General features: G+C 42.2%; 4 long non-coding RNA genes across 4 annotated transcripts; 3 read left to right on the top strand and 1 right to left on the bottom strand.

Moving 5' to 3' along the window:
* Positions 1 to 9,315: 9,315 nt before the first annotated feature.
* LOC112848958 (uncharacterized) lies at positions 9,316 to 10,655 on the top strand. The gene is made up of 2 exons (XR_015255130.1): positions 9,316 to 9,418; positions 10,103 to 10,655. It is a non-coding gene; the product is annotated as an uncharacterized LOC112848958 (long non-coding RNA).
* Positions 10,656 to 12,225: 1,570 nt separating this feature from the next.
* On the bottom strand, positions 12,226 to 13,566 carry LOC147578374 (uncharacterized). The gene is made up of 2 exons (XR_015255131.1): positions 13,464 to 13,566; positions 12,226 to 12,778 (listed from the first exon to the last, which is right to left on the bottom strand). It is a non-coding gene; the product is annotated as an uncharacterized LOC147578374 (long non-coding RNA).
* Positions 13,567 to 29,742: 16,176 nt separating this feature from the next.
* Positions 29,743 to 30,436, top strand: LOC147578373 (uncharacterized). Its single transcript, XR_015255134.1, has 2 exons — positions 29,743 to 30,179; positions 30,326 to 30,436. It is a non-coding gene; the product is annotated as an uncharacterized LOC147578373 (long non-coding RNA).
* A 1,145-nt stretch (positions 30,437 to 31,581) lies between these two features.
* On the top strand, positions 31,582 to 38,162 carry LOC147578372 (uncharacterized). The gene is made up of 2 exons (XR_015255135.1): positions 31,582 to 31,834; positions 36,866 to 38,162. It is a non-coding gene; the product is annotated as an uncharacterized LOC147578372 (long non-coding RNA).
* Positions 38,163 to 58,826: the final 20,664 nt, after the last annotated feature.

Below are 58,826 nucleotides of genomic sequence, written 5' to 3'. Positions count from 1 at the left end.
TCAAGCCCACCTGGGCACTCCCACACTGCCGTTGTCTCACAAGGCTGATCAAAGACCATGGAGCTGCCCTAGGGAGAGAGATGGTAGCTATAGGTAGCAATAGGAAAGCTCCTAGCTCTTACATACACAGCCTACGCGGGCTTCACAAGGCTCCTGAGGAGCTGTATTTAGCAATTCTTCTACACCTGTTAGAAACATTCCAAGCTTCAGTTTGTTTGTTGGTTCATTCCAAATTGCAAAGGATCATATTCAACCTCTCATTTGAAGCATCCCTTTCTTTAATTTTGTATTTATTGACTTAAAAATGGCAGCAAAAAGCCCACACAAAACTAGTAAAATACATTAAATCTCTCAAGTGTCCTTTTGCTTCTCTTTTTTTCCAGGACACCGAGCTTCTGGAGCCCTGTGCTTGTCAGTTCCTCAGGTAACTTGGAGTCCTGCAGCTGCCTATAAGACCCTATTTCAAGATTCAAAACTACGTTCTCGCTTTAAAGCCCGATTTCTGCATCAGGCAGAAGTTTCATGGCTCGACCAGTGACAGTCCCAGCCTTGGGGGCAACTCTGACTTGGAAATGTCTTTCTTTTTCTACATTGAACCTAGCAAACCTCAGCGCCCTGAGCTGCGGGCCTGTGGCTCCACTCTCTAGTCCAGGGTGGGAGGGGGGGAATCAGGTGGGACAGCTGGTGCCCCGACTCACCCGGCCTCCTCTTCTTTCCCAGGCGCACGTCCACGGGGCCTCACATGACAAAACTTCTAGCTCCTTCCCTGCTTGGTCTCTCTGCATGGACCCACGTGCTGGGAGACTGCAGATAGGGCAGACCCAGAGGGCCATTCCTGACCCGTGCTAGCAGATCCTGATTATGCATGATGCTCTAGGGTAGACATTGAGGCCCCAGACTGAATGAGACAAACTTCCTGTACTGAGGGGCTCCTAAGACTTTATGTGACATAGAAATTAAAATAAAATGTTGGCAAACACAATGGTAAACATACATAGTTTACCCAAAAAGGCATTTGATTCAGCAGAGGTTGGCTGTGGTCAGGATCTGATTGAAGTCAGAGGTCTGGGTGGGTCAGACTGCGGAGTCTGAGGCTCCCATTCCATGGCAGGACCCTGCCATCCCTCATTTCACGTTGTGTCACTGGCCGGGGCCCTGGGGCTGCATTTCAGTGGGACAACTCAGCCGTGGGTCTGTCTCCTCCCACATTCCTGGCCCAGAATCGCACCGTCCATGAGGCCTTCGAGCAGAAGCGGAGGCTTCAGAGTGCTCAGCACCTCTGCAGCAGGAGGGAAAGGAATGTGGGTCACTCATTTCATGCAGCAGAAGACACTCCTTTCCTAGGACTATTGATATCTGTGGACACTGGGCAAAGTGCAGTTTCCTATTCTCTAATTTCATGAGGGAGACTGTAGGCATTGTCCATTTAGAAATGTCACTTAACACTGGGAGGATCCTGAGAATATATTTCTGATTTTTGAGTAGTCTTTACAACTTCTGTCCATTTGATGCCTAAGAATATTCACAGTGAGCATGATATTAATCTCACTCCTCTTCTCCATACTTTAACAGCCCAGCTAATAGTAGGCAGGGGCCCCTTGCTGAGTCCAGGGTCATGATTCAGTTCAAGATTCAGATGACACTGGCACCTGAGGTTTTATTGCTCGAACCTGAGCAATAATTCACAAAATAGACCTCAAACAGGGCTGAACAATCTTGTTCTGGATTTAGCTCAGGGTTGCATTCAAAAGAAAAAAACCAATACAAGTTCTCAGAAAGAAAAACAATGTTAAAATTCATTAAAATGCTTAAAGTTAATTTAAATGTGTATTTCCAAAGTGGCAAACTGGACCCAGTGTTTACAGCAGCACTCTCAACAATAGCCAAATTATGGAAAGAGCACAAATGCCCATCGCCTGATGAATGGATAAAGAAGATGTGGTGCATATACAAGGGAATATTTCTTGGCGATTAAAAAGAATGAAATCTTGGCATTTGCAGCAACGTGGATGGAATTGGAGTGTATTATGCTGAGCAAAATAAATCAGTCAGAGGAAGACAAATGTATGCTTTCACTCTTATGTGGACTTTAGAAGCAAAACAGATGAACGCAGGAGAAGGGAAGGAAAAGGAAAATAAGAGAAAAACAGAGAGGGAGGCAAACCATAAGAGACCCTTAAATAGAACAAACTGAGGGTTGCTGGAGGGGAGGTGGGGGAGGGATGGGCTAGATGGGTGATGGACATTAAGGAGGGCACTTGTTGGGATGAGCACTGGGTGTTGTATGTAAGTGATGAATGAGCCAATCAATTCTACTCTTGAAACCAATACTATGCTATATGTTAGCTAATTTGAATTTAAATTTGAAACAAAAGTGGCAAACTGGAAACATGACAAAAAAAAAAAAAAAAAAAAAGGCTTAAATCTTCCTTACCTATTTCCCTAAATTTGTAGTCACCTTTGCATAGCCACTGCCCTTAACTTCCAGTCCTCTCCTCTCCCGCCCCATCCTCTCCCCTCTTCTCTTCTCACATCTTGCCTGTATTTCTCCCTCACTTGCTCCTTTATGCTCCGAAGAGCAGTGTTTGCTCAGTGTTTGCTGCTTTTGTTTCTCTTGCCCATCCTTCCCCATTTCCAGCTCAGTTGTTTTCCTTTGCAAGTGTTGTCCTGTCCATCCTAGTGTTAACCTATCTGGGATTTCTGTAATTCTTTATGTCCTCCTCTTTATCCATTATGCAGCTCAGTAGCACACAAGAATAGTCAGCAGCAGGCGGTGAGGGGTGGGGTGGGGGAATGAGGAAGGAGAGAGAATGCACTGCAGTTAAGTGTTATTTTTTTTTTTTTTTTTTCTGTCTCAGAGGTGGTAAAATGGTCTTCCTCCCGGGAAGTCACAAGACTGTTGTGAAGCCCATGTAAGATAACGGAATTTAGGAACCTAAACCATTTATTTATTCAACAGATACTATTTCCGCATCTGATCTGTTCAGGTCTTGGCCACGTGTCCCACGTGCAGAATGGGGAAGCTACAGTCCCTGTGGCGGAAGAGCTGCAGGCTTGGGGGAGAAGCAGGTGAGTGGAAAGCCCACTGAAGGAGGATGGATATCATCAGTGAGGCTCAGCCAGTTTCAGGAGACTCTCAGGTGCGACACCTGTCCCAGTGGAAGGGATCCAGAAAGGCTTTTCACTGAAGTGATGGCTTTGTTGAGAATGGTGTCCATTGTATCCACGTAAAAATGATGACTAAAGGCCCTGCGGGGGAGAAGAAGATGGTGTGTGAGAAAATTACCAGAAGACTGATACTGTAACTGCACACGGATCAAGGAATGGATGGAACAACAAGGAAGGGGTCTGGAGGGCAAGAGATGGCTGTGTGTTGGACCAGGGACTTATCCTGCTAAGCTGAAGTGTTGTAGGCAGGCAGGTGACAGGGTCAGCTCGGACTTGTTAAGAAATTTCTCAGACTGCAATGCAGAAGATGGGTTTGAATCAAACAAGAATGGGGAAGACAGCTATGTCGGGAAGGAGTGGTAATGATCCAGCGGAGATGAGGAGGCCCTGAACTAGGGCCATGGTAGTCAGCACAGAAGGGGTGAAGTGGATTCCAGAAATACTTAAGTCTGTGAAGCTGGCATGACTGGGTGTGTGTGATGGGAAAACCGCACAAAACCGGAGGCGGGGCGGAGCGGGGGCGGGGGGGGGGGTTGGGGGGAGTTGGGGGGCGGGGGCGGGGGCGGGCGGGGCGGAAGTCAAGATAACTCCATTTCCTGGGAGCCTGAAAGTTTATAGAGAGGGTGGACGCTGGATGGTCACACGATGTGTGGGAAGAGGACCACCTTGCTGACACTTGGAGGACGAAATGTGTTCTCATCCCAGTGTCAACAATGAAGTTACTTACATAAAGAACTCGGGGGGCGCCTGGGGGGCGCAGTCGGTTAAGCGTCCGACCTCAGCCAGGTCACGATCTCGCACTCCGTGAGTTCGAGCCCCGCGTCGGGCTCTGGGCTGATGGCTCAGAGCCTGGAGCCTGTTTCAGATTCTGTGTCTCCCTCTCTCTCTGCCCCTCCCCCGTCCATGCTCTGTCTCTCTCTGTCCCAAAAATAAATAAACGTTGAAAAAAAAAATTAAAAAAAAAAAAAAAAAAGAACTCGGCTATAAATGTTAAGTCAAATCCAAGGGGCCCTTGGGAAATACAATCATCTCTCTTTCCCCTCTCCTCTTCTTTCCTGTCCCTTACCCTCCACCTCTCTACCTCCCTTGCTTGCTTTCTTTATCTAATACCCATTACATACCTCTGTCTTTTCCTTCAAAATCAAATTTTGCAAATGAGGAACTTTGGGACCAGGTCTCTCAGCTTTGCCATTTCCAACCTTTAAGAGTTGTGTTAAATAATCCTTTGCACGGTATAAAAAAGTCTGTCAGAGAAGTACTATTATCGCCATTTTCTTCAGAGGAAACTGAGAACTGTAGAAGTGTTAAGAAAATTGCTCAGCGTTACACACCTGATTCAGACAAAGACTCTGGATTGAAACCTAATCATTGTGTGTATACCATGCCAATTTGCTAACAATGTGTGCCAACAGATTTCTTTACTTATATGTTGTATTTCTTATTTATTTTTGAATACTTGCATGTATTATTAATAGTTATAAAACCTATTTGAACAGAGTGGGTGGAGTACCATTATTTAAAAGTAGGGTCATCTCTCTTTCACTCACCATCTCTGCAAATCAAGAAATAATCATCCCTCTCTCTGAAGACAGTAAACCTCATCAAGTCTTCTCATCTTAAGAAAGTCTGATCCTCCTCCAGTTTATCAAACATAAATGATAACCCAAGTAATTTATTGGTGAAAATAACTTTGGAATCTATTAGTAATTCATGAGTCAAAGAGAAGCAGGTCTAAAATTGGGTCGGGAGAACTGCTGTGAATCACAGGATCCTTAGGTCATTCCCTTACTCCAGCAGGTACCACCTGTAGCTTCTAGGATTTCAACATGACAAGGAATGTTCTGGAATTGCCTCAGCCATCCCAAGAGCATCCCTGTTCCTTCTGGCATCCCTGCAAGATGTCAGCCTCCAATGGCCGTCCAGGTGACTCTAATGCTAAACCTCAGGGTGCTAGGCGAGACCAACTAACCATCCTCTGGTATGCTCCTCTGGGCTGCAGAGAGAGAGACAGAGACAGAGACAGAGACAGAGACAGAGAGAGAGACAGAGAGAGTTAGTTCAGGAACAGGGTGCAACCCATGAAGGTTCCTACCTCCTCAAACCCCCATGTTGATCCCCCGACATTCTCCCTGTACCTTTCCCACCAATGGAGTTGGACATACTGCAGATGGTGCACAGCATTCTTCTGGGTAAAGAGCCCTAAGTGAGAAGGCTCCCTTCAGGCAGAGGAGACCCTTCTCAGAGGTAAGAAACAGGGAAGGTATATCCCACTAATGCCTTCTGATTAACAGTGATGTCAGCTGGAAGAGGGGGGGGGGCAGGAAAGATCTTAGCCTGAGGGACCTTATCCACACAATGCCAGTCTCTCTTAGGTATTGTGATTAGTGCCTTACCTTACCTTATTATGTTTCTACCTTTTAGGGCTCACGTCTCTTTTCTTTTGAAACAAATTCTATCGTGGTAAGAGCACCTAACATGAGGTCACCCACCTAACAGATTCTTAAGTCCACAGTACAATATTGTGATCTACAGGCATGCTGTGGTAAGCAGACTTCTAGAACTGACTCATCTTGCGTAACTGAAATTTTATACCCGTTGATAAGCACCTCGCTGTTTTCCTCACCCAGTCCCTGGCAACCATGATTCTATTCTTTACCTCCATGAGTTTGACTGTTTTAGATACCCCACTCAGGGGATTCATGCAGTATTTATCCTTCTGGACCTGGCCTATTTCTCTTGACATAACATCTTCCAGGCTTATCCATGTTGTCTCAGATGGCAGTGTTTCCTTGTTTCCTTCCTTTATAGCTGAATAATATTCCATTGTACCTATATACCACATTTCTTTATCCATTCATCTGCTGATAGACATTTAGGTGTGGTGAGTAATGCTGAAATGAATGCGAGAGTGCTGATATTTCTTCCAGATCCTGATTTAAATTCTTTTGGGTAAATGCCAGGCAAGGAACTGCTGGATCATAGGGTAGTTCTATTTTTCAAGTTTTTGAGGAACCTCCGTACTGTTTTTCATAGTTGCTTCACCATTTTGCATTTCCACGAATAGTGTACAAATGTTCCCTTTTCTCTACAACCTCACAGCCTCACCAACATTTGTTACTGTCCTTTTTTTTTTTTCTTATGGCAGTCATCCTAACAGGCATGAAGTGATATCGCATGTGGCTTTGATTTGCATTTCCCTAATGATAAGTGATGTTGAGCATCTTTACGTGTAGCAGTTGGTCGTCTATGTCTTTGATGAAATGGCTATTCAAATAGTTTCTCCATTTAAAAATTAAGGTTATTGGGGCACCTGGGTGGCTCAGTCGGTTCATTGTTAGACATCGGCTGAGGTCATGATCTCGTGGTTCATGAGCTCCAGCACCACGTCGGGCTCTGTGCTGACAGCTCAGACCCTGGAGCCTGCTTCAGATTCTAGGTCTCACACTCTCTCTCTGCCCCTCCCCTGCTCTCTCTCTCTCTCTCAAAAATAAATAAACGTTTAAAAATAAATAAAAAATTAAGGTTATCATTTTTTTTTTTTTGCTATGGAATTGAAGGTGTTCCTTATATATTTTGGAAATTAAACCCTTATCAGATATATGGACAGCTCCGTTTCTTGAAGACCTATCACATAATGTGCCTCATATTAGGTATTTCACTGAGTTTTTGCAGCAAACTTTTGAGGCAGATGTAGTTCCTTTTTTATTGAAGTATAACTAACAAACAATGTTATATTAGTTTCAGGCATACAACGTGGTGACTCAACAATTCTATACATTACTCAGCGCTCATCACAACTCTTAAACCCCCTCACTTATTTCATGCCTGCTCCCACCTACCTCTCCTCTGACTACTACCAGTTTGTTCTCTGTACTTGAGAGTCTGCTTTCTTTTTTGTCTCTGTTTTCTTTGTTTTGTTTCTTAAATTCCACATATGCATAAAAATCACATGTATTTGTCTTTCTCGGACTTTCACTTAGCATTATACCCTCCAGGTCCATCCATGTTGTTATGAATGACAAGGTTTCGTTGTTTTTCTTCTGTTTTGCTTTTTGTTTTTGTTTTTCATTTTTTGTTTTGTTCTTTTTTTTTTATTTTGTTTGTATCGCCTGAATGATTTTCCATTGTATTTATTTATCGCATCTCTTTTGCCCAGTCATCTAACAGTGGACACTTGGGCTGCTTCCAGATCTTGGCTATTGTAAATAATGCTGCAACAAACATAATCAATGGACACTTGGGCTGCTTCCAGATCTTGGCTATTGTAAATAAGGCTGCAATAAACATAGAGGTGCATATATCTTCTCAAATTAGTGTTTTTGTTTTCTTTGGGTAAATGACCAGTGATGGATTTACTGGATCTTATGGTCATTCCATTGTTAATTTTTTGAGGAGCCACGATACTGTTTTCCACAGTGGCTATACCAACTTACATTCCCGCCAAAAATACACGAGGGTTCCTTTTTCTCCACATCCTTGCCAACAGTTGTTATTTCTTGTGTTTTTGATTTGAGGTCTTCTGACAGGTGTGAGCTGATATGTCATTATGGTTTTGATCTGCATTTCCGTAAGGATTAGTGAGTTGAGCATCTTTTCATATGTTTGTTGGCCATCTGCATGTCTTCTTTGGAAAATGTAGGATAAATTCCTCTGCTCATTTTTAAATCAGATTATCTGTTTTGTTTTGTTTTGATGTTGTCTAGTGTAAGTTCTTCATATATTTTGGGTATTGACCCCTTATCAGATGTATCTTTTGAAAATATGTTCTCCCATTTAGTAGGTGGCCTTTTTGTTTGGTGATGATTTCCTTCCCTGTGCAAAAGGTTTTTATTTTGGTGTAGACTCAATAGTTTAATTTTTCTCTTGTGTCCCTTGCCTGAGGAGACATTTCTAGAAAGATGTCTCTATGACTGAGGTCAAAGAAATTAGGAGCCCGGTGTAGTTCTTACCTCTACTCTACAGAGATGTTAAATGATCTTTAGGGAGGTTAGGAAATATTTCAGGTCACATGGTAGTGGTGCCTACAGACGTCTGCATAGCCAAGGCACTCATGTTTTCCCCACGAGGCCTAGTGAGTAATATTAGCCAAGGTGTTACTGTGGTTCAACAAATGAATACTAAGAGGTTATCCATGGGTTTTGTGTTGGCCATGCTTTATTTATCTAGGTAACAAAACCCATGAGTTGAATGGTGGGGTAAATAGCTTATGGAGCTTCCTTTCTTGAATGTACTATGTCTAGAAGTCCCTCTAAATGCCAGTTCAGAACAGAGAGCCTAATAGAGAGTAGGCAAGTTAACTTTTGCAGAAGGAAGCAACACATGCTGTTTGGGGAGCATGAAGGAAAAAGCTGCGAAATGGGGGCAGCTCAGGCACTGAGTCAGTTTTGAAGAAGTGAGAGAATATGAGTTTGGGTGTCTAGTGGACCACAAGTACCCCTCCCCCCCCTCCCCCCCCCCCCCCCCCCCCCACTGATGAGGACCACAGAGAGCACATCACATCAGTGTGTAAATCTGCAAGTGTGGAGACTTTGGGAGGGGCCGAGCCAGTGGTCTAGAAAACAGGGGTTGTGCTGTCCTGTTCAAGGCCATTAATGGAGCCATGTAACAACATGCCCAGCCTAGGGCTATCAGCACCTAGGAACCAAGACAAGACTGTGGTCTCTTCAAGCCAATTAATTGTCAAGAAGAGCCTGGAGACCAGTAGGACATGGTCAAAAGGGTTAGTTGTAAAGGAAAACTGTGAGTGAAGGTTAAGGTCCTGGACAAGGAAGGGTCAGCTCACCCTACTGTCTACTCTACTATCAAAGGGAACAAAGCTGGATGCTGGGCGGGTGAAACTGAATGGGGCAGTAAGTTTTACAGTTAAGGTGCTCGGGGAGCCAGGGAGTAGGGCAGGCACCACCTCTAACTATGGAAGTGCATCACGGCTGTCAAAGAATATCTCATGTTCCCTAGTTGCCACATGACACTGGCATGGGGAGGGTGAGACAAGGTCCCAAGTGAATCACTGAGCCTTCCCCAATGAGGGTGAGGAAGATCCTGGACAAGGAAGTTTGGTGATATCCACATTAGTGTGGCAAGTCATTTCTGAGGTTGCATGCAGATGGTAATTTGGTTGGGAAATAAGTGCGTCATCCCAGTCCTGGACTGTCATCTGCCTGGGCCCGCCTGGCCCTTATAAAAGGACTCTCCACCACACTGGTGTTATCTTCTGGAGACACTGAGGCATACATCTCCTTTGAAGCCTCTGGTGAGTACAAGCCTTAGAGATCTTTTTTGGCATTTGAATAGTGTGAGGATTTAATCTGGGAGAACAAGTGACTGTTTATTTTAGCCAATTAAAGTCTGTGCATGGGGAAGAGACAATAAGGAGTCTGGGGGGTATTTGGAAGGTGACCGTGAAGGTCATGACAGAAATGGAGTCAGAGGTACAATCCTAAACTGACTGACAACAAGAGAGACGAGGTGTTGTCCTGTGGCCTATACCGTGCACGTTCCAAGTGCATCCCTCTCAGGGCTCTCGGTCCCTTTGAGTGCTGGGTGGGAGTCTGGGCAGTCCTCCTCAAAGCCCAGGGCTCAGAACCCCAGTCACGTCAGTGAGACCAGCAACCAGGGCTCAGAAAGCTATCGGTAGAGGTCTGTTTGGGGATTGGCTAGAAGTTTCGTATCTGGGTTCTTTGTCTCCACATGATGTTTGTATTCACACAGCACACAGGCAATCGTGTCTGTACAAAGTGATAGACAGAAACATTAACCAGAAAAGACCGAAGAGCTAGGGTAAGAGGTGCTCAAAGGGAAGGGTGAAGGAGCCACACAGAATCATACAGACAGTGTTAGGGAACAGAGGGTCCTTGCAGGCTGCAGGGTCCGTGGCTCATTGTTCTGCCAACAGGACTGCCTGTGTTAGGAATGCTGTTGTCTGTTTGCATCTCAGGCTCCTTGCTGTCCAGGAACGATGTCCTATCAACAGCAGCAGTGCAAGCAGCCCTGCCAGCCACCTCCTGTGTGCCCTGAGCCTTGCCCACCCCCAAAGTGTCCAGAGCCATGTCCCCCTCCTCCATGCCCACCTGTGAAGTGCCCACCTCCACCCTGCCAGCAGAAGTGCCCTCCTGTGCAACCGTGCCCCCCCTGCCAGCAGAAGTGCCCACCCAAGAGCAAGTAACAGCAGCAGGATGCATTATGACCATGAAACAACAAGACACAGGGTCTCCTGTGGATGTCTCAGGACTCCATCCCCTTCCCTTCAGCCACGAGCACAGAATGCATGTTCTCTGACTTGCCACCTGGGTTGACAGCGGACAGAGAAAAGGATGGGTTCCCGAAGCTGATACCACATTGTGGGAAGATGAGCAGTGGGGTCGTGGCCTAATTGCACTTTGCCATCTGTCTGTCTGTGATCTGGGTGGTGATCTCTCCCCTGTGAGCCTTTTGGTATCTCTATTTGTTTGCTTCTCCAATAAAGCACACGTGTCATGGTCGAGACCACATTACTTTTGTTTGTGCTTTGTGTTTGTAATCTCTTCTGTCCACTACACCACATGAATGTTCCTTTCCATTCCTATTGAAATATTTATTAGAGTCAAGCTTTCCCATCACTGAGTTCAGTTTTGCCCAAAATGTGTCTTGCGGAATGGGTACATCAAATGATTCTCTTTTACTGATTTTAAACTCACTTCTAGCTCTTTCTGATTTGTATGACCCTAAAAACAATTACTTAAACTGTCTCAGCTTCAGTTTCCTCATCTGTAAAAAGCAGGAAAGATTGTTTTCTGCTCAGTGCCCTCACAGAAATTAATTTGTTCACAAGTGTTTCCTGAGTATCTGCCATGTGCCAGGCAAGCAGTCTTCCATGTGCTACAGAGATGATCATAGTGGCCCCCAAATCCTTGAGGGCATTACACACACACGTGAGCGTGCACGCGTGCACACACACACACACACACACACACGACCAAGAACAGTCATTTGTGGGTAAATTTTAGAGAAAATTGTTTAGAAAGCCTCTTCCTAAGTGACTTTTGGGAAAGACCTGAGTGAGTAGAAGAGTGAGCCATGAATGTATCAGGGGTACATCCTTCCAACAAGAAGACATGGCAAGTTCCAAGGTACAGCACAGTGACAACAGGGACACGGGGAGAACAGTGATCTAGGGGACACCTGTCTCCTTATGAGGTGAGAGAGGTAAGGTCTCAAGGATGTAGTAATGATTTTGTGATTTGCTCAAAGGTTGACCACCATATAATGCTGGTGGTCAAAGTCCTAAAATTTACATCTATGTAATTCTCAACTATCATATTTGTACTTTTTACCCGTCAGTGTAGAAATGTCTCTAGAAATCCCAGGTAAGTTTTCCAGTTTTTGAAACTTCGTGTACATGAATTATACCGCATGCCATCGTTGTTGTTTCCCCTCTTTCAATCAACATTATGTAGTTTTAGTTCACTCATTTTGTGTTTTGGTATGTCGTTGTCTGAAAAGGGAGCGTTCATACACTATTTGCGGAAATCCAAAATGGTGCCAACAATGATGGCATGCAGGAAGAGGCTTTCTAAACAATTTTCTCTAAAATTTACCCACAAATGACTGTTCTTGGTCGTGTGTGTGTGTGTGTGTGTGTGTGCACGCGTGCACGCTCACGTGTGTGTGTAATGCCCTCAAGGATTTGGGGGCCACTATGATCATCTCTGTAGCACATGGAAGACTGCTTGCCTGGCACATGGCAGATACTCAGGAAACACTTGTGAACAAATTAATTTCTGTGAGGGCACTGAGCAGAAAACAATCTTTCCTGCTTTTTACAGATGAGGAAACTGAAGCTGAGACAGTTTAAGTAATTGTTTTTAGGGTCATACAAATCAGAAAGAGCTAGAAGTGAGTTTAAAATCAGTAAAAGAGAATCATTTGATGTACCCATTCCGCAAGACACATTTTGGGCAAAACTGAACTCAGTGATGGGAAAGCTTGACTCTAATAAATATTTCAATAGGAATGGAAAGGAACATTCATGTGGTGTAGTGGACAGAAGAGATTACAAACACAAAGCACAAACAAAAGTAATGTGGTCTCGACCATGACACGTGTGCTTTATTGGAGAAGCAAACAAATAGAGATACCAAAAGGCTCACAGGGGAGAGATCACCACCCAGATCACAGACAGACAGATGGCAAAGTGCAATTAGGCCACGACCCCACTGCTCATCTTCCCACAATGTGGTATCAGCTTCGGGAACCCATCCTTTTCTCTGTCCGCTGTCAACCCAGGTGGCAAGTCAGAGAACATGCATTCTGTGCTCGTGGCTGAAGGGAAGGGGATGGAGTCCTGAGACATCCACAGGAGACCCTGTGTCTTGTTGTTTCATGGTCATAATGCATCCTGCTGCTGTTACTTGCTCTTGGGTGGGCACTTCTGCTGGCAGGGGGGGCACGGTTGCACAGGAGGGCACTTCTGCTGGCAGGGTGGAGGTGGGCACTTCACAGGTGGGCATGGAGGAGGGGGACATGGCTCTGGACACTTTGGGGGTGGGCAAGGCTCAGGGCACACAGGAGGTGGCTGGCAGGGCTGCTTGCACTGCTGCTGTTGATAGGACATCGTTCCTGGACAGCAAGGAGCCTGAGATGCAAACAGACAACAGCATTCCTAACACAGGCAGTCCTGTTGGCAGAACAATGAGCCACGGACCCTGCAGCCTGCAAGGACCCTCTGTTCCCTAACACTGTCTGTATGATTCTGTGTGGCTCCTTCACCCTTCCCTTTGAGCACCTCTTACCCTAGCTCTTCGGTCTTTTCTGGTTAATGTTTCTGTCTATCACTTTGTACAGACACGATTGCCTGTGTGCTGTGTGAATACAAACATCATGTGGAGACAAAGAACCCAGATACGAAACTTCTAGCCAATCCCCAAACAGACCTCTACCGATAGCTTTCTGAGCCCTGGTTGCTGGTCTCACTGACGTGACTGGGGTTCTGAGCCCTGGGCTTTGAGGAGGACTGCCCAGACTCCCACCCAGCACTCAAAGGGACCGAGAGCCCTGAGAGGGATGCACTTGGAACGTGCACGGTATAGGCCACAGGACAACACCTCGTCTCTCTTGTTGTCAGTCAGTTTAGGATTGTACCTCTGACTCCATTTCTGTCATGACCTTCACGGTCACCTTCCAAATACCCCCCAGACCTCCTTATTGTCTCTTCCCCATGCACAGACTTTAATTGGCTAAAATAAACAGTCACTTGTTCTCCCAGATTAAATCCTCACACTATTCAAATGCCAAAAAAGATCTCTAAGGCTTGTACTCACCAGAGGCTTCAAAGGAGATGTATGCCTCAGTGTCTCCAGAAGATAACACCAGTGTGGTGGAGAGTCCTTTTATAAGGGCCAGGCGGGCCCAGGCAGATGACAGTCCAGGACTGGGATGACGCACTTATTTCCCAACCAAATTACCATCTGCATGCAACCTCAGAAATGACTTGCCACACTAATGTGGATATCACCAAACTTCCTTGTCCAGGATCTTCCTCACCCTCATTGGGGAAGGCTCAGTGATTCACTTGGGACCTTGTCTCACCCTCCCCATGCCAGTGTCATGTGGCAACTAGGGAACATGAGATATTCTTTGACAGCCGTGATGCACTTCCATAGTTAGAGGTGGTGCCTGCCCTACTCCCTGGCTCCCCGAGCACCTTAACTGTAAAACTTACTGCCCCATTCAGTTTCACCCGCCCAGCATCCAGCTTTGTTCCCTTTGATAGTAGAGTAGACAGTAGGGTGAGCTGACCCTTCCTTGTCCAGGACCTTAACCTTCACTCACAGTTTTCCTTTACAACTAACCCTTTTGACCATGTCCTACTGGTCTCCAGGCTCTTCTTGACAATTAATTGGCTTGAAGAGACCACAGTCTTGTCTTGGTTCCTAGGTGCTGATAGCCCTAGGCTGGGCATGTTGTTACATGGCTCCATTAATGGCCTTGAACAGGACAGCACAACCCCTGTTTTCTAGACCACTGGCTCGGCCCCTCCCAAAGTCTCCACACTTGCAGATTTACACACTGATGTGATGTGCTCTCTGTGGTCCTCATCAGTGGGGGGGGGGGGGGGGGGGGAGGGGGGGGAGGGGTACTTGTGGTCCACTAGACACCCAAACTCATATTCTCTCACTTCTTCAAAACTGACTCAGTGCCTGAGCTGCCCCCATTTCGCAGCTTTTTCCTTCATGCTCCCCAAACAGCATGTGTTGCTTCCTTCTGCAAAAGTTAACTTGCCTACTCTCTATTAGGCTCTCTGTTCTGAACTGGCATTTAGAGGGACTTCTAGACATAGTACATTCAAGAAAGGAAGCTCCATAAGCTATTTACCCCACCATTCAACTCATGGGTTTTGTTACCTAGATAAATAAAGCATGGCCAACACAAAACCCATGGATAACCTCTTAGTATTCATTTGTTGAACCACAGTAACACCTTGGCTAATATTACTCACTAGGCCTCGTGGGGAAAACATGAGTGCCTTGGCTATGCAGACGTCTGTAGGCACCACTACCATGTGACCTGAAATATTTCCTAACCTCCCTAAAGATCATTTAACATCTCTGTAGAGTAGAGGTAAGAACTACACCGGGCTCCTAATTTCTTTGACCTCAGTCATAGAGACATCTTTCTAGAAATGTCTCCTCAGGCAAGGGACACAAGAGAAAAATTAAACTATTGAGTCTACACCAAAATAAAAACCTTTTGCACAGGGAAGGAAATCATCACCAAACAAAAAGGCCACCTACTAAATGGGAGAACATATTTTCAAAAGATACATCTGATAAGGGGTCAATACCCAAAATATATGAAGAACTTACACTAGACAACATCAAAACAAAACAAAACAGATAATCTGATTTAAAAATGAGCAGAGGAATTTATCCTACATTTTCCAAAGAAGACATGCAGATGGCCAACAAACATATGAAAAGATGCTCAACTCACTAATCCTTACGGAAATGCAGATCAAAACCATAATGACATATCAGCTCACACCTGTCAGAAGACCTCAAATCAAAAACACAAGAAATAACAACTGTTGGCAAGGATGTGGAGAAAAAGGAACCCTCGTGTATTTTTGGCGGGAATGTAAGTTGGTATAGCCACTGTGGAAAACAGTATCGTGGCTCCTCAAAAAATTAACAATGGAATGACCATAAGATCCAGTAAATCCATCACTGGTCATTTACCCAAAGAAAACAAAAACACTAATTTGAGAAGATATATGCACCTCTATGTTTATTGCAGCCTTATTTACAATAGCCAAGATCTGGAAGCAGCCCAAGTGTCCATTGATTATGTTTGTTGCAGCATTATTTACAATAGCCAAGATCTGGAAGCAGCCCAAGTGTCCACTGTTAGATGACTGGGCAAAAGAGATGCGATAAATAAATACAATGGAAAATCATTCAGGCGATACAAACAAAATAAAAAAAAAAGAACAAAACAAAAAATGAAAAACAAAAACAAAAAGCAAAACAGAAGAAAAACAACGAAACCTTGTCATTCATAACAACATGGATGGACCTGGAGGGTATAATGCTAAGTGAAAGTCCGAGAAAGACAAATACATGTGATTTTTATGCATATGTGGAATTTAAGAAACAAAACAAAGAAAACAGAGACAAAAAAGAAAGCAGACTCTCAAGTACAGAGAACAAACTGGTAGTAGTCAGAGGAGAGGTAGGTGGGAGCAGGCATGAAATAAGTGAGGGGGTTTAAGAGTTGTGATGAGCGCTGAGTAATGTATAGAATTGTTGAGTCACCACGTTGTATGCCTGAAACTAATATAACATTGTTTGTTAGTTATACTTCAATAAAAAAGGAACTACATCTGCCTCAAAAGTTTGCTGCAAAAACTCAGTGAAATACCTAATATGAGGCACATTATGTGATAGGTCTTCAAGAAACGGAGCTGTCCATATATCTGATAAGGGTTTAATTTCCAAAATATATAAGGAACACCTTCAATTCCATAGCAAAAAAAAAAAAATGATAACCTTAATTTTTTATTTATTTTTAAACGTTTATTTATTTTTGAGAGAGAGAGAGAGAGCAGGGGAGGGGCAGAGAGAGAGTGTGAGACCTAGAATCTGAAGCAGGCTCCAGGGTCTGAGCTGTCAGCACAGAGCCCGACGTGGTGCTGGAGCTCATGAACCACGAGATCATGACCTCAGCCGATGTCTAACAATGAACCGACTGAGCCACCCAGGTGCCCCAATAACCTTAATTTTTAAATGGAGAAACTATTTGAATAGCCATTTCATCAAAGACATAGACGACCAACTGCTACACGTAAAGATGCTCAACATCACTTATCATTAGGGAAATGCAAATCAAAGCCACATGCGATATCACTTCATGCCTGTTAGGATGACTGCCATAAGAAAAAAAAAAAAAGGACAGTAACAAATGTTGGTGAGGCTGTGAGGTTGTAGAGAAAAGGGAACATTTGTACACTATTCGTGGAAATGCAAAATGGTGAAGCAACTATGAAAAACAGTACGGAGGTTCCTCAAAAACTTGAAAAATAGAACTACCCTATGATCCAGCAGTTCCTTGCCTGGCATTTACCCAAAAGAATTTAAATCAGGATCTGGAAGAAATATCAGCACTCTCGCATTCATTTCAGCATTACTCACCACACCTAAATGTCTATCAGCAGATGAATGGATAAAGAAATGTGGTATATAGGTACAATGGAATATTATTCAGCTATAAAGGAAGGAAACAAGGAAACACTGCCATCTGAGACAACATGGATAAGCCTGGAAGATGTTATGTCAAGAGAAATAGGCCAGGTCCAGAAGGATAAATACTGCATGAATCCCCTGAGTGGGGTATCTAAAACAGTCAAACTCATGGAGGTAAAGAATAGAATCATGGTTGCCAGGGACTGGGTGAGGAAAACAGCGAGGTGCTTATCAACGGGTATAAAATTTCAGTTACGCAAGATGAGTCAGTTCTAGAAGTCTGCTTACCACAGCATGCCTGTAGATCACAATATTGTACTGTGGACTTAAGAATCTGTTAGGTGGGTGACCTCATGTTAGGTGCTCTTACCACGATAGAATTTGTTTCAAAAGAAAAGAGACGTGAGCCCTAAAAGGTAGAAACATAATAAGGTAAGGTAAGGCACTAATCACAATACCTAAGAGAGACTGGCATTGTGTGGATAAGGTCCCTCAGGCTAAGATCTTTCCTGCCCCCCCCCCTCTTCCAGCTGACATCACTGTTAATCAGAAGGCATTAGTGGGATATACCTTCCCTGTTTCTTACCTCTGAGAAGGGTCTCCTCTGCCTGAAGGGAGCCTTCTCACTTAGGGCTCTTTACCCAGAAGAATGCTGTGCACCATCTGCAGTATGTCCAACTCCATTGGTGGGAAAGGTACAGGGAGAATGTCGGGGGATCAACATGGGGGTTTGAGGAGGTAGGAACCTTCATGGGTTGCACCCTGTTCCTGAACTAACTCTCTCTGTCTCTCTCTCTGTCTCTGTCTCTGTCTCTGTCTCTGTCTCTCTCTCTGCAGCCCAGAGGAGCATACCAGAGGATGGTTAGTTGGTCTCGCCTAGCACCCTGAGGTTTAGCATTAGAGTCACCTGGACGGCCATTGGAGGCTGACATCTTGCAGGGATGCCAGAAGGAACAGGGATGCTCTTGGGATGGCTGAGGCAATTCCAGAACATTCCTTGTCATGTTGAAATCCTAGAAGCTACAGGTGGTACCTGCTGGAGTAAGGGAATGACCTAAGGATCCTGTGATTCACAGCAGTTCTCCCGACCCAATTTTAGACCTGCTTCTCTTTGACTCATGAATTACTAATAGATTCCAAAGTTATTTTCACCAATAAATTACTTGGGTTATCATTTATGTTTGATAAACTGGAGGAGGATCAGACTTTCTTAAGATGAGAAGACTTGATGAGGTTTACTGTCTTCAGAGAGAGGGATGATTATTTCTTGATTTGCAGAGATGGTGAGTGAAAGAGAGATGACCCTACTTTTAAATAATGGTACTCCACCCACTCTGTTCAAATAGGTTTTATAACTATTAATAATACATGCAAGTATTCAAAAATAAATAAGAAATACAACATATAAGTAAAGAAATCTGTTGGCACACATTGTTAGCAAATTGGCATGGTATACACACAATGATTAGGTTTCAATCCAGAGTCTTTGTCTGAATCAGGTGTGTAACGCTGAGCAATTTTCTTAACACTTCTACAGTTCTCAGTTTCCTCTGAAGAAAATGGCGATAATAGTACTTCTCTGACAGACTTTTTTATACCGTGCAAAGGATTATTTAACACAACTCTTAAAGGTTGGAAATGGCAAAGCTGAGAGACCTGGTCCCAAAGTTCCTCATTTGCAAAATTTGATTTTGAAGGAAAAGACAGAGGTATGTAATGGGTATTAGATAAAGAAAGCAAGCAAGGGAGGTAGAGAGGTGGAGGGTAAGGGACAGGAAAGAAGAGGAGAGGGGAAAGAGAGATGATTGTATTTCCCAAGGGCCCCTTGGATTTGACTTAACATTTATAGCCGAGTTCTTTTTTTTTTTTTTTTTTAATTTTTTTTTTCAACGTTTATTTATTTTTGGGACAGAGAGAGACAGAGCATGGACGGGGGAGGGGCAGAGAGAGAGGGAGACACAGAATCTGAAACAGGCTCCAGGCTCTGAGCCATCAGCCCAGAGCCCGACGCGGGGCTCGAACTCACGGAGTGCGAGATCGTGACCTGGCTGAGGTCGGACGCTTAACCGACTGCGCCCCCCAGGCGCCCCCCGAGTTCTTTATGTAAGTAACTTCATTGTTGACACTGGGATGAGAACACATTTCGTCCTCCAAGTGTCAGCAAGGTGGTCCTCTTCCCACACATCGTGTGACCATCCAGCGTCCACCCTCTCTATAAACTTTCAGGCTCCCAGGAAATGGAGTTATCTTGACTTCCGCCCCGCCCGCCCCCGCCCCCGCCCCCCAACTCCCCCCAACCCCCCCCCCCGCCCCCGCTCCGCCCCGCCTCCGGTTTTGTGCGGTTTTCCCATCACACACACCCAGTCATGCCAGCTTCACAGACTTAAGTATTTCTGGAATCCACTTCACCCCTTCTGTGCTGACTACCATGGCCCTAGTTCAGGGCCTCCTCATCTCCGCTGGATCATTACCACTCCTTCCCGACATAGCTGTCTTCCCCATTCTTGTTTGATTCAAACCCATCTTCTGCATTGCAGTCTGAGAAATTTCTTAACAAGTCCGAGCTGACCCTGTCACCTGCCTGCCTACAACACTTCAGCTTAGCAGGATAAGTCCCTGGTCCAACACACAGCCATCTCTTGCCCTCCAGACCCCTTCCTTGTTGTTCCATCCATTCCTTGATCCGTGTGCAGTTACAGTATCAGTCTTCTGGTAATTTTCTCACACACCATCTTCTTCTCCCCCGCAGGGCCTTTAGTCATCATTTTTACGTGGATACAATGGACACCATTCTCAACAAAGCCATCACTTCAGTGAAAAGCCTTTCTGGATCCCTTCCACTGGGACAGGTGTCGCACCTGAGAGTCTCCTGAAACTGGCTGAGCCTCACTGATGATATCCATCCTCCTTCAGTGGGCTTTCCACTCACCTGCTTCTCCCCCAAGCCTGCAGCTCTTCCGCCACAGGGACTGTAGCTTCCCCATTCTGCACGTGGGACACGTGGCCAAGACCTGAACAGATCAGATGCGGAAATAGTATCTGTTGAATAAATAAATGGTTTAGGTTCCTAAATTCCGTTATCTTACATGGGCTTCACAACAGTCTTGTGACTTCCCGGGAGGAAGACCATTTTACCACCTCTGAGACAGAAAAAAAAAAAAAAAAAATAACACTTAACTGCAGTGCATTCTCTCTCCTTCCTCATTCCCCCACCCCACCCCTCACCGCCTGCTGCTGACTATTCTTGTGTGCTACTGAGCTGCATAATGGATAAAGAGGAGGACATAAAGAATTACAGAAATCCCAGATAGGTTAACACTAGGATGGACAGGACAACACTTGCAAAGGAAAACAACTGAGCTGGAAATGGGGAAGGATGGGCAAGAGAAACAAAAGCAGCAAACACTGAGCAAACACTGCTCTTCGGAGCATAAAGGAGCAAGTGAGGGAGAAATACAGGCAAGATGTGAGAAGAGAAGAGGGGAGAGGATGGGGCGGGAGAGGAGAGGACTGGAAGTTAAGGGCAGTGGCTATGCAAAGGTGACTACAAATTTAGGGAAATAGGTAAGGAAGATTTAAGCCTTTTTTTTTTTTTTTTTTTTTGTCATGTTTCCAGTTTGCCACTTTTGTTTCAAATTTAAATTCAAATTAGCTAACATATAGCATAGTATTGGTTTCAAGAGTAGAATTGATTGGCTCATTCATCACTTACATACAACACCCAGTGCTCATCCCAACAAGTGCCCTCCTTAATGTCCATCACCCATCTAGCCCATCCCTCCCCCACCTCCCCTCCAGCAACCCTCAGTTTGTTCTATTTAAGGGTCTCTTATGGTTTGCCTCCCTCTCTGTTTTTCTCTTATTTTCCTTTTCCTTCCCTTCTCCTGCGTTCATCTGTTTTGCTTCTAAAGTCCACATAAGAGTGAAAGCATACATTTGTCTTCCTCTGACTGATTTATTTTGCTCAGCATAATACACTCCAATTCCATCCACGTTGCTGCAAATGCCAAGATTTCATTCTTTTTAATCGCCAAGAAATATTCCCTTGTATATGCACCACATCTTCTTTATCCATTCATCAGGCGATGGGCATTTGTGCTCTTTCCATAATTTGGCTATTGTTGAGAGTGCTGCTGTAAACACTGGGTCCAGTTTGCCACTTTGGAAATACACATTTAAATTAACTTTAAGCATTTTAATGAATTTTAACATTGTTTTTCTTTCTGAGAACTTGTATTGGTTTTTTTCTTTTGAATGCAACCCTGAGCTAAATCCAGAACAAGATTGTTCAGCCCTGTTTGAGGTCTATTTTGTGAATTATTGCTCAGGTTCGAGCAATAAAACCTCAGGTGCCAGTGTCATCTGAATCTTGAACTGAATCATGACCCTGGACTCAGCAAGGGGCCCCTGCCTACTATTAGCTGGGCTGTTAAAGTATGGAGAAGAGGAGTGAGATTAATATCATGCTCACTGTGAATATTCTTAGGCATCAAATGGACAGAAGTTGTAAAGACTACTCAAAAATCAGAAATATATTCTCAGGATCCTCCCAGTGTTAAGTGACATTTCTAAATGGACAATGCCTACAGTCTCCCTCATGAAATTAGAGAATAGGAAACTGCACTTTGCCCAGTGTCCACAGATATCAATAGTCCTAGGAAAGGAGTGTCTTCTGCTGCATGAAATGAGTGACCCACATTCCTTTCCCTCCTGCTGCAGAGGTGCTGAGCACTCTGAAGCCTCCGCTTCTGCTCGAAGGCCTCATGGACGGTGCGATTCTGGGCCAGGAATGTGGGAGGAGACAGACCCACGGCTGAGTTGTCCCACTGAAATGCAGCCCCAGGGCCCCGGCCAGTGACACAACGTGAAATGAGGGATGGCAGGGTCCTGCCATGGAATGGGAGCCTCAGACTCCGCAGTCTGACCCACCCAGACCTCTGACTTCAATCAGATCCTGACCACAGCCAACCTCTGCTGAATCAAATGCCTTTTTGGGTAAACTATGTATGTTTACCATTGTGTTTGCCAACATTTTATTTTAATTTCTATGTCACATAAAGTCTTAGGAGCCCCTCAGTACAGGAAGTTTGTCTCATTCAGTCTGGGGCCTCAATGTCTACCCTAGAGCATCATGCATAATCAGGATCTGCTAGCACGGGTCAGGAATGGCCCTCTGGGTCTGCCCTATCTGCAGTCTCCCAGCACGTGGGTCCATGCAGAGAGACCAAGCAGGGAAGGAGCTAGAAGTTTTGTCATGTGAGGCCCCGTGGACGTGCGCCTGGGAAAGAAGAGGAGGCCGGGTGAGTCGGGGCACCAGCTGTCCCACCTGATTCCCCCCCTCCCACCCTGGACTAGAGAGTGGAGCCACAGGCCCGCAGCTCAGGGCGCTGAGGTTTGCTAGGTTCAATGTAGAAAAAGAAAGACATTTCCAAGTCAGAGTTGCCCCCAAGGCTGGGACTGTCACTGGTCGAGCCATGAAACTTCTGCCTGATGCAGAAATCGGGCTTTAAAGCGAGAACGTAGTTTTGAATCTTGAAATAGGGTCTTATAGGCAGCTGCAGGACTCCAAGTTACCTGAGGAACTGACAAGCACAGGGCTCCAGAAGCTCGGTGTCCTGGAAAAAAAGAGAAGCAAAAGGACACTTGAGAGATTTAATGTATTTTACTAGTTTTGTGTGGGCTTTTTGCTGCCATTTTTAAGTCAATAAATACAAAATTAAAGAAAGGGATGCTTCAAATGAGAGGTTGAATATGATCCTTTGCAATTTGGAATGAACCAACAAACAAACTGAAGCTTGGAATGTTTCTAACAGGTGTAGAAGAATTGCTAAATACAGCTCCTCAGGAGCCTTGTGAAGCCCGCGTAGGCTGTGTATGTAAGAGCTAGGAGCTTTCCTATTGCTACCTATAGCTACCATCTCTCTCCCTAGGGCAGCTCCATGGTCTTTGATCAGCCTTGTGAGACAACGGCAGTGTGGGAGTGCCCAGGTGGGCTTGAGGAAAGAAGCTGAGCTGTCTGCCTAACTCTGGCATGACAGTGGGGTAAATCGGGTGTCATTTGTGACGAAAATGACAAGGCCAGGATAAAAGCTGTGCGAAACCATCCCTGTGATTTTCCACAAAAATATTTTAGAAATGGATTATGTGTGCCTGTGTGTTTATGTGAGGGTTTTGTCACTATACCCGCAGGGTATATAGATTCTTATATTTGATATGTTAATTATACTTGGATTAAAAAATAATAATAATAACAAGATGAAATCCCATCAGCCGGAATAATCACTATCAACATCTTGGTGTGTTGACTGCTTGACATTTTTTTCTTTAGTTTACTCTTTCTTTGCTTTAAGCTTTTGATTTTGAGAAATTTAAGACATATATGGAAATACTGAATATCTGCATCACTCAAAATGAGTAACTAATGATATCATGTGACACCTGGTCAGAATTTTTCACCTGTAATTAATTTTTAAAATTACAAAATGCATTTATATTGTTTCATTTGAAAGAGAAGTATAACTATAAAGAAAAGCCCAAGATACCTTTGACTCCTCTTCTAACTCATTCCCAGAATCAAATAATCATGAGTGTCACATACAGTATTTCATTTAAAAATGTTCTTATTGAAGTATAAGTAGCATCAAGCGTTAGATTAGTTTCAGGTGTGCAATATAACGATTCAACACTTTGATACATTACTCAGTGCTCCTCACAATAAGTGTGTTCTCAATCCCCTTTATCTATTTTGCCCATCCCCCCACCCACCTTCCCCCTGGCGACCACTAGTTTGTTCTTTGTATTTATATAATATATAGTGTATAATTATAATTATATTGATATGATTATAATAATTATATTGATATATATATAAATATATGGAATAACATATAATTTATATAAAATAAACACCCCCCCACACACACACACGCACGTGTGTGTGTGTGTGTGTGTGTGTGTGTGTGTGTGTGTCTGTATACACATCTTCTTTATCCATTCATCTATGGATGGACACTTGAGTTGCTTCCATATCTTGGTTATTGTAAAGAATGTTGCAATAAACATCGGAGGGCATATATCTCTTTTTTAAGATTTTATTTTTAAGTAATCTCTACATCCAACGTGGAGCTCCAACTCATAACCCTGAGTTCAAGAGTCGCATGCTCCACTGACTGAGCCAGCCAGGTGCCTCAGGAGTGCATATGTCTTTTTTGAACTAGTGTTTTCATTTTCTTTGGGTAATGGGTGGATCCATTAAATCCAGTAGTGGATTTACTGGATCATACGGTAATTCTATTTTTACCTTTTTAAGGGACCTCCATATTGTTTTCCACAGTGGCAGCACCAATTTGCATTCCTACCAGCAGTGCACGTGGGTTCCTTTTCCTCCACGTCCTGGCCAACACTTGTCATTTCTTGTGTTTTTGATTTTAGCCATTCTGACAAGTATAGGATGTAGTTTTGATTTGTATTTCCCTGATGCATAGTGATGTTGAAAATCTTTTCATCTGTTTGTTCCTCTTTGGAAAAATGTCTATTCAGGTCCTCTGCCCATTTTTAATGGGATTATTTTTGCAGGTGAAGGCTTTAAAGATTTTGGATATTGACATTCTATCAGATACATCACTTGCAAATCTCTTCTCCCATTTCGGTAGCTTGTCTTTTCTGTTTTCTGGATGGCTTTCTTTTCTATGTTAAAATATTTTGTTTTATTACTATATGCTATTTTTATATATTTCATATATACATGAAATAAATAGTAAATAAAAATAAATAGTATTGATTTTTGTGTCTATTTTTGTTTTCATGGACCACTATCTATCTAATCCATGTACACACACACACACACACACACTCACACTCACACTCACACACACACAGATTTTTATTTTTAAAAAGCTTTCGATGAATTTCTAAAGTTACTATCATTAATTAATTAATTTTTCCTAAATTCTTCGTTTATCGTAAAAGATGTTACTTACAAGTAATGGCTAATTCAAGTCATTGGCTGTTAGGTATAGAGGATTTTTTGATGAAAACAAAACAGGGAAAACAAACAAAACAGGCTGTTCATGGACATAATCAACTGAATTAGGGATTTCAGCACATTTTTCTCAAACTCTATCTCCCTCACTCCCTCTTTTTCTGTATCTATTCACATATATAATATAATATAATATATATAATCAACCTATTAAAAAATCACATAATCCTGTTGAAATAAAAAAAATAACATAATGGTTACACAGTATATACTACATAGAGTCAGATTTACATGCCTCTCTATGTACTAAAAACATTATAGTTATTAATGTTTATTAAGTACCTACTAGGAGGCAGGCGCTTCTCATTAAAAAAAAATTTTTTTTAACGTTTATTTATTACTGAGAGACAGAGCGTGAGCATGGGAGGGGCAGAGAGAGGAGGAGACACAGAATCTGAAGCAGGCTTCAGGCTCTGAGCTGTCAACAGGGTGTCTGACGTGGGGCTGGAACTCACAAACCAGGAGATCATGAGCTGAGCTGAAGTTGGACGCCCAACCTGCTGAGCCACCCAGGCGCCCCAGGTACTTTTCACTTAAATTAATCATCATAGTAACTCTCAGGATAAATACATTATTTTCTCCATTTTCCAGAGAAGTGCAGAGGCATCGCCTGGTTACATGACTCACATAGGATCAGTCATACAGGAAGCCGTAGATTGAGGCCTGTGTGTCTCCAAAGCCCCTGGGTTTCTGTTACATAACATGCAGCTGGCTCTGGTATCACGTCAGCTTCTATTCAGTCACATGCTCAGGATTTGGTTTCTCTGCCTGCCTGACCATGTATACAATCTATTTCCCTTCCTTAGTTTTCTTCTTTAGTATGCTTTATATAAATTGTACAAGTTTATACAAATTAAAAGAGGCAGCATGTGTCAACGGCAGACATGCTTACTCATGTATTACACACGTGTTCCAGCACGGATCACATTTATTCTGGTGGTTTAACATCCATTTGCCAGTTTGCAATGATTGGTCCAATACATATACGAGGAAATGCCAGCAGCTTTGTTGTCTTTGAGGAGTCTTTCCCCTCTGTCTTCATCATTTCCTGTGGATCATCTGCTCTGCCTCTTCCATCGTATTCCTCTTTTCCCCATGGCCCACCTTCCTGCACACTTGCCAACCAACATATGCTGCTTACTGGAAAGCTATTTCTCCCCAAGTGGGCTCACTGCCCATTGCATCTTTCTTTCTTTCTTTTTTTTTTTTCCTTTGTCTTCTTGGATCCTTGAGTGTAACAACTGGTAAATGTTTCCCCACAAGGTGTTATATGGCTGGTATTAGTTAAACTTCTTCATTGTGAGGCATCTGGACATCACTGGTTCCTCTAAAGAATCTCATAAAATACTAATAATCTCATCATAAACACTAGGAACAAATTCACTGAGGAAAGCATGATACTGTCATGCTTTCATTACATTTATATTACATTCATTACATATGCATGTAATATAAAGCCACAGTCAATGGAAGGACTCACTGAGAGACTGCTAACAGTGATTCCCTAGGGTGGGAAATTGAGTGGCTGAAGGAAAGGGGTAAGGGGCCATTTTCATCGTGTATTATCTCTGCACCATTTGAATTTTGCCAAGTGTGCATTTCTTATCTACTCAAAGATTAAAAATATCCAAGAGCATTTGCTCATGCAAATAACAAGTTGTTGAACTAAGAGTCCTTTTCTCTCTCGATCTTTCATGAAATTTGTCTACCGTGTACTTGCTCAGTGATCCTGGAGCTTTTGCGAGTGCTTGCACATTGGTTCGAAACCAAAAATTTAAAGGCCCAAAACAGCAAACCTGCTAGTGACAGAGAAGAGAAAATGATTGTACCACTTTTTCAAACCAGGTTGTCCTAATGGAGTTTCCAGTTTAGCTGCCTAAACGTGATTGTTGGAAGGGTGGTAGTAGTTTTCTTTTTGCTTTCTGGGAATGTTCAGCAACGTTTCTCCTTATCCAGCTCTGAATTTCTTTCTGAGAAGATCATAGGGAGTTCATATACGTTTCACGTTAAAAGACTGACAGGGCAAGAGTTGAAGTGGGGAAGGAGAAAATAACTTTTCACCTATAAGTCTGTTGTAAGGAAAGATGAGTTAATGCACATAGGGTTCTTCACACAATGCTTGGCACATAACAAAACCTTCAGTTAGCTGTGCCTAAAATCTCAAACGGTAGTACAGTTGATTTCCTCTGCATGGTGTAAGAGATCCACATTTACATATGTATTTATATATACACACATGTAACTACATATACATTAAATATAAATGTAGTTATATTGTACACATGGTTTGCTACTTGCCCTTCTCATATAATACACACTCTTTTGGAAGATCACTTTTCATTTTTGCCTATTATTTTGTCATGTGGATCCATAAATGATCTAATCAGAAACCATCCCCATGAAAGCATTAAGAAAATATGTTTTGATCAACTCTTTCAGCGTTTGCTTGTTTTTCGTAATATCTTGATATTTCTTAGGGCAGGCGTTACTCATGACGTCATAGAAGCCCCAAACCCAATAATGGTGAGCCAACTGCCTGAATACACGAATGCTTTTGAATTTTGATCATTTTTGTCAGTTTCCTTATAGTGATGGTTACTTAGTAATACCCTTAACAATGAAAAGGAACACCTATCTACTTGTTCTTGATGGAAGTAAACAATGGCTTCAAAGGTGCAAGGAAAATAGGCTGAGTGCTGGGGTTCTGCAGGAGGAAATCAAGAAGGTCAAGGGAGATTTGATGGCTTGGCTGGTAATTATTGACTTTAACAATGGAAAGCCCAGTGGAAGGTTCTAGGTCTTCTAAGTATTAGGAATAATTCTTGTCAATGTTAGCTGTAACTAATAACAGATGTACGAAGGCAGAGGCCGCTGAAAAAATATTTTCCCGCATCACAAAGCTAGCTAGTGACGCCCCTAGGTTTAAACTCCTGTCTTTGGATGTCTCCTCTAGGACATTTCCAGTGTACTCTGCTGCTTCACTGAATATTGGAAGAGGTGCAAGGCAGGTGATGGCTGGTTACCGTGAGATGTGTAGATATTGATAACATTAATTAATCTATTAATGGATAGAATATTAATAAAAATAAATAAGGGGCTGTAAGCATAGTGATTACAGTACTAAAGGGTTTATGTAAGCTGTATTTAGAACTTACTGGGAGATTTTAATGCCAACCACCCTGCCTTTATTTAAACAAAACCACAGATGAGTTCACTTGGAAGGTGAGGAGGAATCAGTGGATTGAGTACTCCCAGGGATGTTAAGAAAAGGTAAGGCAGGGAGTTTTGAAGCCTCTACTAACACCCTAACTCATGTTTCAGAAGTGTTCACAGGTCTGTTGAGTGACATTCAATAAAAACAAACATTTCAGTTTCTCTTAGTGAGCTATGAGTTGAAAATTCCCACAGGATTTCAAATAAGAGAATGAAAATCCTGGGACAAGCATGGTAGAAAGTAACCTTGGCATTCTAGCAGACATTAAGTGGAAAATGGACCAGCCCCATGTCACCATTGACATGAGGCCACACAGTCTTGTTCTCTACAGAATAGCACAGCCTGTGTTGTGCTGGATCCTGGCTTCAGCTCCTGCACAGGGAGCCCTGTCGCTCCCTGTGGAGACCATGCATTCTCTTCATCCATATTAAAAGGAACCAGTTAATGTGAGCAGCCATCCTTAGAGTAAGTGGGAGTGAGTTATAAGTGCCTGCGAGAGAGACAGAGCATAAGCCATGTTGCTAGCCTCTCAGAACCCAAGCTTCTGTCATTCTAGAACACAAAGCTAAATGACAGGCAGTTGAAAAGTAAATGGACACACAGGCTTCTGATACAGGCATGGGGCAGGGAGGTAGGTGAAGGTAAGCCCAATCAAGGAATGACCTCTTGGGCCCCCAGTTTGAGAACTGCCCCAATTCTTCATCCGTCACATGAAACTGGAACTGCTGGTCAAGAGAGAGCTTCAGGCAAATCACTGAGTTCTTGCCCCAATGGGGACAATCCCAGAGCAGGAAGTTTCCAGTAATCGAAGTGACAAGACATTTTGGGAATTTCAGGTGGATTGCATTTGGTTTCCAAACAACTGGTCCAGCCCAGCCTTAGGCTTCTTCACTTCCTGAAGGTGGGCGCCACCGAGCCATATAAAGGGGACACCTGCCACATTGTTGCCACCCTTTTCGTGCTCAGCTCCCCAACAGCTCTGGAGAATCAAGTGAATCTCATGGGGAGGTGGGGGGGGGTTCTATATGCTTGGGGGATATGAGATGATGTTTGGAATTAATTTGTAAGCAGCAATAGCTGGTTTTCCTCAACGACGTGCATACTCTTCCCTGGGGAATTGAAAGTTGTCAGACCAAGGATGTAAGTGAGCTAATTTTTGTTGATGAAGTATGTGTCTTTCTATTACAAGGTTGAAATTCTTAAGCAAAACCTAATTAAGGGAATAATATTGAGCTGAAAGCAAGTGAGGGCAAGAGTTTCTCTTTGGTCATGACATATTAATATAAGAGAGAGCATCCTAATGTATTGCCAGCCTCTCCATGAGCCCTTTGAGGGCAGGCCTACACTTTGGCAATTCTCCCTGAATAGACTTTGTCTTAGCACCCAAAGCAGCTTACTTCAATCTTAGTCAGGGCCTCATGGGAACTGATGTGGTAGAGACTTGCTTTGGTATTGGCCAGGAATTCAGCATCTTTTTTCTTGAGATTGTATTTGCATACATCCACTATCTGTTGCTATCTCAAGACAGAGAAGACAATTTTGTCATTGAAAGAGGTCAAGAGAAGTTGAGATAAAGTGGCCCCAAATGCACAAGATACTGATGAGGCATGATCCTAACAAGAACAAAAAGGGGAGCCACACAGTCTAAAGGAGAGAGTCAGAGACCAAAGTTTGTCCTTGGAAATAATTGATGGGTTTTGGCTTGCTCTGTCTGCAAGAGTGATCCTCTTGTAAACAATGACACTTGCATTTTGACCTTTGCATTTTTTTAGGTTCTCTGATATCCAGAAAGATGTCCTATCAGCAGCAGCAGCAATAGTGCAAGCAGCCCTGCCAACGACCTCTTGTGCTCCCACCTCCCAAGTGCCCAGCGCCATGCCCACCGCCGAAGTGCCCAGTGCCATGCCCACCTCCAGAGTTTCCACCTCAACTCTGCCAGCAGCAGTGTCCCCCTGTGCAGCCACCACCGTGCCAGCAGAAGTGACCACCCAGGAGCAGTAAGAGCAAAAGCCATCAAGACCATCGTGCAAACAAATCACAGGTCTCCCCCATGCTCCAGCAGCACATCTTCTCTCCGAAGCCTGCCCTGGTGGCAGACGGCATTCTCTGAATCTCTACTCTGCTCTTCCTGGGCTGAGGTTTGACATAGAAGAGACTTAATCCTGAAGTTGTTCTCTTTCCTCTTAGGGTCAGGCTCCTCTCTGAATTAGGACCACTCTTCCCCAGAGCCCCAGGAAAAGCATCGGGAACAAGTCTACCTTTCTTAAAATACAGCCTTTCTTCGATCTGTGCCTAAGACCTGGGCAAGGATTATTTTCTTTTCCTTTCTTCTTCTTTTTTTTGTGGGGGGGGAGTGGGGGGATTTGGATAAATAAAACTTTACTTCTCCTTCCCTAATAAAGCATTGTTGATGATGAAACATAAGTGTCTTTCTTCTTTAATCTTGGTTGTTAACTGTATCAGATTAGTGGGAAATTGTTTTCGTTTGGTTTTTCTGTCAGGAATTAACCACTGAATTGTAAAGGATACAGTCACAGTTAATCGTGTTTGATTTGAAACGTGTCTGTTTAGGTTGAGTAAAGAAATAAGTTTGTGTGTTTGTTTGTTTTAATTAGGCCAAATGCCAGCTCTGCTACTTGCAAGTGATGTGTTCTTTCCTTGCTAGAAAATGACATCTTCAGCTCAGGGTTGTCTAAGAATCTACCCATTTGTTCGGTCATCCAAAATATGTACTTTCACAGGAAAACGTATTAAATACATGTACCCATAAAGTGTGTACTTTATGCCTGGCTCCCTGCTGTGCAAGGGGTATACAGTGGTGGGCAAAATACCAACACTTTGTCTTTGTGGAGCTTAAATGATGTGGGAAGGAAAAGTTAATGAACAAATGAATATAAATCAGTGTATCATATCAGGTGGTAATAAATGTGCTTGAGAATAGTTATTAAGTGGATTTGGAGGATAAAGAACAATGGGCAAGGGAGGTGGGGTCTGCTAGTCTCAGAGTCCTGAGTGAAATAAGTGAGCCATGGGAATAGGGGGAGTAGGTCCATCCAAGCAGAGGGAAGAGTAAGGAAGATGTGTGGTCATAGGACATCAACGTGGCCAGTGGCTGCATTAGAACGAGTGGGAGGGGGCATGGAGGAAATGAAGATAGTGAGAGAGTCACAGGCCAGATCACGCAGGGGCTTGTTGAACTCGGTAAACGTTTGGGACTTTGCTCAAGTATTATGGGAATAGTATGCACTAAATTTTATGCCTACGAAATTCTCCTCTATCATATACCATTGCTTGCGCTACATAAGCTTGCTTATGTAGCATATCCTAAGAGAATAAATTATGCTTGCAACATTTTGCCTTGAAAAGGTATTGGGTTATTTATTTGTTGGTTTGTTTATAAAGTTTATTCATAAAGTTTATTATTTATTTTCAGAGAGAGAGAGAGAGAGAGAGAGAGAGAGAGAGAGAACCCCAAGCAGGCTCCATGCTCACCACGGAGCCTGAGCAGGGCTTGATCTCATGACCATGAGATCATGGCCTGAGCTGATATCAAGAGTTGGACGCTTCACCGACTGAGCCACCGAGGCATCCCAATATTTGGTTATTAAAAGGTTTGGATAAAAAGATTTAAATATCAAAGAGTTAAGTTTTAAAGTTCATTGGCGAACATGGAAGCTTCTTTCTAACTGCTAACAGGTAAGACGTTTGTCAATTGTCCCACCTTGAAAGGAAATTTAACCAGTTCATCTTCAATATTAAATCTATGGTTTCTCGTGGTTCACAGAGCTGTTCCTGCTGAGGACCATATGCCCAGGGGATGCTGGAGTGTAGAGGTACATGAGTCTACGTGAAATGCTCCAAGTTGTGGGGTTTTGAAGGTAGATGAGACCACCACCGGACGCTGATAGTTACTTTGTATTGTTGAGGCTCACATCTAACTTTCTTTTAATCACCACATCAAATGGGATAATGTGTGTCATGTGTCCAGCATAGTTCCTGCACACGGGACTTTCAACCAGGAGCAGTTCCCATTTTATAAGCAGTGTCAGTGTTAGAGCAAGCACCTAGTTAGGCTTTACCAGGATGCATGGCGTCCAGCAAAGGGGGAGTCAGAGCCTGTTATCAGGAACCTCAGCAGCCTGTCCTGGCAGCACCCCACATACAAGGACACCAGAAACCGGATCAAATCAGACAGGCCTGCGACAAAGGAGGCCAGAGACCCTGACATAAGGGAGGAAAGGCTTGAAAACTTGCCCCCCTCCCCCAAATCTCCCCCCCCCCGCAGGTAGTGAACAGCCCATCCCCTAGTTAACTACTGTCAAACTCTGGGGTGCACAGGTCTCTCTTGACCTGCCCACTCTCCCGTCTCTGGAGTGCACCTTCTCTCCCAGAAGCTCTTCACTTGCACCGCTCAGCTCAACCACTGTCTGTGAATTCTTTTCAGGGATGAGACACCCTCCGGTGACATACCCAGGGACAGGCCCCAGGGCCTGGAAGTCTCCCCAGTCTACCCGGCAGCATCAGCCTATGACCTGAGTGAGGACGATAGGGAGTCAGTGTTAACATAGGGAACAGGGTTTCTCGCATTTCTACCCCTAACCCCTCACTGCCATGCCCCCCGGGACCTGCTCTCAACATCCATACCGTGGGTTGCCCACGCTCTGCCACCTCGACACTGCTGTTCTGAGCTCTGCTGCCGTGGGGTCCCCCACAGATTCTTTTTCAAGTCAGAGAAGCAGTGGGGAAAGATGGAAGGGTTCCTGTAAGTACAGAGATCCTCTCGCCTCATTTTTTCCAACGTACTCTTCTGAATCTCACAATCAGGTGCAAAAAAAACCTTGATTTTATTTTTTTAATTTGAAGTATAGTTGACACACGATGTTACATAGGTTTTCAGGTATACAACATAGTGATGAGAGAAGGGATTTCCTTCCAAGTCCACAGGACTGTGTATAAACTCTGTTCAAACCGCAATCCTGACTTAAGACCACTAGGCTGGCTTTGTGCACGTGCTTGGTGCATGCATAGCCTCAGGGTAAACCATCTTGTCCTTGAGATATGAATCAATGCCCCTGTTTCCTGGGGAACTCGGGATTTCTGCCCATGTGCTAATCTATATCTTTTCCCCTTTTACAAGATGTAAGAAAGTATATAACCCTGCAAAAGTGTTCGTTCCTCAAATCACTTTCTTCCCTATGAAGGTCGTGTTTCCTGGGCAGCTGTACAAACTCGGGCTCAAATAAAACTCTTTCTTACTTGAGGAGATTCTAAAAGGTTTGTTCAATTTGCATTGATACCGGAGACTCAACAACTCCTCTACCTGTTATGCTCAGCTCACAAGTGTGGTTGTGGTCTGTCACCACGCATGTGGCCCCACTGCAGTGGCTAGCCACCAGTGTGGTTGTGGTCTGTCACCACGCGTCCAGCCCCACTGCAGTGCCACCCACTAGACTCCCTTGGCTGTGCTTTTCCTCCCTGTGACTTACTCATTCCGGAACTGGAAGAACGGGACCACCCTGCTCCCCTCACCCACTTTTCCCTTCCCCCTAGTGCCCTCCCCTCTGGCAACCACCAGTTGTCTGTCTTTTGGGGTCTGTTTTTTGCTTTGTTTGCTCACTTGATTTGTTTTTGAGAGTCCACACAAGGTTGAAATCTGTGTTTCTTTGGGTTCTCCCCTGAAATCAGTACCTTGAGTTGTCTGACTTTCCGGTGTTTTTGTTCTTTTGTTAATTTTTTAATGTTTATTTATGTATTTTGAGACAGAGAGAAAGCCAGTGGGGAAGGGAGAGAGAGAATCCCAAGCAGGCTCTGCCCTGTCAGCACAGAGCCAGATGCAGGGCTCAGTCTCTCAGACCATGAGATCATGACCTGAGTGGAAACCAAGAGTCAGAGGCTTAACCTACTGAGCCGTCACCCAGGCACCCCGTGTGTCGATAGGTATAAATGAAAACTTCTCCTGGAAAACATGTGGGAAAATTATACAATTAAAGGGAAAGGATGTAACAATTAACATTCCTACTTATTTCCAACTGATGCATTTGCTTTCTAGCATTGACCATGGTTACTCAGATTGTTTTAACAACACTCCTTCACCTAGGTGCAGAGTTGTTCAAAGCCCTCCTGAGAGCTACTGGAGGGTGTGAGAACAGCTTTGTGGGTACATTGTAGTCTTTGGGAGATCCCACTCCCCCATCTCTTCCGTTTATTCCCTCCTATTCCTTTTCTTTATTTTCTGCTTTATCGCACTGCCCGGGACTTCCAGTAGGATGTTAATACAAGTGGCCAAAGAGGAAAACTTTGCCTTGTTCCTGATCCCAGGGGGGAAGCAGTCCGATTTTCACCTTTAAAACATGATGTTAGCTGTAAGTATTTCAAAGATGACTTTTATCAAGTTGAGAAAGTTACCTTTGATTCCTAGTTTGTTGAGAATGCTTTTTAATTTACAAATGGATGTTGACTTTCACCAGATGTCTCTTTCTCCTTATATCGTGGTGATTTTGTGTTTTTGTTCTTTAGTTTACTCCTATGATGAGCTCCATGGATTGGTTTGTAAATGTCAAGCCAGCCTTTGGCCACCGGGATGGATCCCACTGAGGCATGCTGTATTACACTTTTACACATCGGTGATTTTCACTTGCTAATATTTGTTGAGAAATTTTGCATCTTTGTTCAGGAGAGATATTGGCCAGTTTTTCCCTGTAATGTCTTTGTTTTTGTTATGAGGACAGTACTGGCTTTGTAAGAATGAGTTGGAGGGTATGCTCTCCTTTTCTTTTCTTCCAAAGATGTTGTGTAGAATTGATTTATTTTTCTAAATGTGTGGTAAAATCTGCCAATGAACCTGTCTGTGCCTGGACTGCCATTGTTGCAAGGGTTTTAGCTGTTTTAGCTACATATTCAATTTCTTTGGTTGACATAGTGTAACTCAGGTTATCTATGTCTTCTTGGACAAGGTTAGATGATTTATTTCATTCGGTGAACTGGTCCATTGATTTACGTTATTGCACTTATGGGCATGGATTTATTTGTATTACTACCTAATTATCTTTCAAAAGCCTGTGGGGTCTGCACTGAGGGGAAGTGCTACAGATTAAATGTTTGTGTCTCCCCCCCACACACACACACCCCAAATTCAGATATTGGAATCCAAACCCTCGATGTGATGGTATTAGGAAGGGGGCCTTAGGTGAGTGATTAGGTCATGGATGAGATCAGTGCCCTTGTACAACAGACCCTGGAGAGTCCCCTCACCCCTTCCATCATGGGAGGACACAGAGAGAAGACAGCAGTCTAGTGGCACTAGGAAGTGGGCTCCCACCAGACACCAACTCTGCCGGCACCTGGACCTTGGACGTCCCCACCTCCAGAACTGTGAGAACTAAACATTTGCTGTTCAAGCCACTCTGTGTATGGTATTTTTGTCACAGCAACCTTCGATGACTAAGGCAGGAAGTATGTTTGAGTATGTCTGAGAATGAGCATGGAGATATGACCAGTTTGCTAGGCTCTAAGAGGCAAATTTTCTTTTTTTTTTTTTTTTTTTTTTAATTTTTTTTTTCAACATTTATTTATTTTTGCGACAGAGAGAGGCAGAGCATGAACGGGGGAGGGGCAGAGAGAGGGAGACACAGAATCGGAAACAGGCTCCAGGCTCTGAGCCATCAGCCCAGAGCCCGACGCGGGGCTCGAACTCCCGGACCGCGAGATCGTGACCTGGCTGAAGTCGGACGCTTAACCGACTGCGCCACCCAGGCGCCCCTCTAAGAGGCAAATTTTCTATTGGCTCTACACAAAACTGAATGACAAAGGGGGCCAACCAGTTCTGTAATACGGAAGGCTCTAAGGAAGGGGACAAGGATGAGGTGATACTATCCTCAGCCAGGAGGAAAAATCTTTTGGACCAGTTAGCGACTTGCCCACATTTTTCAGCGGCTACCGTGAACTGAAACTCTCAGATGGGGTACATCTACAAGTGAGTCGTAAAGAGCGTGTAGGACAAACCACTGTGGGAATTACAGGAGAAGTTCACTGTGGTTGGGAAATGACTGCCCGGTACAGGCCAGTCTTGTGATGCTCTGCCTTTGTTGAAGGGACAACAAGGTCCCATAAAGGGTACCCTGCCATTCCACTGCCGACCTTTTTTTTTTTTTTTTTTTAATTTCTTAGGATATTTGACCTATGTCGCATATCAGGTGAGTCTGATTTCCTGAAGGTCGTGCCTGTTTTGGAGGATTACAGTGGGAAAACAAACAAACAACTGTTGTTACCCACTGATATATGCTTGATTTCTTTACTTCAACGTGGGGCAGAAGTTGCCAGCATGGAGGTGCTGTTAATGGCATTCTTATTTTAGCATTTTGGGGGACTACATTCAAATGTATGTGGAAAACACCTACGGGGCAATGTTGAATTGAGAGAAATTGAGGAAGGGGAACTCTCTGCTGGCTGTGTCTATGCTAACAGGAGAATCTCCCGCTGCAGTTGCAAGGGTTCTGGATATATGTGTAGGCCTCTTGAAGGCAGAATCCCAGCCTGGCAATTATCCCTCTGAACCACAGGCAGGTATACCATCATTTTATTCCTTATGATGATGAGCCTGTTTAGGAATTGCTCGTGTGGGCTTAGCCAGGATTGCAGCAACTTGGTCTTTCCTTCTCAACGTGGCAGTGTGTCCATTCACTCTTTTTTTTTTTTTTTTTTTTTTTTTTTTTTTTTTTTATGCTAAAGGACAGAGGCACTTCTCTCTCTGGAAAGAGGCATGTGAAATGATCGACCTCGGCAGAGAAGCCCACGGAGGTGCCAATACCAGGATAAGGGGAAGAGCGGGGAAGTAGAGAGAAGGACCGATTCGGTGGCAGGAGTTCAGAGCACGTGCTTGGTGAGGGAGAGATCGTGTTGAAGCGCATTAGCACCGTGGATTATTATGCAAGCAAAGGAATCCCACGTAAACGTTGTCACACGGTGCCTTCAGGTTCCTGGGCACCTAGGAAAGAAGTCCTACTAGCGGCAGCAATGCAAACAGCCCTGCCAGCCACCGGCCGTGAGTCCACCTGACTGCCCTGAGCCTTGCTCACCGGTGAAGCGCCTAGGACCACGTCTATTAGCACAGCGCCCTAGGCCACACCCACCACCAAAGTGTCCTGCGCTGTGCCTGTTGGGGAACATCAGCAAAAAGCCGTGACTGCCGCTTGACCCGGGCTTTCGGAGGCTCCTCACCCCATCCCCTGTCCCAGGAACCGGGTCCTGCCTTCCTTTCCTGCCCCCAAAGGCTGCTCCGAGGACTCAGCCTTGAGATGCCATGCGGTGTTGAGAACACCCGCCCTGAAGCCGGTCAAGGCCTCCCTGCAGGTGAACTTTCAGGGGCGGGGACCATCCATCCCTCTTGCTGCGGCTGCACACAAGCCTCTTATGCAAGTCCCTTTTACTTGTTCTAAGGGCCACCTACCAACCGGAGTGGCCTGCCTGTCCCTTAGGTCGTTCCCTGCCCTCCCAGGAAGGGCCGCTTCCAGGTTACACCGCAGAAGGTCCTGTAGGGTTACCCACCACCAACGTGCCCACCAACCAAGTGCTCCCCTCAGCCATGCAGCAGTGTCCTGCCGTGTGGCCACCTCAACCCTGCCAGCTCGGCTGCCCACCTGGGTCGCGGCGCCTGGGTTCTTTGGGGAGCCTTCCTTGGACTCAGCGCTGTCTTCTCTTCTCCAAATGCCCCTGGGGGAACAACCGGCTTTTCCTTCAGCTTCAGCTTGCTCTGCCTGGGAGGACACGGGGCATGAGAGAGGCTGGATGATTGCAGCTTTTCTCGTGCTTTTTGGAGTCGGCTTCTCTTTCCTGGAGGCGGCGAGCACGTAGCATCCCTAGTGCGCTGGCTTCTTAGAGCCCGGAAACCCAGAGCAGCGGGATCTAGCTCAGCTCTGTCCTGTGGCCACGGGTGTCTTGTCTCCCTGTGCTGTGCACACCCTGGGCCCTACTCCCATCCCCAGGCTGCCATGCTTCATTAATAAAGCACATTTCTGTGGGACACAGATCCTCGCTTCTGCTTCTTTGTAGTCTCTTTGTCGGTTATATCCAATCACAATACAGTTAGTCTCCTCCTCTCCCCTTCTCCCACTCTCAAGTGCTCTTTAAATTCAAAATTTCATCCTCAAGGTGAGCTGGATTGAGTGTGAATTGTCTTACGTGGGGTTGGCATGCCAAGACGCTTTCTGCTGTTGGAATCTATTCTGCTGTGTTACTTAGTCCCTCTGAGATTGAGCTTTGTCGTCCCTCAAATCGGGAAAAAAAAACGAAACCAAACAACCCAAACACCTTTCTTTCACGGAGTTTTAGAAATCTACCAAATTGTAAGAAAAATTACATAGTGGTCGAAATGATGCAATGTTTAATATTTAGAAATTGTTTATCATCTTATCACTTGGGAAACATTAGTACATCTATTTATTTTGGTATATGTGTACCCATGGACATCTATCTATCCAAAGGAAATAAGCCCATTATTTCTAAGAGATAGGTGTTCTCCTATGTTCCTTGTAGCATTCATTATTCACGAGAGCCGAGGTACAGAAACAAGCTGACTATGGCAGGGGACTGGGTAAAGAAAATGTATATGTAATCCAATACTATTCAAGCTTTAAAGAGGAGGAAATCCTGCCCTCTGTGACAACATGGATGAGACTTATTTTTGCTTCAATGCTAAGCAAAGTAAGCTAATAGAGAAAGATAAATACTGCATGATATCACTAATATGTGGAATTAAAAAAAAAAGACTTTTTTATACCCATGGTAACAGAAAGTAGAAGAGTGGTTGCAAGGGCCTGGGGAGTGGGGGAATAGGTAAAAGCGTCTGGTAAAAGAGACGCTGGTAAAAGAGAGTCTGGTTAAAGCGTCCAACATTTCAGTTATAAGGTTGAGTAAAGCCTAAGGATCTAGTGTGTAACATGGTGACTCCAGCTGAAACACTATATTGTATCATTGGAATTTGATAAGAGAGTAAGCAAAAGTTAAATATGTGAGGGCAGAGATGTGTTAATTAACTTGATTGGGAGAATCCTTTCACAATGTACATGTGTATCAAACCCTCAAGGTCTTGCAGCTGGACTGGGAATTAAATTGAGAAGAGTCAAATAATTAGGGGGAAAAAAGAAGCCACAGTTTTCTTACAGGAGCACAGAGGCCCAGGAAGGAAATTGAGACCCAAGCAAATGACTGATGCAGGCAGTTTTTATACCTTTTAGACAAAGAGACAATAAATCTGTGAGGCATTGACAGGACAAAGAAAACTTCATGTTGGGAGCTTCAATTCATAAGGGACTCTAAACAGATTTTGGGCCGGGGTGGTAGATTAGTAAAAAAGTAACAAGGGTTGTTATACAGCCTCCTCTGCCCTAAATTTCCCACCTCTGGTGATAAGGGTGTCTCCTTGTCTCCTGCTACAGGGAGGGTACCTTTCTCATGGGGGATGTATTCCTTCTCTCAGGGGGGAGGGTCTGAATGTCCTTCCTACATAGGCTCTCTCTAAAGTGACTTTTAGTTAAAATAATCAGTATGCCCAAGAGGCACATTTTGGGGTGGTCTTCCCTTGGCCCCTACAGTTTATAGACAGAATTTATTTTTAGATCATTGTCCACTTGTATATCATGATGAATTCACTTATTAATTCTAATTGATATCATTGTAGATTATTTTGGATGTTCTACATGCCCCATTAGGTGATCTGTGAATACAATGCTTTTATCAGTTCCTTTCCAGTCCTTATGTTTTTTCTTCTTGATGCTTGTTTGTTTGACTATTTATTTTGCCTATTTGCACTGGCCAGAATTTCTAGTCAATGTTGAAGAAGTTGTGATATTGGGTATTTCTGCCTCATTCTTAAGCTCAGAGGGAAAATGTTTGTCATGTCACAATTGCATAGGGTTTACTAAACAGACCTTCTTCATCAGGTTAAATGTTATTCCTTCTATCCCTAGTTTCCTAAGAGGTTTATTTATAAAAATCATTCATGATGTTCAATTTTGTCAAATGTCTTTCTGAATCCACTGAGGTGATAAGATGATTTTTTTTGCTTTTATTCTGTTAATGTGGTGAATTATATTGATTGATATTTAAACACTGAACCAAACTCACATTCTTGAAAGAACCCAATTTGGTTATATTATTCTTTTTATATATTCTTGGATATTACTTACTAATATTTGCTTAAATTTTTTTCCTCTATCTTTTCTAATTTTTATTTCTTTTTTATTTTTTTATTTTTTTTTTCAACGTTTATTTATTTTTGCGACAGAGAGAGACAGAGCATGAACGGGGGAGGGGCAGAGAGAGAGAGGGAGACACAGAATCGGAAACAGGCTCCAGGATCTGAGCCATCAGCCCAGAGCCTGACGCGGGGCTCGAACTCCCGGACCGCGAGATCGTGACCTGGCTGAAGTCGGACGCTTAACCGACTGCGCCACCCAGGCGCCCCTCTAATTTTTATTTCTTATAATGTCCTCATCAGTTTTGAATTTATTGTGGAGTATTTTCAGTTTTTTTTTCTATTTCCTGTAAAGTAATTAAAGTGAGATTGATATTATTTCTTAAATGTCTGAAAGAATTTTCTTTTGAAGTTATCTGACCCTGGTAGTTTATTTTAATTTAATTAGAGTTTTAATTTCTTAAAAGCTATATAACTATAAGAATTTTATATTTCTTATTGATCACTTTTAGTAAGTTGTTACGTTATAAGCATTTATTGATTTTCTCTACATTTTAAGTTTTTTAAGTTCATTTATTTTGAGAAAGACAGAGAGAGACAGAGAGAGAGAGAGAGAGAGAGAGAGAGAGGAGAGAGAGGGAGGGAGCAGGTGAAGGGCAGAGAGAGAAAAGAGAGAGAATCCCAAGGAGGCTCTGCACTGTCAGTGAAGATCCTGATGTGGGGCTCGAACTCATGAACTATGAGATCATCACCTGAGCTGAAACCACGAGTTGGACATTTAACGGACTGAGCCACCCTGATTTTCTACACATTTCAAATTTATGTAATATAATTCCTTATGACAGGTTTGGCAAACTTTGTATAAAGGAGCAGCTAGAAAATGTTTTATGTGTTGAGTCAATCTGGTCTCTGTTGCAACTATTCAACAAAGCAGCCATAGACCAGATATAAATGACTGGGTGTGGCTGTCTTCCAATAGAATTTTACTTACAAAAATAATTTTTTAAGATTTAGAAAACAGGTAGTAGGCTAGATTCGGCCAATAGACTGTACAATATCTGTCTGTTTTCCTTTTCATTTCCAACAGTAGCAATGTGTGCTTTCTTCTGTTTTTGCTGATTAGTTTTCATAGAAGTCTATCAATTAGGCAAGGCTTTTCAAAGAACTGATTTGTATCTTTGTTAATTTTCTCTGTTCTTTCTACTTTGGTGGGGTTTACCTTGCTGCTTGCTCCTTTACTAGCTTCAGAACATGCTGTACAAGCTTAGGTTATTGATTTTCCTGCCTTTTCTGTCTCAATTATGCATTTATGGCTATAATTAGCTGTATCTCATAAATTTTGATGTATTTTAACTTTGCTATTATTCAGCTATGGTTAAAGAAAATAAATTCCACTGTGATTCTTTCTTTGACTCAAGGTTCTTCAGAAGTGTATTGCTGTCCTTCCAAGCAACTGAGGATTTTCTAGTTATATACGTATTTTTAAATTTGCAGCTTTATTCTAAGTGGTTATATAATATTCTGAATGATTCAAACTTTAACATTTTGAGACTGGGTTTATACCAGGCATGTGGTCATTAAAAAAAAGAGTTCTACATGCATTAATTTTTTTTAATGTTTATTTATTTTTGAGGGAGAGAGTGAGAGAGAGAGAGAGAGAGAGAGAGAGAGAGAGAGAGAGAGAAGGGAGGGAGGGAGGGAGGGAGGAGCAGACAGAGAGGAAGACATAGAATCCGAAGCAGGCTCCAGCCTCTGAGCTGTCAGCACAGAGCTCGACGCAGGGCTCAAACTCACTAACTGTAAGATCATGACTGAGCCACCCAGGTGCTCCTACATGCGTTTTAAAAGAATGTGTCTTCTTTAAATGTGTGTGTGTGTGTGTGTGTGTGTGTGTGTGTGTGTGTGATATTCTTAACCTGTCAATTAGGTCATGTGCTAATTATGTGTTTCAAATCCTTTCCATCTTTACTGACTTTAGCCTATTTATCCTATCAGCTTTTGCAAAAGATGTTAAGGTTCTCCCACTATGATTGTGGATTTGTCTATTTCTTCTTTTATTCCTGTCAATTATCATTTAAATATTTTAAGTTATGTAATATGGTTCATGCAAATTTAGAATTGTTATATTTCCTGAGATTGGCCTTTTCTTATTTTTTTTTTAAATCTTTAATGTTTATTTATTTTTGAGACAGAGAGAGACAGAGCATGAACAGGGGAAGGGCAGAGAGAGAGGGAGACACAGAATCTGAAACAGGCTCCAGGATCTGAGCTGTCAGCACAGAGCCCGACGCGGGGCTCGAACTCACGGACCGTGAGATCATGACCTGAGCCGAAGTCGGACGCGTAACCTACCAAGCCACCCAGGCGCCCCTCTTATTTTTGAAATATCCTTTTTTATTGTCTGAGGTAAGCAGTTTTTATGTCTAGAAAACGGCATGCCTCTTTTGCTAGGCTGTTAGTATGGAGACTGAGTCCATTGACTAAGGAGTTGGGGTGAATTAGGGATTTGTTATTGCTATGGTTATGTCTGCACACAGATTTCAAATTCTTCTAGTCTTACCTTGTGCTTAGGATGGTGGCTGGCATGCTGGAGGGTTTTCTTAATTTTTCTACTCAACGCTCAGCTTTGGGTCTTCCTGGTGCATCTAGGCCACAAAGTTGGTCTCTTTCTTAGCTCTCATCTTCTCTAGTGAAGATAACTACTCCTGTTGCTTGGTGGGGCACAAGGGCATTGTCTACTGTCTTGCTTCATCCTCAGTCTCAGGTAGACCTCCAGCACCTGTGTCTTGAGTATAGGGCTTTCTCAGTGATCATGTACCTCCCTCCTGTGGCAGCCAAACTCTTCCTGGTATTGATGGTAGCTCTTATGTGAGAAAGAATTTCTGCCCTCATCTAGTGTACTGATAGTATCTCTAATAATGGTGATGATAATAATGACAAAGACGATGATACTCCAAATGATATTGGTATAGGAATCTGGGACCAAGACTTTTCCTCAGTCTCCCTTAGGAGTAGAGGACTTTTTCCTTCTACTTTTTCCCCAGCCTTGATTGTCTTTCTGTGTGCAATGAGGGCAACAGAACTTGCCGTGCCTTTCTAGCAGCTTAAGGCTGTTTCCTATGGAGGAGACGAGTTTTAGTGGGGCTTCATGCCTTTACAGTCATGGCTGCTCCCCTCCCTTAAGTCAGCACCACTGAGGGAGGCATTTTCTTCTCCATCCACTTCCCTGTTGCCAGCATTTCTCACGAGAACACAGTGGACAAATGAGAAGGATGTTCAAGTGGGTGCAAAGTCCCCTGTTTCTGTGACACTTAGGGCCTCCAGAGTGTCATGTGACCCATGCTCAGGCTTGGGCAATTTGGTAGGCACTTTTACTGAGTTCTTCTTGTTCAGTGTATGGCCTCTAATATCCTTCTCAGAGGTCTGACTCAGAAAGGGCCTCAGAAAGGGCCAGCTTTCTGCACCCTCAGTGAAAGTGAAACTTCTCTCTCCCTCTGATATCCCTTTATATCTTCTCTCTTGCCTCCTTTTTGATTGTTTTTATTATTCCCCCCTTCTCAATTGTTTTTTAGGATTTTAAAAATAATTATTTTAAAAAATGCTCTAGAAATTATAACAAACATCCTTGGCTTATAATCTAATAAGCATTAGTCCTTATTCTCAGAAAACACTGTGAAACTTAGAATGCTTTACTTTTGTTAATTTAACCCCAGGCTCTTGAGTTATTGTTGTCATGCAATTTAATATAAATTTTAAACCTCACACACCATTATTATTAACATACTGTGAATATTGATTTACATTTATCCACATCTAGATCCCATTGCTCTGTATTTCTCACTCTCTGCTAGGAAGAGTTTCTCCTCACATTTGTATTTGGGCCCAATCCGGAGGGGCTGTTGTGATGGAGAAGTTTATTTTTGGCTTCTATTAGCTTACTGAGTGGCTATTCATGAATCCACCATGGTCATCCCCCTCCCCAATCCCCATTAGCCAAGGAGGAGGTGTTGGTGAACTGCAGGTTTCAGGCACCAACTTGACTAGGCCGCTGTATCAGCCACCTGTAGGCTCTTTGCTGGAGCTGCACTACAGCTGCTCTTGTGGTTGACTCAGTGCCCCAGGAAAGGTTCATAGATCCTGGAGGACCAGGTACACGTTTTGGTCTGAGGGGTTTGGGCACTAAACTTGAACATCAGCGTCTTCACTGTCACGCACAGCATCCACTTTTGGGAGGTGTGTCCCGATCCAGCTTTAAGAGAATGATTCACAAATTCTAAATGGGAGTCAGGCCTTCTTTTAAGAAATTATATTTTGGGTGTGTTATAGGATACAAGGAGTAATTTTCTATTAGGGAAAGTCCCTCAGCATGTCCTAGAGTCTATGCTCCAATGATTATGGACTCAATTGTGATGCTATGGTTTGCAGATTCCTGTTCCTCAGCTTTTAAACATGGCAGCTTTAATCCTGGCATTCATGACCAATACTGATTTCACATAAAACCCTCTACTTCCTGGCATTGGATGGGTGTCAGGTACTTGCTTTTCCGAGTGGGAGCTTAGATGGTTTAGTGTTTCTTCCCTGCCTAGACTTCACCTGGAGAGCAAGGGGGATGGGTGCTCCTTCCTCGCACAGTTCTGCTCATATTTCTTCTCCCTTTGGAAAACTACATTCTAGAAAAGATTTTTAATGATTTCACTAGATCAAGTAAATTCCAGTAGGGTCACTTCTGAGTTTGAGGAAAGAAAAATAGATTACATCATTTATGAATTAATTCACTAAACCTTGACTATATGCCAGACTATATTCTAGATCATGTGGATATATCAGTTAAAGATGAAGAAGTTCTTAGCTCTGTCCTTTTAGAGAGTACATTTGGTGGTGGTGGTACAGTGTCTTTGTGTTTGACTGCTGGGGTATATAAAGAGAAAATAGATATTCAACAGGCAGGTAATATTAAACATGAAACCCCTACCTTTGAGGGACTTATAGCCTAAGTTTGGAAAGAGAAAGCATACACCAGTCTTGCAGGCATTAGACCTCTTTGCTGTACTATACCTGTTCCTCTCATAAGTCCATACCCAGTCCTGTACGTGTCTGTGTGTGAATGTAAAATATCATCTTACACTTTTCTTAGGTTTTGTGTAGGTTGGACCTTGTTTTATTCCTGGAGTTTAGGAATCATCCAGGACATGAGGTATGCACAGGGTGTCCTGAGGTTCAGTGATGGGGGTAGCCCCCATTTTGCACTTGTTGTTTTAAGTTTATTTATTTTGAGAAAGAGAGAGAAAGAACATGAGCAGGGGAGGGGCAGAGAGAGACAGAGAGGGAGAATCCCAAGCAGTCTCCACGCTGTCAGTGTGGAGCCCGACGTGGGGCTCAAAGTCATGAACCATGAGATCATGACCTGAGCAAAAATCAAGAGTCTGATGCTTAACTGATTGAGCCATCCAGGTGCCCCCTCCCTTTTGCACTTTCTTAAATAAGCTAAGGATCCTCAACTATCCACAGCAAAAATGGAACAGCCTTGGTGACTGAAGGCATAAGGAGGAAAAGCAGCCATGGTGAATTCTGGGCCAGAATAAGAGAGAAAAACTGCAGTGGTCTTTTGGTGGTGGGTAAGTTTCTCAGGAGGCAGAAATTACGTTGTTCTGGAAGGACCTGAGGATATATTAGGGAGGTTTCCCAAACTTTCCTGAGTTCCATATCACTTTTCTTATTTTTGCATGTTGCCAGCATTATTGCATACTTAGTTTTCATTAAAACTGCCTTCAAATCAATACACTTTAAAAACTTACAGTAATTCAGTTGTACTATATATTACATGACAAGTTTTAAATTTAACTTAAGAATTTTTCAAATTTAGGGGCACTTGGGTGACTCAGTTGTTGAGTGCCCAACTTTGGCTCAGGTCATGATCTCTCAGCTCGTGGGTTGGAGCCCTGTGTTGGGCTGTGTGCTGACAGCTCAGAGCCTGGAGCTGCTTCGGATTCTGTGTTTCTGTCTCTCTCTGCCCTTTCCTGCTCATGCTCTCTCTCTGTCTCTCTCTGTAAAAAAAAAATCAATATTTTAAAAAATTTAAAGAATTTTTCAAATTTAGATTGAGATAGATAAGCATTAAAATGTAAAAATTGTTTGCCATGTAGGCTCATCTTCCGTAATAAGTCACACTATTGCAACTGTTGGGAAATACTGCTACAGGAATTAATGCTTATAAATGGAGCATTGCCTTCCATGGACAGATTCTTCCCTTTCCAAAAACTTTCATCCTCTTCTTTGATTCTTCTTTATAAGGTAACTCTCCCAGCATGGAGTAGAAATGAAAGTCTGGGAAGTGTACATTTCAAGTGAGCACAGGAAGAGAGATGCATTGGTTCTTGTTATTCTTCCCAGGTTAAATGCAGGCTGAGGCCATGGGAAGAGGGTCAGGGGTAGTAGGACCTATTGGAGCTACAGGGATGAAACAGACCTGTTGGGGGTCCTGGCTCCCCCCACCAAGAGCGCCGTACCAGGTAGCCCACACTGTCATCAGCCTTGGCCTTTCCGGTAGTCTGTAGTTGTTGAAGGTCTTCTTAAAAAGAACATACTCATGCTTCTATAAGTAGTTATTCAATATTAAAAAAAAAAATTCTCTATAGTAAGTATAAATAGTGAAATTATTAAAGTTACTAAAAAGAAACTGCCATTAGTAACCATTCTAGAGAAGAGTAAGGATGGAGCAAGCTGAGGAGTGGGGGTACCAATCTGCAGGAAGTCCTGGGGAGAGATGGTCTTCCTAGGAAAAGATTGGAGACAGAATCACTAAAAGAGCATGAAAAATAAGCTACATCTGACGTCTCATTGCAAGCAAGGAGACCCGGGAGGCTGTGTCAGAGAAAGGTTCAATGTGATCTCACCCTACAGCCATACTGCCAAGAGTATATGAAAAAGTAGGGCAAGAAATAGGTGATAATAAGTCTCCTTGAAGAATATGAACAGGAACAACATTGAGTGTCGCAAAAATTGGTAACAATAATTTAGCAATAATTAATGGCCAAATGTTCTCTAGTGAATGGTAGTTAATAATAACAACTGACTCATGAGTAACCTGACATAAATCTTCCTTGAACTGATTCCTGGTTTCCTTGCCAACTACACTGTCATTATTTAAATATGTAAATTAATTAAAATAGCAAGTATATTAGTACTTTACCAGCTGACTAAAAAGGTCATTTAAACATTTGATTTTTCAGAGATGGGATATCAGGTCAAAATGTTTATCTTTCAAATGTCGAAGAAATCAAAGGAGGTCATTTGGGATTAATTCGACAGGAAGAAGTAGTGAGTAACAGGATGGAAGAATCATGAGGACAACTTACTCATGGTGCCAGCCCTGGGTTGGGGCTTAGAGACCTGAAAGGCAGAAGGTCTTGGGATTCTGGCAAATCCCAAATAGCCACAGTGGTGAAGCTTTATTAAAACTACACTGTGAAGCTCAGAGCATATCTGTGTCCTATCTAGTGGAATGCAGTATTTGAAAATATGGTACTGGTAGTCACTGTTGGGGGTGTTCATATGTCTCTAATTGTAAATAAAGTTGAAGGAGAATATTTACACATGAACTCATTAGTGATCATTAACATGATCACTGAGACTAAAGGGGAGCAGCCTGAGGAGGAATGGGCTACAAGTATGACTTGGGCAGCTATCTAGGGTGGACCAGGTATCCAATTATATAGGCAATGAGACCTAAAAACAGTGGCCAGGCTTACGACACAGATAACCTGAGGGGATGTTGAAGGAGTGCTAACCCCCTTCATTCAAGCACTCCACTGACTTCCAGTCAGAGAACTCTGCAATCTCAAAACTGAGATAAAGCCCTGAACGTTTCTGGTAAGGCAGGGCCCTAGTTAAAAAGAGTTCAGGTGAATTGCATTCGAATGGTGCACTATGCGAACCTGCCCAGGCTTGGGCTGTTCTGTTCTGTTCTGTTCTGTTCTAGACTAGGGCTCTCTGCAAGATGGCCACTATCTCAGCCCCCCAGCAACTTTGGGGAATCTGGAGAGTCTGATTCGTGGGATACAGGGGGAGGGTCATCTCTTGCTTTAGGTACTTCAAAGTGTTTGATTTAATCTGGAAGTCCAAACTGTGTTGGCCTGTTTAACGTCATTCGGTTGATGGAAATGGCAGCTGGTGATAGGTTATTTTTGTCTGTTTTTTTTTTTTTTTTTCATTTTTGGATAATTGCATTAAAGTTCACAGGAGAAAATAAATTGATAGGAAATTAAAATGAATGAGAGACTCTTTCCTTTCTCATCGTCATTTAAAGAGTATGTAGAAATGTGATTTCAAAAAGTTGGGACAGTTCTTGTACCAAGGAGACACATGGAGTTGACATTGTCCTCTTTTAGGACAGCTCCTCTCATTTCAATAGACCCTTCTCTCACCTGTGCTCAAGGGCAACTCTTAAAGAAAAGCTGCACCAGTTGCAGAGGAAGAGATAAGAGTCCCAAACCAAGAGATGGTCATCAAGGGATACTCCTACAGGCAGAGAAGCCCAAGTTCATGCAATTATCCCTTTGATTTTCAAGGGTCTGCTTTAATTTCTTAACACCTTCTTTATGATGGTCTATATTCCACACTCTTCTCCTGAGGCATAGCAGTCCTGGAGAGCCACCTGCTCTATTCCCCTCAAGATTCCTGAACTATGCCCACTTCCAAGTGCCCACCTGTGCTGTGCCAGCAGAAAGGCCTTTCTGTGCAGAAACCTTCATCATGCCAGAAAAAAAGGCCCACCCACCATCACTTTCAGTCCCCAGACACATTCAGGACTATAAAACAAGAACAAATATTTTATGCTGATAAAATATTTGTTCTGAGTCCTACTATCATATATATATATATATATATATATATATATATATATATATATAGTAAAATATATATTTTATAATTAAAAATATATTATATGTATATAATATATATATAAATAAAATATATATAAATATATGCTGATAAAATATTTGTTCTGAGTCCTACTATCATATATATGGTAAAATATATTTTTTATAATTAAAAAATATTATATATATATATAAATTATATATATATAAATTATATATATATATATATATATATATATATATATATATATTTTATCCTTGCCAATTTTCATATCTGCTCTACCTGGAACAAAGTGTGACAGAGAAGTGGCTTCTTTTATGTAGGGGTCATACTGTTTCTCTCTGGCCAAGAACCACCTTTGATTCCAAGCTTTCTAAATTCTCAGATAGAAGAGCAAGATCAAACCTTACTGTGTGCCTTCTGTCTACCATATAGGCAGGGATTTCTGTGCCCTGAGTAATATACCTTCCTGGCAGGATAGTAAATAAAGACCATGTCTTATGGTCAAATGTAAATTCATTTTCTCTCTATATCTCTCTTTTTTAAAACTTGCTTTTGGTAACTTTTGCTGATCAGTGTTTTGTTGTGGTGGGGGTGGAAATGGTAGTGGTACGTATGTGTGTGAAAATCTTTTAATCCCTTTCCCATTGGATCCAGAGTTTTGGGGCCTTGTAATAAATGTTTCATGAATCTTGTTTAAATTAGATCTGATATAACGGTACACCAAAGAATATTTCTTCATTGCTTCAAATCCACGTTCTACTGCTTACATTCATTGTGACTCCTAGGCAAGTTTCTTCCTTGATCTGAACTTCAATTTTCCCAGCTTCAAAGTGAGGAATATATACCTACATCACAATCTTCCTATTCAGTAAGATGGGATAGTGTGAGTAAACTTCTTAGCATAGTTAGGGCCTGGAACTGAATTAACAAGAAAATTTTGTTGTTGGTATCATTAATGTTTTTTTCTCTAGCCAAAAAAACAGGTAAGAAAGGCTGATACAGTACAGATTCAATGCAATCTGTGTCAAAACACCATCAGCATTTTTTCACAGAGCTAGATCAAACAATTCTAAAATTTTTATGGCTCCACAAAAGACCCCAAATAGTCAAAGCAATCTGGAAAAATAAAGCAAAGCTGGAGGCACCACAATTCCAGACTTCAAGCTATATTACAGAGCTGTAGTCATCAAGACAGTATGGCACTGACACAAAAACTGACACAGAGGTCTATGGAACAGAATAGAAAACCCAGAAATGGACACACAACTATATGGTCAACTAATCTTCAGCAAAGCAGGAAAAAATATCTGGTGGAAAAAAGGCAGTCTCTGCAACAAATGTTGTTGGGAAAACTGGACAGCAACATGCAGAAGAATGAAACTAGACCACTTCCTTACACTATACACACACACATGCAAAAACTCAAAATAGATTAAAAACCTAAATGTGAAACCTGAAACCATAAAAATCCTGGAAGACAACAGAGGCAGCAATTTCTCTGACATCTGCATAGCAACATTTTTTCTAGATATATCTCCTGTGGCAAGGGAAATAAAAGCAAAAACAAACTATTGGGACTATATCAAAATAAAAAGCTTTTGCACAGTGAAGGAAACAATCAATAAAACTAAAAGGCAACCTATGGAATGGGAGAAGATATTTGCAATATCAACAACATATCTAATAAAGGGTTATTATCCAAAATATGTAAAGAACGTATACAACTCAACATCCAAGAAACAAATTATCTAATTAAAAAATGGGCAGAAGACATGAACGGACATGTCTCCAAAGATGACATCCAGATGGCCAACAGACATGAGAAGATACTCAACATCACTCATCATCAGGGAAATGTAAATCAAAACTACAAATGAGATATCATCTCACACGTGTCAGAATAGCTAAAATAAAAACACGAGAAACAACAAGTGTTGGTGAGGATGTGGAGAAAAAGGAACCCTCTTGCACTGCTAGTGGGAATGCAAACTGATGCAGCCACTGTAGAAAACAGTAGGAAGGTTCCTCAAAAAGTTAAAATAGAACTACCTTATGATCCAATAATCGCACTACCCCCCAAAATACAAAAACACTAATTCAAAGGAATACATGCATGCCTATCTTTGCAGCAGCGTTATTTACAATACCCAAGATATGGAAGCAGTCCAAGTGTCCACTGATTGATGAATGGGCAAAGAAGGTGTGCAATAAAATATTATTCAGCCATAAAAAAGAATGAAATGTTGTCACTCTCAATGACATGGATGGAACTAGAGAGTATAATGCTAAGTGAAATAAGTCAGTCAGAGAAAGACAAATACCATATGATTTCATTCATATTTCAAACTTGAGAAACAAAACAAAACAAAAAAATGAGCAAAGGAAAAAGAGAGAGAGAGACAGAGAGAGAGAGAAACCAAGAAACAGACTCTTAACTAGAGAGAACAAACTGATGTTTGCCAGTGGGAAGGGGGTGAGGGGATGGGTTAAATAGATGATTAAGGAGTGCGCTTGTGATGAGCACTGGGTGAAGTGTGGAATTGTTGGATCAGTGTATTGTATACCTGAAATTAATATAACATTGCATGTTAACTATATTGGAATTTAAAATCACAAAATAAAATTATATATATACATATAAAATAAAATATATAAAAATAAAATAAAATAAAATAAAATGAAATAAAATATAAAATAAAATAACATAGAAAGCCTTATAAAAAAATAAAGAAGGTTCTTAAACTTGGTTACCCTTTCACATCCTGATTATTCTTCTTCCCTTCCAATCCAATTCAATTTACATCTGCTGCTTTTAGGACTTATTGGGGGGGGGGGGTGAGTATGCAATCTGAAAACAAGGGTGAAAGGCGATTGAAGTAAGGTCCCTGGATGTATCTAAATATTCATCGCTCCCCCACATGGACATCAATTCCACAGAACTGGATCAACCGTAACCCTTGGTTCAAGACACATTGCAATTGTTGGTCCACATAGGACTAACTGATATTTTATGTAAAAATATTTTCAAGTCTTATGTACCCACCAAGAACTAGAACTGACAATAAGTTATATTCACCTAAGTATCAGCCTATCCCCCACTCTTCCTGAAGTTTATGTTTATTATTTCATAGCTTTTCATTTCAGAGTTTTATTATTATGTTAATGGTTCTTGAACATAAAAGAAATGAGTATTTTCTTATATGTAGCTTTCTGGGTCATGCTTTCTTTCACGAATACTATATTGCCAGGATTTATCATACCATATACCTACATTCATTTTTTGTGCTGTATGATTTCCACCATTTCACTAAACCACATTTTACTACCCATTCCCTTATCAATAAAATTTAAGTTGTTTCCAGTTTTGGCTCTTACAATCAAAGCTGCTATGAGTATTCCTATACATGTATCCTGGTACATATATACAAATATTTCTCTTTATATACCCTGAGGAATAGAATTGTTGGTTATAATATGTGTGGGTATTACATTTTGCCTTATTGTCTTATTTTCCCAAGTAACTGTACTATTTCACATTCCATTAACAATCCAAACAGATCCAATTAATCCATATTGTCTTCAATATTTGGCACTATTGGATTTCTTAACTTTTGCCAATCAAATAATACAAAATAGTGTTTCATTGTGATCTTGATTTATATTACCCTAGTTACTATGTGTTTGAGCATCACTATATATATATCAGCCATAAGTGTTTCTTTATCTGTGCAATAACTTATGATTTTTTACCTAATTTTTATTAGAAAAATTTTTTCTCTTTTTAGAAAACACTTTTAATGTTTATTTATTTTTGAGAGGAAGGGAAGGGACAGAGAGAGTGGAATACAGAATCTGAATCAGGCTTGGTGCTGTCAGCCAAAGCCTGACATGGGGCTTGAACCCACAAACTGTGATATCATGACCTGAGCTGAAGTTGGATGCCAATCAACTGAGCCGCCCAGGCACCCCAGAAAATGTTTTTTTTTTTTCTTATTTATGTGTAGAAGTTGATATTGTTGGAGAAAAACATTTATTGAAAACTTGGAGAACTTGATAAAAATATAATTGGGGGCTTCATTGCGGGCCTATTTTGATTGACAACATAACTTAAAATATTTTAAATTATAATTTCAATTCATTTAATAATTATAGATAATCAAGATTTGTATTACTGCTAGAGGAAGATTTTTTTTTTTTAACAACCAATTAATTTTTATTTTAAAATTCTGGCTAACTGAAACCTGTGAAACCTGAGTAAGCTTCTGGAATAAAAATCATTAATGGAAAATTCTTAATGTTCTAGACATCTTTTCCTTCCCTACTCAGCTTTTAAAATAACAAGTTTTGGGGCGCCTGGGTGGCGCAGTCGGTTAAGCGTCCGACTTCAGCCAGGTCACGATCTCGCGGTCCGTGAGTTCGAGCCCCGCGTCAGGCTCTGGGCTGATGGCTCAGAGCCTGGAGCCTGTTTCCAATTCTGTGTCTCCCTCTCTCTCTGCCCCTCCCCCGTTCATGCTCTGTCTCTCTCTGTCCCAAAAATAAATAAACATTGAAAAAAAAAATTTAAAAAAAATAAATAAATAAAAAAAAATAAAATAACAAGTTTTTCCAGTCTGGTAAAATATATATAACATAAAATTTTCCCTTTTAAAAAATGATGTTAAGTGTACGATTCAGTGGCATTAAGTACATTCGCAATATTATGCAAAAAATTGCCACTATCCATTTCTAGATCTTTTACATCATCTCAAACAGAAACTCCTGTACCCATCACATAATAATTCCCCATTCCTCCCTCCCTCTAGCCTTTGGTAACCTCTACTCTGCTTCCTGTCTCTATGAATTGGACTCTTCTAGGTACCTGATATAAGTGGAACCATACAATACCCCTTTGTGGCTGACTTGTTTCACTTAGCAAAATGTTTCCAGGGTTCATCCCCGTAGCATGTATCAGGACTTCATTCCTTTTCATGGCTGAATAATATTCCATGGTATGGATATATCACATTTTGTTTATCCACTCATTTGTTGGTGAACATTTGTGTTGTTTCCACCATTTGGCTATTGTGAATAACATGCTATTAACATTGGTGTACAAATGTCTATTTCAGTCCTTGCTTTCATCTGGCTATATATCTAAAAGTATAATTGCCAGATCATATGGTAGTTCTGCTTAACTTTTTGAGGGACCACCAAACTGTTTCCCACAGTGGTTGCACTATTATACAGTTCTACCAGAAATGCAAAATGGATTTAATTCTCCACATCATCACCAACACTTGTTACTTTCTGTTTGCTTTATTTGGTTTGGTAATTGCCATCCTATCGAGCGTACATTGGTGTCTCACTGGGGTCTTTATTTTTATTTATTTATTTATTTATTTTTATTCTTTTTAACTTTTTTAATTATTTTCTATATATGAAGTTTATTGTCAAATTGGTTTCCATACAACACCCAGTGCTCATCCCAAAAGGTGCCCTCCTCAATACCCATCACCCACCCTCCCCGCCCTCCCACCCCCCATCAACCCTCAGTTTGTTCTCAGTTTTTAAGAGTCTCTTATGCTTTGGCTCTCTTCCACTCTAACCTCTTTTTTTTTTTCTTCCCCTCCCCCTTGGGTTTCCGTTAAGTTTCTCAGGATCCACATAAGAGTGAAAACATATGGTATCTGTCTTTCTCTGTATGGCTTATTTCACTTAGCATCACACTCTCCAGTTCCATCCATGTTGCTACAAAGGGCCATATTTCATTCTTTCTCATTGCCACTTAGTACTCCATTGTGTATATAAACCACAATTTCTTTATCCATTCATCAGTTGATGGGCATTTAGGCTCTTTCCATAATTTGGCTATTGTTGAGAGTGCTGCTATAAACATTGGGGTACAAGTGCCCCTATGCATCAGTACTCCTGCATTCCTTGGGTAAATTCCTAGCAGTGCTATTGCTGGGTCATAGGGTAGGTCTATTTTTAAATTTTTGAGGAACCTCCACACTGTTTTCCAGAGTGGCTGCACCAATTTACATTCCCACCAACAGTGCAAGAGGGTTCCTGTTTCTCCACATCCTCGCCAGCATCTATAGTCTCCTGATTTGTTCATTTTGGCCACTCTGACTGGCGTGAGGTGATATCTGAGTGTGGTTTTGATTTGTATTTCCCTGATGAGGAGCGACGTTGAGCATCTTTTGATGTGCCTGTTGGCCATCTGGATGTCTTCTTTAGCGAAGTGTCTATTCATGTTTTCTGCCCATTTCTTCACTAGATTATTTGTTTTTCGGGTGTGGAGTTTGGTGAGCTCTTTATAGATTTTGGATACTAGCCCTTTGCCCGATATGTCAGTTGCAAATATCTTTTCCCATTCCATTGGTTGCCTTTTAGTTTTGTTGGTTGTTTCCTTTGCTGTGCAGAAGCTTTTTATCTTCATAAGGTCCCAGTAGTTCATTTTTGCTTTTAATTCCCTTGCCTTTGGGGATGTGTCAAGTAAGAGATTGCTACGGCTGAGGTCAGAGAGGTCTTCTCCTGCTTTCTCCTCTAGGGTTTTGATGGTTTCCTGTCTCACACTCAGGTCCTTTATCCATTTTGAGTTTATTTTTGTGAATGGTGTGAGAAAGTGGTCTAGTTTCAACCTTCTGCATGTTGCTGTCCAGTTCTCCCAGCGCCATTTGTTAAAGAGACTGTCTTTTTTCCATTGGATAGTCTTTCCTGTTTTGTCAAAGGTTAGTTGGCCATACGTTTGTGGGTCTCGTTCTGGGGTTTCTATTCTATTCCATTGGTCTATGTGTCTGTTTTTGTGCCAATACCATGCTGTCTTGATGATGACAGCTTTGTAGTAGAGGCTAAAGTCTGGGGATTGTGATGCCTCCTGCTTTGGTCTTCAAAATTACTCTGGCTATTCGGGGCCTTTTGTGGTTCCATACGAAGTTTAGTATTGCTTGTTCTAGTTTCGAGAAGAATGCTGGTGCAATTTTGACTGGGATTGCACTGACTGTGTAGATAGCTTTGGGTAGTATTGACATTTTGACAATATTTATTCTTCCAATCCATGAGCACAGAATGTTTTTCCATTTCTTTATGTTTTCTTCAATTTCCTTCATAAGCTTTCTATAGTTTTCACCACACAGATCTTTTACATCTTTGGTTAGATTTATTCCTAAGTATGTTATGCTTCTTGGTGCAATTGTGAATGGGATCAGTTTCTTTATTTGTCTTTCTGTTGCTTCTTTATTAGTATATAAGAATCCAACTGATTTCTGTACACTGATTTTGTATCCTGCAATGTTGCTAAATTCATGTATCAGTTCTAGCAGACTTCTGGTGGAGTCTATCGGATTTTCCATGTATAGTATCATGTCATCTGCAAAAAGTGAAAGCTTGACTTCATTGCCAATTTTGATGCCTTTGATTTCCTTTTGTTGTCTGATTGCTGATGCTAGCACTTCCAACACTATGTTAAACAACAGCGGTGAGAGTGGACATCCCTGTCGTGTTTTTTTTTTTTTTTTTTTTTTTTTTTTAAGAGCATACAAGGAATACAAGTGTGCAGGGCATGGGAAGGGTAGAAGCCTTGGTGCTGTAGAAGCCACGGTTAAGTTGCCCAAGGCGGAGGGAGCCCAGTGTGAAAGCAGGAGGCAGGTTTCAGAGGACTACGGTAGTAGGGATAGAAAGGGTAGAAATAAACCGTAACCATGGTCCAAGCATGTGTAAATTACAAGTTCATTCTGTCGCTAACAAAATTAACATCTGCGTATAGCTCGAGAAGATAGTGGGCAGAATTGAGGATGATTGAGGATGATGTTAGCTGTGGGCTTTTCATAAATGGTTTTTATGATCTTTAAGTATGTTCCTTCTATCCCGACTTCCTCGAAGGTTTTTATTAAGAAAGGTTGCTGAATTTTGTAAAATGCCTTTTCTGCATCGATTGACAGGATCATATGGTTCTTATCTTTTCTTTTATTAATGTGATGTATCACATTGATTGATTTGCGAATGTTGAACCAGCCCTGCATCCCAGGAATGAAACCCACTTGATCATGGTGAATAATTCTTTTTGTATGCTGTTGAACTCGATTTGCTAGTATCTTATTGAGAATTTTTGTGTCCATATTCATCAGGGATATTGGCCTGTAGTTCTCTTTTTTTACTGGGTCTCTGGTTTAGGAATCAAAGTAATACTGGTTTCATAGAATGAGTCTGCAAGTTTTCCTTCCCTTTCTATTTTTTGGAATAGCTTGAGAAGGATCGGTATTATCTCTGCTTTAAACGTCTGGTAGAACTCCCCTGGGAAGCCATCTGGCCCTGGACTCTTATTCGTTGGGAGATTTTTGATGACTGATTCAATTTCTTCGCTGGTTATGGGTCTGTTCATGTTTTCTATTTCCTCCTGATTGAGTTTTGGAAGCGTGTGGGTGTTTAGGAATTTGTCCGTTTCTTCCAGGTTGCCCAGTTTGTTGGCATATAGTTTTTCATAGTATTCCCTGATAATTGCTTGTATCTCTGAGGGATTGGTTGTAATAATTCCATTTTCATTCATGATTTTATCTATTTGGGTCATCTCCCTTTTCTTTTTGAGAAGCCTGGCTAGAGGTTTATCAATTTTGTTTATTTTTTCAAAAAACCAACTCTTGGTTTCGTTGATCTGCTCTACAGTTTTTTTAGATTCTATATTGTTTATTTCTGCTCTGATCTTTATTATTTCTCCTCTTCTGCTGGGTTTAGGCTGTCTTTGCTGTTCTGCTTCTATTTCCTTGAGGTGTGCTGTTCGATTTTGTATTGGGGACTTTTCTTGTTTCTTGAGATAGGCCTGGATTGCAATGTATTTTCCTCTCAGGACTGCCTTCGCTGCATCCCAAAGCGTTTGGATTGTTGTATTTTCATTTTCATTTGTTTCTATATGTTTTTTTAAATTTCTTCTCTAATTGCCTGGTCGACCCATTCATTCTTTAGTAGGGTGTTCTTTAACCTCCACGCTTTTGGAGGTTTTCCAGACTTTTTCCTGTGGTTGATTTCAAGCTTCATAGCATTGTGGTCTGAAAGTATGCATGGTATGATTTCAATTCTTGTATACTTATGAAGGGCTGTTTTGTGACCCAGTATGTGATCTATCTTGGAGAATGTTCCATGTGCACTCGAGAAGAAAGTATATTCTGTTGCTTTGGGACGCAGAGTTCTAAATATATCTGTCAAGTCCATCTGTTCCAATGTATCATTCAGGGCCCTTGTTTCTTTATTGACCGTGTGTCTAGATGATCTATCCATTTCTGTAAGTGGAGTGTTAAAGTCCCCTGCAATTACCACATTCTTATCAATAAGGTTGCTTAAGTTTGTGAGTCATTGTTTTATATATTTGGGGGCTCCTGTATTCGGCGCATAGACATTTATAATTGTTAGCTCTTCCTGATGGATAGACCCTGTGATTATTATATAATGACCTTCTTCATCTCTTGTTACAGCCTTTAATTTAAAGTCTAGTTTGTCTGATATAAGTATGGCTACTCCAGCTTTCTTTTGACTTCCAGTGGCATGATTAATAGTTCTCCATCCCCTCACTTTCAATCTGAAGGTGTCCTCAGGTCTAAAATGAGTCTCTTGTAGACAGCAAATAGATGGGTCTGGTTTTTT

The sequence above is a fragment of the Puma concolor genome, chromosome C1 (genome assembly GCF_028749965.1).
Source record: "Puma concolor isolate L17-30 chromosome C1, mPumCon1.1.hap2, whole genome shotgun sequence".
Taxonomy (NCBI): Eukaryota; Metazoa; Chordata; class Mammalia; order Carnivora; family Felidae; genus Puma; species Puma concolor.
Note: the sequence above shows the minus strand (reverse complement) of the source record. Positions and strands in the feature narration are given on the sequence as shown.